The sequence below is a fragment of the Peromyscus eremicus genome, chromosome 10 (genome assembly GCF_949786415.1).
Source record: "Peromyscus eremicus chromosome 10, PerEre_H2_v1, whole genome shotgun sequence".
In the NCBI taxonomy this organism is placed as follows: domain Eukaryota; kingdom Metazoa; phylum Chordata; class Mammalia; order Rodentia; family Cricetidae; genus Peromyscus; species Peromyscus eremicus.
The window spans coordinates 46,119,464-46,191,074 of record NC_081426.1 but is presented as its reverse complement, the minus strand read 5'-3'; the positions used below and the strand labels follow the sequence as shown (position 1 = coordinate 46,191,074).

The window sequence follows — 71,611 nt, the reverse complement described above, 5'->3', positions numbered from 1 at the left end:
TTTCTCACAGCCCCCAGGACCACTAGCCCTGAGATGAAACCACACACAGTGGGCTGAGCCCTCCCTCATCAATCACTAATTAAGAAAATACCCTGGAGGTTTGCCTACAGCCTGATCTTATAGAGGGAATTTCTTAATGGAGGTTCCTTCCTCTCAGATGACTCTAGCTTGATATCAAGTTGACATTCAACTGTCCAGAACCCAGTCCTTCTGATTTAAGTACTTAGAGTAGTTTCTGTTTACCTGGTATTGACTTGACCCAGAAAGGGGGTGTCGGTTTGCTAAGCAAAAACATCTGAGAAACAACCCAGCCTGTAAACCCTTACTAATCCTACCTGTCTTCATTAAGGTTTCTATTGCTTTGATGAAACACCAGGACCAAAAGGTAAGTTGGGGAGGAAAGGATTTTTCAAGCTTATACTTCAGTATTGCTGTTCGTCTTTCAAGGAAGTCAGGACAGGAACTCAAACAGGGCAGGATCCTGAAGGCAGGAGGTGATGCAGAGACCATGGTGTGTGTGTGTGTGTGTGTGTGTGTGTGTGTGTGTGTGTGTGTGGTGGGTGGTGGGTGGTGGGTGGTGGGTGGTGGGTGGTGGGTGGTGGGTGGTGGGTGGTGGGGGTGGGGGTGGGGGTGGGGGGGCTAGGGGGTAGGGGGGGTTAGGGGGTAGGGGGAGCTGCTTACTGGCTTGCTTCCCATGACTTGCTCAGACCACCTTCTTACAGAACCCAGGACCAGCTGCTCAGGGACGGCACCACCCACTATGGCCTGAGCCCTCTCCCATTGATCACTAATTGAGAAAAGGCCTTACACCTGGATCTCATGGAGGCCTTTCCTCAACGGAGGCTCTTTCCTCTCTGACAACTCTAGCTTGTGTCAGGTTGACACAAATCCAGCCAGTACGCTACCCAACATGATTTGGGTTCATGCATATTTAATCAATTCTGATGAACAAAGGCCATTGAGCACCCTCCATTATAGAGACACAAAAGACAGAGACAGCCATGGAAGGGAGTTGGCCGACCAGTGGAGTCAATGGTCAGGAAACCGAAGGGTGAAGTGATTCTGCAGAGAAGATTGGAATGAAGGGTGTGGCGGGTGACCCCGAGGACAGGACCTCTCAGTGGAACCTGTGTGCAGAGTGCTCAGGAGAACTTCTAGGGAGCCATGTGCAAACACAAAGGTGGAAGAGAAAGACTTCTGGGTAGGGAAGACGGCCCTACAGACACAGCCTGGGGAGAAGATGAGCACTTACGGGGGTCTCCAGACAAGAACCTCCAAAAGCCAGCCTCTGCAGTCAATCCAGGCTGTAATGAATACAGATCTCAAGAGAGGATTTTTGCTGGAGAAATATAATAAAAAGGGAAAGAGAGGATGACTGAATAATTAATTATATTGGGAGAGAAAAGAAATGCCAGTTTACCTCATTCTTCCCCCCAAATAATTGAAGAGTTAATCCTTTTCTCTCCAAACCCATAAAATCCAGAAGGTAAAGTTTATTGAACTGAGGAATAGAGGACTTTCTAAAAGCTTGGAACAAAATACTTATAAAAATTAAGCCCCATAAGCAATAGTAAAATGGTATATTCAAGGAACCAGTACAGAAGAATGCCTTTCCACCTGTCATCAATCTCATGGCCTAAAAATAAACCCCTGGGAAGGGAAGCCCCATCCATTATGATAACCCCAGGGGCAGGTGGCACCACCTGGCATTCACTGTTTCTAGCCTATCTCTGAAATGTCACCTTGGAATTTGTACAAATGACACAGGGCGGTGGGTGGTCAAACTCAAAGTAGAGATTTTCTGTGAGTATTTCCAATTCCCCCTTCCCCAAACAGGCGGGTCATGGGGGACAATGGAATTGGTTGTAAACACACACACACACACACACACACACACAGTATATTCTGTCTCAAGGAAACAGTTCCATATATTGATGGCACTATCATTTACATAAAAAGAGAGCAGGAGAGGCCTGGGATTGGCCTGTGGGCCGCACGCTGTGCCTGGTAATAGGGCCCTCCCCATCAGGGTGAATTCTCCCACAGGCTGAAGACATGTCTTCTCAGGCATGTCAGAGGAAGGAGGATTGATGCCCAGGGCACTGCTGTTGTCAGGGACACAGGTAAATAACTGCATGGCAAATGCGGTGTGAAGGGGACAGGCTTCTGGCCCAACTAGGCAGGCAGAGGGCTGCAAAGGGGAGCTCAGGGCCTAGGGGGTGGGGTGAGGAGAGAGCACCTGGCTTATGTGTTTGGACATTTCCCATTTGTCACACTCACCTGAGGGCCCAGCTCCTTAGCCGTGGTTATGCCTGGCAGAAAGTGCTAGGCACACACTTAGGGGTCTGTTTCCAAAGAGAACTGCTGTTCCTAAAAAGCTTTAAACACCCGCAGCCCAGTGATGATGGGGGTTGTATTAGTCAGGGTTCTCTGGAGGAACAGAACTGACAGAATCTGTCTGTCTATCTATCTATCTATCTATCTATCTATCTATCTATCTATCTATCTATCTATCTATCTATCATTTATATCTACTATCTATCTATCTATCTATCTATCTATCTATCTATCTATCATCTATCTACCACCTATTTATATCTACTATCATCTGTCATCTATCTAAAGGGCATTTATTAGAGTGGCTTATAGGCTGTGGTCTAGCTAGTCCAACAGTGGCTGTCTAGCAATTGGAGGTCCAATAATCCAATAGTTGTTCAGTCCATGAGGCTGGATGTCTTAACAAGTCTTCAGTATATACCAGAACCCCCAAGAAGCAGGTTCTAGAGAAGGAATGGACTTGCTAGCAAGAGCAAGCAAGCTTTCTTTTTTCACATATCCTTTCTATAGACTGCCAGCAGAAAGTGTGGCCCAGAGTAAAGACAGATCTTCCCATTTCAAAAGATCTGGATTCAAAGTTGGTCTTCCCACTTCAAATGATTTAATTAAGAAAAAGTCCCCCACAGGTATACCCAGCCACTTGAGTTTTTGTTAATTCCAGACGTAGTCAAGTGGACAACTAAGAATAGCTAACACACAGGTTAAAATGCCTTGTGTGTGAGCAGTTAGGAAAAGCTGGTGGTTAACCTCTGTGACCCTTATCGCTAGGCTTTCTCCAAATGGCATACCAACCCTAGAGAGAAGTTTCACCCCACCTCTTAGCCTCTGGACCACAGCCTTCAGCAAGGCTTCAATGTGTCTCCTCCTGACTTGTGCTCCACTCTCCTACCAGAAATAGTCCTTCTTGGAGGCCACTCACTAATGCTTTATAGGCTTTAGAGTCAGTAGGAGACTATTGTAAAGAGACCAGAAGATAAACGTCTTTCTCAGAAGATGCTGTGGACATGGGAGGACTGGCCAGGCTGGGTGGGCAGCTCTCCCCAGCTGAGAGCTGCCCAGAGACTTGGTCCATCTTTGAATGAGTCTCCCTCTGACATTTTCTGCAAAGGAGCAGGCAGCAGGCATTCGAAGTTTTGCGAGCCGCGTGGCTTTCAATGAATTTACTCAGTTGTACATCTTCAGCATTAAAGCAGCCAGAAACTACATATAAAGAAATGGACATAGCTAGTGACAATAAAACTTTATTCACAAATACAGTCAATAGGCTGGATTTGACCTGGGGCCATGTTTGCTGACCCCTAGAAACTGTCCAATGGAAAGAGCACATGAGTCACACATATAATTGTTTACGTTTTTGGTCACCATAGTAAAGAAATACAATAAGGAGCTCAATGGTTAAGCGGACTGGCTGCTCTTCTAAAGGACCAGGTTCAATGCCCAGCATGCATACAGAGGCACATAAGTACCTACAACTCCAGTTCAAGGGGATCCAACACCCTCTTCTGGCCTCTGAAGGCACCAGGCACTTATGTGGTACACATACATACATGCAGGCAACACACACATAAAAGAAGAATAAGTTAAAAAAAAAAAAACCCTGATCTTAGAACTTTTAAAAAAAGTATAGTGTAATTGCTTTTAATATTTATTTATTTCAATATATTTAAAATCTTATATCATTTTTGACATATAGTTGTAGCTGGAGTTTTCTCTCGGGGTCCCACCAAGCCCTGGCAGTCCGACAGCCCACTTATAAAATAAACACACAGACTCTTATATTATTTAAACTGTTTGGCCTAATGGCTCAGGCTTCTTGCTAGCTGTTCTTATATCTTAAATTAACCCATTTCTATTAGTCTATAAGTTGCCACGTGGCTTGTGGCTTACTGGTACCTTACATCTTGCTTGTCATGGCGGTGGCTGGCAGCGTCTCTCTGACTCAGCCTTCCACTTTCCAGAATTCTCCTCTCTCCTTGTCCTGCCTATACTTCCTGCCTGGCTACTGGCCAATCAGTGTTTTATTTATTAACCAATCAGAGCAACACACTTAACATATAGAACATCCCACAGCATATAGTCAACATCTGAAAATTTGTTTTAGAGATAGGGTTTCTCTGTGTAGCCCTGGCTGTCCTGGAACTTGCTCTATAGACCAGACCAAACTCAAACTCAGAGATCCTCCTGCCTCTGCCTCCCAAGTGCTGGGATTAAAGGCGTGCGCCATCACTGCCCAGCTAGCATTTGAAGATTTTAATGAGATATTTTACTGTTTTTTTTTCATTTGATTGGGGCTATTGTCTAATTTCAGAACCACAAGTGAGCCAGCAAAGATCACAAGCATAGATTGTTCTTGTTCTGTTTGTCTGTCTGTTTGAGCAGAAGGATGGGCCTCCTGGTTGGGCCCATTCTTCCTCCCTTCATCCCTCACATTCTGTCCACACTAGCTCCTCTCCATCTGACAGGTTTCCCAGAGCTGCTGTAAGAAAACCATAAGTGTGGCTAAAAAAGCACAAGTTAACCCTCTTAATGGCTCTGGAGGCCACAGTCAAAATCAAGGACAGCATCAAACTTCCTCTACAGCCCCAGGATGAGCCCTTCTTGCCTGCTCCTGATTTTGTGGCTTACAGACCTGCCACTCCATCCTTGGCCTCATCTCCACATCTTTATCTTTTCTGTGTCCTGTGTCCTCTTCTTTACCCGATTTCTGACCCACCCTGGGCTCAGGATGCCGTCATCTTTAGATTCTTAACTAATCATCAAACCTTCAAAGACCTCCTTTCCAAATAAAGTCACTGTGCAGGTTTCTCTTGATTGTTAGTTTGATGGGATTTAGGATCATCACCATGGAAACAAACCTCTGGGCATGCCTGTGAAGGATTATCTAGATTTGGTTAATTGGTTGAGAAGACCCACTCTAATTGTGGGTTGTTGGTTGTTTTTGCTTTTTGGGGGGACCTGCCACCCGACTCCCAAATAAATCACACATGAAGGCTTATTCTTAATTATAAATGCCCAGCCTTAGCTTGGTTTGTTTCTTGCCAGCTTTTCTTAACTTTAAATTATCCTGTCTACCTTTTGCCTCTGGGCCTTTTCCTTTTCTTACTTCTGTAGCTGGAAGGTTTCTGTGGTCTTGCCCGGCCCAAGGTCCCACGTTGGTCCTGTCCCGCCTGGCCCCTCGGTCCCTCAGCTGCTTATAAAATAATCATTCAGAGGCTTAATATTAATTATCAATTGCATGTCCTATGGCAGGCTTCTTGCTAGCTAGCTCTTACAACTTAACTCATTTCTATTAATCTTTATGTTGCCACGTGGCTGTGGCATTACTGGTCTATGGGCATCTTGCTCCTTCGATGGCAGGCTGGTGTCTCTCCTCTCTCTCCTTTCTTCTCTCCATATATCTGCCTGGATTTCCTGCCTGCCTCTAAGCTGCCTTGCCACAGGCCAATGCAGCTTTATTTATCAACCAATCAGAGCAACACACATTCACAGCATACATTAAGACACCCCACAACATACTTCTGTATTCTTATTTTCACTCTTACTCTGGGGCTGGCTGTGTGAATGGGTGGTTAGCTCCTAGCATCTTCCTCTCCTCATTCTTTTGCTTCTTTCACCCTTTCTGCCAGATTTCTTCCTCTATTTATTCTCTCTGCTGATAGCTCCACCTATCTTTTTTTCTGCCTTGCTATTGGCCAGCTCTTTATTAGACCATCAGGTGTTTTAGACAGGCAAAGTAACACAGCTTCGCAGAGTTAAACAAATGCAACATAAATGAATGCAACATTAGCCAGGCAGTGGTGGCGCATGCCTTTAATCCCAGCACTCGGGAGGCAGAGGCAGGTAGGTGGATCTCTGTGAGTTCGAGGCTAGCCTGGGCTACAGAGTGAGTTCCAGGAAAGGTGCAAAGCTACACAGAGAAACCCTGTCTCAAAAAAAAAAAAAAAAAAAAAAAAAGATATTCCACAATGGTGGGTAACCCCAGTCACTGGATGAGGTCCTGAACTCAGTAAACAGGATAAATCAAGCTGAGTACTGCACTTATTTCTTGCTGCTTCCTGACTGTGGATGAAATGTAACCAGCTGCTTCACCCTCCTCTGGCCATGACTTCCCATTGTGATGAGCTGTAACCCCAAACTGTGACCCCAAATCATCCTTTTCTTTAGTTGCTTTCATTAAGCTCATTGTCCTGGCCATGTGTAAAGTAATAAACACAGTTGCATTGTAGGTGGATGTGAACCTGGGGGGCCACTATTCACCCCTACTTTCCCTTACCAAGACTTGGAAGTGAGCCCAGCAGCTTCTCAGGCACATCTGCCTAGGGCCCTGTAACTGGAGTATTTCTGTGTCCACCCAGCTCCTGTAGCCTCTCATGCCCAATTAAACACACAGAGACTTATATTACTTACAAACTGTATGGGCGTGGCAGGCTTCTTGCTATCTGCTCTTATATCTTAAATTAACCCACTTCTATTAGTCTATAAGTTGCCACGTGACTCGTGGCTTACCGGTATCTTACATTCTGCTTCTCCTCATGGCAGTTGGCAGTGTCTCCTGACTCTGCCTTCCTGTTCCCCCAATTCTCCTCTCTGCTAGTCCCACCTATACTTCCTGGCTGGTACTGGCCAATCAGCATTTCATTTATCAATCAACCATAGCAATACATTCACAGCATAGAGAACATCCCACAGCAGGGCCCCAAACTCCTGTCACTCCAAGTCCCTTCCAGGTAGGACGCTGATCACCAGGGAGCAGTGTGGAGAGGTAGGTGGACTCCTCCAAAGGTTTGGGAAGTCTGTCCAGAGCTCCAGAAGCAGCAGTTGGGTGGGAGAAACTGAAGAGGATGAACACCATCTCCACCTTGAATCAGAGTGGAACTGTCCTAGCCCACAAGCGGAAAGAAATTCAAAACCTCTCACTCCTGAAATAGAGCCATAGACAAAGGGACTGTACCACTGTCTGGTTCTAGAACATGAAAAAATAAGTAAATCCTGGAGCCTGTCGTGACAGGTGCTGATGACCCAGTGGAACACCCTTTCCCTGACTTGGGTCCTGCACGGTCCTGCAAGTGTGCCTCGCTGGCTGGCTTGACAGGTGTTGGTTTTTTTCCAGTACCTGTTATTACTTTTTTTCTCGCTTCCTTGCATGTTTTTGCAAATATCCCTCTTAGTTTTATTTTGTTTTTGTTTTTGTTTGGCCCAAGGTCTTCCTTTCACAGGGCACAGCTCCTGGGCTGTCACCAGGAGGGATGGTGACACTGACCACAGGGGTTCCCTCTCTTCTCCCCATTCTTCTGCTTTCTGACTGTCCCTTCCTGCTGCCCCTCTTGCCATCTCCACCCCAGCACCCATACTCATCCGTCACCCCATTACAGCCCCAATTCGAGTTGGCCAGCTCATGGCTGCTTTCCTTTCCTTATTATTGTTTATTTTTAATTGTTTTCCTTTTCTCTTCTTTTCTTTTTTCTTTTTAGATCAGGGCTCTGTGTGTCACCCAGACTTGAGCTCACTATGTAGTCCCATCTTCCTGCCTCAGCCTCCCAAGCGCTGGGATTATAGGTGTGTGCCACGAAGCCCGGATTTTGACCATCTGTGTTCTACATGGAGGTAGGCTGTCTTGGTTAATTTTCTATTGCTATGAAGACAGCATGACCAAGGTAACTTAGAGAAGAAAGAGTTTATGGGGGGGCTTACAGTTTCAGAGGGTGAGTCCATAGCCATCAGGGTGAGGATTGTGGTAACAGGCAGGTAGGCATGTCGTTGGAGCAGTAGCTGAGAGCTTACATCTGACCCACAAGTACCTGGTGGTGGAGAGAGCTAACTGGGAATGGCATGGGCTTTGGAAACCTCAAAGCCCACCCCCAAGTGACACACCTCCTCCAACAAGGCCACACCTCCTAATCCTCCCCAGACAGTTCCACCAACTGGGGACCAAGTATTCAAGCATATGAGCCTATGGGGGCTATGCTCATTCAAATCACCACAGCAGAATGTTCTCTTTGGAGCCCGTACCCAGTGACGTCACCTTGCTGTTGAGCTTCCCTGGCTCCATGCTTCTTATCCTTAGGATAAGAGCAAATGCATACACAGCACTGTGTAAGATACTATCCAAAAAGTTCTAGCCACAAGGAAAGACAGGCCCATTCACACATCCCCAGGGGCACTCTGTTTTAGTTTATTTTTCTCGGAGAGTATCTCACGTAGCTCAGGCCAGCCTTTAATCCACTATGTAGCTGAGGTTGGCTTTGAACTACTGACCTTCAGGCTTAGGCTGTGTTCTGAAAGCACTCAGTTTTCTTTCTTCCACTTCAAGAGTTTGTACAGATGTTCTATGTTGGACTTTGCTTATCTCCTACATAAAAAATGATAGAGAATTTGACTCATCTTCCAAATACATTATTTCCATTTTTTTTTTTAAAACCCAGGGCAATTACTTGTTCTATTTCTGCTCTGAATGATTTCTCCAGTTTATTCTTGGTGAGCATTAGTCAGTGTAACGATATTTCAGTCCAAACTTTTGTTTGCTCTGAACCCATAGCTGGGGTGTAATCTTAGCAAAGCCATCTGAAGTCTTCATTTGCGTCACTATTTACTCTTTCGTCAGCTAGAGTCAGGCACGGGCACCAGTACGTGTGAAGCCTTCGCACGACTCTGTGAGGAACTTTGCACTGATGGCCAACCTCTGGCTCAGCAGACTGACGTTTACTAAGAATAAACCAGGAAACGTACATTTAGATTCAGAAGAGGGAAGGCTGTTGCTGAGGTGGGGCAAGAAGGGAAAAATGGAACCATGACATCTTTCCACAGAGAAGCCCTGGTCCCTTTTCTGCTGATTGGCATTGGCCAAGGGTATGGCAGCGTTCAAAGGCTACTGTTTCTACTGACCAGCTTCTGGGGATGTGGGTAGAGGATGCCTTTCAGAATCTGCTGGGGACACAGCATGTTTCTTTAAGAGCTGACCTTCTGGAACGGCAGAAGATGCTGAGAGCTAAGTCTGGTGAATGAAGTGGCAGGATGGAATTCATGGGGGGTGGGCAAGGGGAAAAGAGAGACAGAGATAGGGGAGAGAGGGAGACAGAGGAAGATACTGAGAGGTAGAGACAGAGAAAGAGAGAGACACACAGAGAGATAGGGATGGAGAGAGAGACAGAGAGGCAAAGGGAGAGAGACAGACAGAAACATATAAAGATGCATGTGTGCGCATACACACACACACACACACACACACACACACACACACATTTTCAATTTGCTCTATAGCAGCGTAACTCACTGTAGTGGATTAAATGGCCCTTCTGTCTAAATGATGTATCTATATCTTTTAGAAGCATTTGAAGTTTTAGTGCATGTGTTTATTGTGTGTCTATGTGTGTGTGTGTGGGGGGGGTTAAAGAACAACTTGTAGGAATGGGTTCTCTCCTCCTCCAGGTAGGCTGTGGGGACCTAGCTCAGGTCTTCAGGCTTGGCAACAAGCACCTTTACCCGCAAGCCTCCTCGCTAGCCCCTGTGTCTGTTTATTAATGTTTGGGGTCTGTGACCTTATTTAGCAAAAGGGTATCTGTAGATGTGACTAAGTTAGGAATATTCCAATGAGATCATCCTGGGTTACCCTGAAGGGCTTTAAATCCAAGTAAATGACAAGTAAGCCCCCAAAGAAAGGCAGAGAGAGATCTGAGACAGCGAAGAGGAGAAGCCCATTAGGATGGGGGTAGAAACCAGAGGGATGCAGCTGCAAGCCAAGGGATGTTTATAGCTCCAGGTGCTGGAAGAGGCCACAAGCTCTTTCTTTCAGAGCTTTCTAGTGTAGGAGCAGAGGAAGTCCTGAGTGAGTAGAAGTCCTGAGTGAACGTGTATTGCTGACATGGGTACAGTTCACGACAAGGACCGACACCTTGGACCTGTGGGAAATTGGCAAAGCCTCCCCCCATGTGAGTCAGGGTCTGAATTGACATAGCCTTCTTTCTATATGAGTGTTTCTAGACTGTCACGATCAGTGTGGGCAAAAACTAGCAACTGCGGTATCCTCTTCCTAGAGGCCTCCTACCAAGACTAGCTAACCCTTCACCTGTAATAAACATGCCGAGGTTCCGGGTCATTGTAGCAGTAGGTGCTGCTCCATCAGAGTGTGCGCGGCCCCTGCAGACCCCAGCTTCATTCCCTGGCAGTCCCTAGTCAGGGTTCCAGGACCCAAGCTGCACACACGAGGCAGGCGGAGGGAACACAGCCTTGCCGACACCTTGGTTTTTGACATGTAGCCTCCAGAGCTGAGAATACATTTCTGTGATTTTAAGTACCCACATTGTGGTCACTTGTGGCAAGTCTAGAAAGCTGGCAGACTGGCTGGGAACCTTTTTGTCTGGCTTAAAAACCTGGTGCGGAGACAAATCCCAGAGAAAGAAGAATTTCAGAACTTAATTTGAGTGGTGAGAATATCATGCAATAAAGTGTCTATTTTTATCTGAAGCTTATTTAATTTCTTACCAACTTAATCAATCAGAATCCAGCCAGGAAAACAAACCACTTCAGGTTTGTATAGAGAGGGAATTTAATGAAGCAGTTGGTCACGCCAGTGATAGGGGCCTGAGATGTCAAAGGCCACAGAGAGGTAGTCCAGAAGTTAGCAGCAGCAGGAGTCCATGACAATGCCCAGGAGGAGAGGTGGCATTACCAGAGCCCAGGGGTCAGGGCTCCCTCCAGGAGGCGGGGGCCGTGGTAGGTGTGACTTGGTGGTGTGCTGGATTTCATGGAACAGTGGGCTGTAACCTGAGGTGAGAGGAGCATGGAATGCCAGCTCGCTCTTTGTCATCCCCCTCCTCCCAGTCCCTCTCACTGGCTAACCACACGCCATAGCTCCTTGACAGAGCAGTTCAAGAGACTGCTACTTTGGACAAAACATAACAAAACAACAACAACAAAAAGCAGGCTATGGATGGACCAAGGACAAAGCCACCAGGACCTGGAACCTTCACTAGGATATACTTCAGGAAAAGCTGTTGTAGAGGTGGGTGGGGCATTCACGGCATTGCCCAGCCACCCTTCCCCACTAACCTCCTTCTAGTTCCCTTTCTGAGGCAGACAGGCCAACATGCCCATACCCTAAACCCTAGAACTGGGAATAGGTTACCTTATGCGGCACATGGCACTTTCTATATGAGAGTAAACAAAGGCTTCTGAGATGGAGAGGTGAATCTGGATCACTTGGTGGACTCAGTAGGTCACTGGGGCCTTGGAAACAGGAGCCAGGAGGAGCACAGATTATGGAGGAGAGGTACAATATAAACAGAGGAGGTAGTGACAGTGATGGGCTTTGAAGATGGAGAAGGGGCCCCCAGCCGTGGGACGTGGAAGCCTATACAATATGCAAAGGAGGGAGGTGACACAGGTTCTCCTACCGAGTCCACAGAAGCCTTCAGGGGAGGGAGAAGAGGACTGACCATAGCCTTCTGCTCCGGGCAGCAAGATAACACGCTAAAGTTGAGCCAATGCTCTGGGTTGGGGAGTTGTCAGAGCATCAAGAAAACACAGGAATGCCTCTCCTACTTCAAACACAAGGGCCAAACATCAGCATGACTTTTCCCAGCCAACTTGGCTTTCTTTTACCTTCTCATCCACTCCTATCTCATGTTGTGGGCTCGGGTCGTGTCTCAGTGTAGGGTGCTTCCCTAGCACACATGAGCCCCGGGTGTTTTGTTCTCCAGCACGGAACTGGGAAAGCAGCTGTACTTAGTGATGTTACAGCAATCTTGCGTGGAAGCTTGCTTTTCACTCACAGAGCGGCGTTTACCCAGTCCTCAGCAGGTAATCATGCCAGGCTCTGACAAATGCCCCTTCTAACCTGTAGGCACTCGCTTTGCTTTGGCATCACTGGGGTGGCATTTGTTAGTGATGAGAAATATCTTCCCGGATTATTTGAGTGTCCTCATGAAAGGCAGCCAACTTGATTCAGATAAATGGAGTGGGGAGGGAACGGGTATTTCCCGTCATAATACCTCAGGTTTGTGCACGAGTTTCCACAGCCCAATTAATGGCAGAGTCCCACGGCTCCCACATCCCATTCCTGTCTTCTTTCTTCATTCTGGGGAAAAGGAAATGAAAAGAAGAAAGACAGTCAGAGGGAGCCAGACTTCGTAACACCCAGCGTTAATGGTCTGATAACCGTGGCAATCACGACACAGTAATGAATTTAACTGCATGGAACCTCTGTTGCAAGAGTGGTTCGCGTGGCCTTTGTTTGATTCACATTTGGTTCTCAAACCCTGTTAAAGATGTCTGGTTAGCCAGATTGGAAGCTGAAGCTGCCGAATCTTTGCAGGTCAGAGTCGTCCAGGTTGGTATGGTTTGAGCCAAACTCTTGAATCAAGTATTTGAACTGCTGTTCTTGCCATTGTTTCGACAAACAACAGTCTGGCCCCGTCATGTGGAGAACACCTCAGCTCGATGATAATTTATTCATGACGTGCCACGGATTACTGTTTATCTCATTCATTATGAGCTAATGAGGGAGGACTGTTGCCCGGGACCCACACTCCCCAGGCCAGCTCCCCACTTGTTCTGCTCATGAGCAAGGTGTTGTGGGCAAAGAGACAAAGCAGTTTTCGCGCGGGCAAAGACTGAATGGCTTGGGCTTCTTCCGCCCTGCCTCCTTCCTGCCTCCTTCCCTTCCTTCCTTCCTTTCGTCCTTCACTGGACAGGTGTTACTAAAACTCACCATGAGTGGGTGCTGGTCTCCCGTGAGAGTCATAGGAAAGAAATAGGCTTCTTTCTCTTAGAGGTGTTTGTTGTCTTCTCCATAGAGCCTGAAACCCCACTTGTGATGATAACATGGGAAAACACAAAGCTGAGCCCCAAAGGGGACCTCGAAGAGCATCTCTGTGATGTCAGGTGAGAGCCACGTAGGTCTGGGTCCACATCCTGGTCCATTACTTCCTCACTTGATCTCATTGGTACTTGATGAACATCTAAACTCTTCACTACAGTGGCTACTATGCTTTTATTGGTCTGCTATAGCTCTTAGCCTAATGTTTGTGTGTTGCATCTACTTATCCACATGTTAACCACCTCCAGGATTGGTGTCTACTAAATGATGAGGCTAAGTGTGGCTTGAAACTCTTAGAAGTACAGATGGCAGCCTACACTCCTCTAGAACTGGGACTACCTCAAGCCTGGGTGACATTTTCCCCAGGACCCTTCTCGAACCGGACCTTCCTGCTTCCCCTTGCTTGCCTTGGTCTGTCTTCTTCACAGCAAGCCCTTTGGTAGTTGCATGCCCTGGCTTGTCAACCTTTCATCTTCCTCCAGTTACTCCCACTGTACTCCAAACTGTTCCCTGTGCCCTGCAAGCTCCCCCTGACTGCTCTGACGTCAGCCTGCCGACTTCCGCAGTCAGGGCTGGCTGCCCCGGCCTTCTGTCTGTCCTTGCACAAACACCAAGCCCTTGTCTGCCCCAAGGCCTTTCTGCCTTCTGTCCCCTCTGTTCAGAATGACTTTGCCAACCTTCCCTGCACTTACTCAGCTTCTTAAATGCCATCCATCTCCTCATATGCCCTTCGGGACACTTCTCGCCATATGTAGACCAGTCAGTCTCCAAAACTGGAAGAAGGGTCTCTACGAACACCAACTTCCTCACCCCTTCTACAGCCCCAGGGCCTGGAACAGAGCCTGGCATAAATTAGGTGCTCAGACAATGCCTATTGAATGATTGAACCGAACAACGGATTGAATGCACAGTGGTCTCTCCAGCTTGGAGTTTGAAGAGGCACACTTTACATTTCAACATGATTATCACTTCCTAATTTAAAATTGTACATGCTTGAACTCCAACCATGGAGCAATAGCACCAGAAATCTCACTGATATTGTCTCCCTTCCTCTGGGCAAATGACCCATGCAGGTTCAACCAACTCTAAGGTAGGAAGCAGAAATTAGACACTCCAAAGCCTCAAGCTGGTTCAGAACAAAGGCTTTCTCAGGACCCTAAAAGGTGCATACGTTCACCCAGTACAGCTGGACACCCTGTGAACTGAGAAGAAAGCTAAACTGGAGGCTAGTATCCTTCTATATCAGAAAGACATTAAAATACTAGGGTCCAGAACCATCTATGAAGTCACATGAGAGCCTGTATCCACTGCCTCGTATTTATGTTTCCTGTGAGATATGAGATCTAGGGGAATTAGAACAGCAGACCAAAGCTCCAGGGGAGATAGAAAGAACAACTAGAAATCACTGCAAAGAACAGAGCCACCTCCAGTATTCCTAAAGCAGGCCTCTGTTGAAGGACTATGCCAGCTCTGAACCCAGTATGCTGTGTGACCTGGGCAAGTTGTTGAACCTCTCTGAGCCCCAACTTCCTTATCACAGAGAAGGCAGTGAAGACTAGTGAGAGAGTCTAGGAGACTTGGCCTCCAGGTTCTGCTAAGGAAGGTGCCAGTGTCTTCAGACCTGCTGGTCCACGTGCTAACACAGCAGTTTCCCTCCCCTGAATGTCTGCTTTAGACTATTAGTTGCTATAACAAAATCCCTGAGACCAGGCATGTAGTAAAAACCAGCAGTTGATCTTGCTTGTGGTTCTGGAGGAAGTTCAAGGGCATGGCAGCAGCCTGTATGGGTAAAGAACACCGTGTGCTCTCATGCAGGTAGTGATGATGGAAGAGGGTTCATTAGCTACTTGGTTCAATCGCTGGACAACTTTAAAGTATGTTTTGAAAACTTTGGGCATATGCTTCTTTTTCAGCTAGAAATGTGTTAAATAGTAAGCATAGATGAAATGTAGCTGAGGAAAATTTAGTGCTGTGAGTGTAAACTGTCATGAACTGCAAAACATACCACCAAAGATGACGCCTCGGTGTAAAATTCAACTCTGTGTTTCAGAGCTTTAATACGAAAAAAAAAATAGCTCAATATTTTTATATTAATCAGAAGTTGAGATGAAAACATCTTGTAAATATCTTCATTGACTTGTGTCTTCTCAAAATTCACATGTCAAAAGTCATACAACATTGGGATATGACTGGGAGGGAAATAGAGTCACCATTGATGTAACTCATTAAGATGATATTGGACCACAGGATAGAAGATTTCTAGTTCCCTGGGACCAGTGTAAAGAATGCCTGACTTTGAAGTGATCTGTCAGAAGAAAAAAAAAACATATTTACAATCTCTTGTGTATGTGTGATGCTTAAAATTATGGGATGTACGACCTGCACATGCATAGATTGTCCAAAGTTATATAACAACTGGGGTGGTTAACCTCAGTTATCAACTTGATGGATGAGATCTGGAATCTATGGGGTAAATGACTCCCTGCAATCCCACCCATGGCTGATGGGGGGGGGGCGCGCTGTAGCCAAGAACCTTGACTACAGAAGTGTAAAGAAGAACTCAAAGAAAACCATCAGCTTATGGGAAATATGGACAGCGTCAAGTCCTGAGTAAGTCTGACTTAATGATTCATAGATGTAAGTAGTTCAAGACCACTTAGAGATAAGCCTGTTCTATCTGCACAATTTTCCCCTCCCTCACTTCCTCCTTCTTCCCATCCCTTCCTTCTTAGGACCAGATTTCTGAATGACCCCAGGGGTCTAGAGAGCCCATGGTTCTCCTTGGCTTCTTGACATGTGGCTCTTCCTCTTTGGCAATTTCTTCAAAGGCCTGCCGTCCCAATGCTGTTCAGGAAACCTTCCTTGGTCACGTTGGGGATTGCTGTGATGAGCATGAGTCCTGACCTTCTTCTTTCATTTATTCATCCAATAAATAGTCAAGGCAGTGATACACCATGGGATGTGCTGGGTGATGGGGCAGCCTCAATACCATCCATATATCCTTTCACTGTCTAGTACGGGCTACCCTGGGCCTTCAGGACTGAGCAGAGAACACGACAGCAAGGACTCTGCTTCCAGGCAGGTCATGTTCTCATGAGAAAATGAACACCATGCAAATAACGTGCGAACAAATACGCCAAGTACGAGAACCGCTTAGGAACAAAAAGCTGTGTGCATGCATGGAAGTGAGGGCGGGAACATTTCAGAAGGCAGCAGGGGCAGGATTGGCCCGTTTAAAATCAGGAGACTCTTCTGAGAGATGGTGTGCATAAGATGAGGGGTGAGCCATGGCTCAGTGAAGGTGAGGGACAGGCCATGAGCGTAGAACTGGAATCACGCGGGGCCACAGTCCCTGCAACTGAGTGGGCACAAGCTTTGTCAGTGTGGTGGGATCTTACCAGCATCTCCATCCATCCACTGATGAACTCATCCCTGAATCCTCAATGTCCTCTTTAGCTATATGACTATAGTGACATGTTGGGGACAGTTACCCAGTGACAGAAAAGAAGTCCAAAGCACACACACTCTCTCATTCCTCCATCTCCTGAGAGTCCTTCACCTGTCGAGGAGGGGCGGGTGAGTCATTTCCTAAAACTGCTGGATCACAAACTAATTATCTCTGAGGCCACAGGGTTCCTGTCACCTGGCTCTGGGAAGCGTGTCCACAGGCAGGACAAAATGTGCTGTCCTGGAGAAGCAGGAAGCCATGCCAAACATGTACCCCAGCGTGGTCCACTTGGCTCAGGTATGGAAATGTTTGTGCTCAGAATCGAACACCCGACCTGTGCTCAGTACTTCACTGAGAAGGAAGGGTAGGGCTGAGACTTGTGGGCAGGAGAATCAGCTCTGATCTTGTGCTTACACTCCCAACAGGCATTTTGCCCTTGTGCCAGCCAGTTGGTGGCTCCACATTCCCAACCTTCTTGGGCTCAGCTCTCAGTGGCCCTGGCAGCTGCCCTCCATCACACTCCCCCTGCAGGCAGAAGAGCTAACAGCTATGGGGTCACTGGGGCTGGGGACCCATCATGGGGACCCAAGACTCTGAGGCTTTCAGCTGATTTACCAAAAGGCCAGCAGCTGGTTCAGGGTCCCCCTTGGCTAAGACTCAGCTGGGCATGGCCTCCTTGACCTGGAGTAGCCTTTTACATTGGGCATGGTGTCCTCTGCAGCTTCTTCAGTGGTAACTATTCTCAGTTGGTCCCTGTTACATGGTGAAGACAATTACATGGATGTGGGTCTCCCTTGCCCTTCTGCCTGGAAAACACGCTACCACTGAGCTATACCCCAGGCCTTCTTTTCCATCGTTATTGACCTGGGTTATCAATTCCTATGGAACAGCTAACAGCAATGACTACAAATAGTCTGTAAGAGTGAGCATCACCGAGTCCCATAGAGTGTGCTGTTCCTGTGAAGAGTTAAAGTTAATGTCTCTTTCAGTTAGAAAGGCCTAGATACTGTGCAGCAGTATCCACTAAGGTCCTCTCTGTATGTTCCCTGGCCCAACCCAGATGCCTCTTGCCCTTCACAGCAGAACCAGAGAATGGTACTTCAGATGGCTCCTCACAAAGGGACTAGTCCAGCTCCTTGCTTCATGGGATCCTCCTCAGCTTGCAAACTGAGGTCCGTCTTCATCCAGGGAACCCCAGACCGCGACTGAGCTAGGAAAGGCCCAGCCGTTCCCACCTGACCCATGTGAGACTCCTCCCTGTGACAGCTCTGTCTCCAGCTCTCTGATGGGCTGCAGAGACTTTGTCCTCCTGCCTGCCCTACCATAGAGATGGCTCCCCTGACCAGATTCCTTCTGCCTTTCCCTCTGTATCTTCCATTTCCCAGTGGGCCTTTTCCTCTCACTCCAGATCAGGCTGTACCTTCAAGCAATGCCAGACAGCACCCACTGCATGCCAGGGGTCCAAGACAGAGGGAACTCCTGTGCCACTGCACGCTGTAGCAGGTGAAGTCACAGGGCGTCATGCTGTGGGCTGGCAGGATGGCTCAGTGGCTAAAGACACTTGCTGCCAAGCCAGGTGACCTGAATTTGACCCCTGGAACCCACATGGTATAAGGAGAGAACTGACTCCTCTGACTTACACACTCTCTCTCTCTCTCTCTCTCTCTCTCTCTCTCTCTCTCTCACACACACACACACACACACACACACACACACAGAGTGGCACAAGTGTCCCCACACATATATACAATATAAAACATGTAAACACACACACACACACACACACACACACACACACACATACACATACACATATGAAAAAAAGAAAAAACAACCAAGAGTACCCCACTGATCCAGCATCATCAATTTTTGGCCATCTGAAGGTAATCAGATGCTTTTCCCAGTGGCCTGTCCTTAGCCCAGAAAGGACACTAAAACTCTTTCTGGGGAATCCAGCTGTAATTACATTGTCCAAAATATTATAGTAAAATCGATCAGAGTATGCTATTTTTGTGGCACATTTTTGGATTTCCCAAATGAGCCTAAAACCAAGACATTATTGATGAATCCTATTATTTCTTTCAGAGGATGAAAAATAAAAATAAATAGTCCTGTCTGGGATGGCACCCCCTGGGAGCTGCAGAGGCCGCACCAGAACCCCGAGGGCTGTGGAGGGCAGCTGGGGAAGCTTTCCAGTTGGCTCTTTTCTGGTCTAGAGCCCTCAAGAATGATCTCCAAGGGTGAACACATCTTCTCCTTTCTACTCTTTTCAACATTCAGCAACCCTCTTTTGCTTCCTGGAAATTCTTTTTCTTTCTTTCTTTCTTTTTTCTTTTTCTTTTTTCTTTTTCTTTTCTTTTCTTTTCTTTTCTTTTTTCTTTTTTTTTCTTTTTTGCTTCAATCCAGATCTTAGTTACATGGAGAGAGTTTATCAAGAACATTCATTCTGACATTTCCTCAACAGTCAACTGGGACCTCCTGGGATATTTTGGGCATGGTCATCTTGTAGTTCCCATGTGTCTCAGTTGTTAAGACTTACTCTCTAAGGGGCTTAAAAAATGTTCATATTTCATCTTACTGTTGGACAAATTTGAACACCAAAGATGCCCTCAAAATAGCTGGGGTGAGGAGGAAGGAGTGGCCAGGTTTCTGCCTTCTCTGAAGTGTGGAAGCATTAGAACACGTCTCCCTCACCTACACATCCCTCAGCAGCTCAACTGATGGAGGAGAACTCCATCAGTACAGTGTTTGCCACAGGGACACTACTTGCCTGCTCTCGGACAGACCACTTGCCATGTCTAGGTTACTTCTGATGTCCCAGGGTTATCATGAGCTGCTGCTGAGATAAGAGCGGTAAAAGGTGTTGTAAAGTGTGAACACTCTGTGTGACTGTCAGATACTGTCATTGTGCCCTTAAGGGCCATTGCTCTTCTTCAAAGTGAGTAGATAAGGGAAATATCTCCACAATGCTGCATGCTTTGAACAGACACTCTCAAAACTTGTAACAGAAGTGTAACAGAAGGCAAGCCTCAATGGGACATGAGCTAAGATGACCAAACGTGGGATTTATAACTATCTGCTCCTTGAAGTGACTGCGCTTATATGCCATGTATGGGTTCAATAGAAACAACCCTTTGCCCTTCCGTAAATGATGGATCATGGGCTACCCTGCCAAATTATATGACTTTAGTAGCCTCATAAATTCTAAGCTCCAAGGTCATTGAAAGACAGAGAACAAAGTGGCTTAGGCCTGTTTAAGGGGTGGCATGTACCTCTGTGCAGCGGTAGGGCTGGTGTTGCCCTGGCATAAGGGCAATTATGGGGTGAGGGGTGATCAGCACCTCTACCATCTTGCCCCCTGACTGAACTCCTTGAGCCCCATTGCCTGAGAGTGGGGTGGGTGTTAACTGAAAAGTTCAAGGTCCACTAGATTCACTGACACCTGAGGCAGTCTGGAGGCAGCAGACATCACCTTGTCTATGGTGGATTTCAGTCTTGCACAGAGCCAGGCCCATAGGAGCCACTCAGAAAGGAGCTGAAGAGTCCCTTGACTCTTCAGCTGGGCACACAGATTCCATCTCTTGAAGCTGTAAAAATATAGGGCCGAGGAAGAACTAAGATACCTCTGAGCTCCCAGAAGGCTTTTCTGACACAAGGGAATTTTATTTCCAGGGGGATATTTGAAGCTTCTAGAGGAAAATTATCTGTGTCTAGACTTATATCAACCAATACCTATAATTATTTACCATTGTCTTAGGGTTACAATTGCTGTGAGGAAACACCATGACCAAAAGCAACTTGGGGAGGAAAAGATTTATTTGGCTTACAGCTCCACATCACTCTTCATCATTGAAGGAAGTTAGGACAGGAACTCAAGCAGGGCAGAAACCTGGAGGCAGGGGCTGATGAGTCTGTGGAGAGATGCGTTTACGGACTTGCTCCTCATGGCTTTGCTTAGCCTGCTTTCTTGTAGAACCTAGAACCACCAACCCTGAGATAGTGCCACTCACAATGGGCTAGGTTCTTCAAAATCAATCCCGAATTAAAAATGCCCTACACACTTGCCTGCAGCCTGATTTTATGGAGGTAATTTCTTAACTGATGTTCCCTCCTCTGAGATGACTAGCTTATGTCAAGTTGACATAAAACTAGCCAGCACACCCATCATAGTATCTGCATCTGTGATAATTTATGGCTCTTAAGAAACAGGTAGAGACCAACTCACTAACTGCTTAGTTACCTTGTACTCCATATAAGGAGTTTCCTTCTCCTAACAACAAGGGGCCACGCACTGTCCTCTCCCACCTGCAGAACAGTCAAGATCTTGGACACAAACAGTGAAACTAGGGTTCAAATTATGAACTCTGAAGCCATATTCCATGCTCCTTAGTATCTGGGATTATAGTACTACATTCTGAAGTGCTCAGAAAAGGAAGGTGTGGGGGCAGGTACCAGAAATAAGCTCTGAGGAATTCTTCCCATAAGACGTAAGTGAAGTCAGGAGGAATTGTCCATAGCTGGGCTTACAGGGAGCAGTGGAAAACTGGGTCCACTTTCTGACTTCAAGAGTGTCCTTTTCCCATCCTCACCACGGCTCTTGGCTGAAGGCTGAGAGCTCTGTTTCTTCCTGCCAATCAGTTCCAGTCTTTTGAACACTTACCACATATTGCCTATTGAGTTCTGCTCATAGCATGCTAAAGCTTCTCTAGTCTCCATTTCCAAACATTTCCTCCTGCAAAACATTTATAAAGACTACTAGCCACTACTAGTCAGATTTATCATGGCAATGACCCCACTCCTGGTACCATTTTTGTATTAGCTACTTTTCTTGCCTCTGTGACAAAATACTGTTGGAAGCAACTCAGAGGTTCATAATGGCGCATGGTTTCAGAGGGATTTCAGTTCACCAGAGTGGGAAAGGTATGACTGTGGAGCAGGTCAGTCTGTGGTGGGATTGGAGTAGCTGCATCTATGGCAGGGTGTAGGGTATGTGGCTGAGCTTCTAACATTTTGGTAGACCAGGAAAGCAGAAAAAGGAGGCTGGAAGTGGGTCATTTTACAGCCTTTCAAGCCCCATCTATCGTGATTTGCTTCTGCTAGCCAATGCCCATCTCTTAAAGGTTCCACAGCTTTCTAAATAGTTCCACAAACTGGAGATTAAAGTATCATAACATGAGCCTTTAGGGGACATTTCAGGTTGAACGATGACATGAGGTAGTCTAATAAACAGGCAGTCTTTGAGTTCATGTGGGAGCCTTTCAGATGATTCCCTCAGAGCACGTTTCCTTGGTGGGCTGGGCCGGTTGATCAGGAGCATGTGATCAGAGACTAGCTCAGATGCTGTGGAACAGAAACATTGTTAAGTTTCAAATTTAATTTAGCGTAGGTTAAAAATAAGTAGGGACCAAAGGCTACTCCAAAAATATGAATCTTGATAAGACGAAAGACCAGAATATAAAGCATGGGATTCATTTTGATTTAGGATAAGAAAGCAGCTTAGAGGCTATTTGCAGGCCTGTTATTATAAATCTAAGTTAACTCTCTACTTCACACTCATTCTAATAAAGTAAAATTTCTTCTGAGAATGTTCACTAAGAAGAGCAGAGATAATCCCATAAAGCAGTCATGTGAATTTGAGACTGAACACTTTTCATGCAGAATACTGTGCTTATTTTAGGTGATGTGATCATAGACCCACTGTGTATGACCTCACAGATGTGCTTCTATCCTGTTTAACTCAACTCAATTTAGCATGTTATCCTAGAACTAGAAACATAATTAAGGGTATCTGGTTTGTAAATATAAAGTAAGTCTCTGGGAGGTGGTAGCACACAACTTTAATCCTAACACTCAGGAGGCAGAGGCAGGCAGATCTCTGTGAGTTCAAGACCAGCCTGGTCTACAGAACGAGATCCAGGACAGTCAGGGCTATACAGAGAAACCCTGTCTCAAAAACAAACAAACAAACAAACAAACAAACAAACGAACAACAACAAAAAGAAGAAAAAATGTATAAAGTAAGTTACACATAAAGTGACTTGTATAATAAAGTGACTCTAACCAGTGGAGTCATTTTAGAAAGTGCAGAATTCCAGAATGAGTAGGAGAAAACAGGTAAGTGTAGAGAATACAGCAATCCCCGATAGAATAGAGAGTTAATGTAGGGTCAAAGCATAGGAAACCAAGGCAGAAAAGAATAAACCGACAAAGGCTCCCTGAGAAAAACCAGCAGAAGAGCTAAAGCTCCAGCAAAGCTGTTCAAGAGAAGGGGGAGGGCACTGCTGAGTGCACACATTTCTTTTTTCTAAGTAAAATTTAAAAATAGTAGCATGTATTGATTGTAGAGGTGATGGACATCTTTATGATATATCAGTATATGTGCATCATACACTTTGCTGATATTTACTACTCACTATTCTATTTCACCCCTCTATCCTACCTGTCCTTATTTTCTCAAATATACATTATATATATGTATAAGCAATATATACATTCTATATATGCATGTATATAAATATTCCACATGTAAGAAAAAACATGTGGCATTTGTCTTCCTGAGTCAGGCTTACTGCATTTGATACGATGTCCTCTGTTCCCTTTGATTTTCCTCAAGTGATACAATTTCATTGTACTTCCAAAGATTTTGTTTTGTGTTTATGAGTGTTTTACTTGCATGTAGGTGTGCATACCATATGCATGCAGTACCTTTCAAGGCCTGAAGAAGACTACAAATCCCCCGGAACTGGAGTCACAGCTGGTTGTGAGCTGCCTTGTGGCTGCTGGAAACTGAAGCTGGGTCTTCTGCAAGGGCAGCCAGTGCTCTTAACCACTGAGCCATCTTTCCAGCCCCAACTTAGTTCTTCTTTCTACTGTATAAAACTCCAGTATCTGTGGACCACATTTTCTTTACCCATTCATCTGTTGATGGACATGTAGGTTGTTGGTCCAATAATTTAGCAATTGTAAGCAGTTCTACATTAAACATAAATGTGTAGGTTTGGTAAAAATAGAGCTACCATATGATCAAAATTTCTTTGATAAAGGGGGGCATCACAAAGGATATCATGACACTGGGGAAGAGAGCTGGAGGGATGGCTTAGTCAGCAAAGTGGTGATTACCTGTAAGCATAAGGAGTCAAATTTGATGCCCGGGAAGCACTGTAAAAATCTGGACACAATGTCCTAATATCCCAGTCCTGGGGACATGGAGACGGGGGTCCCCAGGTGGTGTCCTGGTCAGCTAGTCCAGCGAAATTAATGAGATGCAGTTCAGTGAATGATGATGCTGTCTCAAAATACAAGGTGGAGAATTATTTGTGGAGATTCCCCAGGTTGACCTCTGGCCCCACCTCACTCTCACACACGCGCATACACGTACACCTGCACGCATATGTACCAAACACCACCAAACAAACAAATGACAAAATGGGGTGGCCACACAGAAAAGGAAGCTGCGTTGGCTTTTGTTTGGGGCCCTTCTGGGTTTCCTCTCACAGCCCCTGCACATTGTCCTCTGCCACTGGTGGTGGCTGAAGGGGAGATGTGGACCTATTTGATTGCTGTGGAATTAAACCCAGACTCATACTACTTAAACAAAGGGGGATGCCTCTCATATAATGGAGCAGTTGAATGAGTTGCTTGACTTGCAATTCTTAAAAAGCCCCAGCAGCCCTCTTGCAGGTGGGGTTTTGCTCTGGAAGTCTGAATTCTCAGACTCCCAGCCATAAAACTCCCTCGCCTGTGGAAAAGAGAGTGCTCCCTCATGTTTCACGAATGTGCTCAATGAAGGGTTTTGTGAGATCTATGTTTGGCTTCTTTTTCTGTTGCTGTGATGAAACACCCCGACAAAAGTAACTTAAAGGAGAAAGAGTTTGTCTGAGCTCACAGTTCAAGGCTTAGTCCATCATGGTCAGGAGCCAAAAGGTAGGGGCTTGAGCAGCTGAACGTCATCTCCACAGGAAGAAGAGTGCTCAGTTCACTTTCTCCACTCTTTCTTTAAATTTTCTTTATTATTATTGTTGTTGTTGTTGGTTTTGAAGCAGAGTCTCACTATGCAGCTCTGGATGTCCTTGACCTCACAGAGACCTGCTGCCTCCATCTCCCAGTGCTGGGATCCTCTGCCTAGGGAATGGTCCTGCTCAAAGTGGGTGGGTCTTTCCACTTCAATTAACACATCAAAACAATTCCTCTCAGACATTCTCAGAAACTAACCTTATCCAAACAATCCTTTATGAATGTACCCACAGACCTGCCTCCTATGTGTGGAGTTGACATTTAATACTAAACACCACAGCTCAATTGCTTGGTCTGTGTGGCTGGGAGAATGGAACGTTCTAGAACAATGTTGTGGTTGATATATTGTGCACCCCAATAAACTTATCTGGGGGTCAGAGAACAGAACAGCCATAATATTAAACATAGAGGTTAGGCAGTGGTAGCACGTGCCTTTAATCCTAGCATTTCAGAGGCAAAGATCCATCTGGATCTCTGTGAGTTCTAAGCCACATTGGAAACAATCAGGCATGGTGACTCACGCCTTTAATCCCAGGAAGTGATGGCAGAAAGCAGAAAGGTATTTAAGGCATGAGGACCAGGAACTAGAGCTGGTTAAGCTTTTAGGCTTTAGAGCAGCAGTTTAGCTGAGATCTATTTGGATGAGGACACAGAAACTTCCAGTCTGAGGAAACAGGATCAGCTGAGGAATTGGCGAGGTGAGGAAGCTGTGGCTTGTTCTGTTTCTCTGATCTTCCAGCATTCACCCCAATACCAGTCCCTGGGTTTGTTTTTATTAATAAGACCCTTTAAGATTCCTGCTACACAATGTAGTTGATAGGACATCAGCAACAGAAGATGAAGATGTTCCTCAAGTGAACCATGTTGTCAAAGAGGTGTGATTTTTCGTGATGCAAAATCTGTTGTCATGAGAACATGTGACTGCTGGTTCAGGCTAACAGATCCATAGTGAAGTGATCCTTATGAGCTCAGGACCCCCAAGACCAAGTTCTCAGCACAAAGGAGATTTATTTGCTCCAGAGGGACAGAGGACAGGAATAAGGGACAAAGACAGGAGACAGAGGAAGAGGGAGAAGAGGAAGGGAACAAGGGAGAGGGGAGAAAGGGGGCAAGGGAGAGAGGCAGGGGTATTTGTCCAGGGAGTGGGGGCATGGGACACAAAGCGCTGTCTATGAATAGAGAGGAGACAGGCGTGGCCCATAGGAAAATGGCGGTTTATAAAGGTACAAGGGAAAACCCCATGTTAGGATCAAGTGTTTAATTTTAATTAGGCATGTTAATTAGGTGAACCAAAGGGGTCTTTTGATTGGTGGACTTTTATACTTTGATAGCTGAACCTCAGTAGTCAGCCTCAGCAGGAGGAAGTGGCCAAATAAGGGAATGGACCTTGGCAGCTAGCTTCAGGAATGTAATCTAATGGTTTTTTAGCAAGACAGAGGGAACTGGGGAGAAGGGCAAGGCCTACCAGAGCCATGTTTGCCATGCTTGGGCTGGCCAGAGTCCCTTCACATAATATTCCATTTGGGTGGTGAGGAGGAGGTGACAAAAGTCACTAAAAGCTATTGTCACTGTCCTGGGGTCCTTTGAATAGGGATAAGACAGACACCCACAGGCAGCCCTTTGGGATTTGAGTGAAATCAAGGGGCAGCTAAGAGTGAATTCCAGCCTGGGAGGTCCACTGAGTTTCTGAGCAAAAGCTAGAAATAGCTTCTCCGTTTGTTTGATGAGCAGCCAAACACAAGAGTGGCAGACTGGGGTGATGTGGTCAAACTGGGATTGGCAAACTGTGTGTGTACAGGGGGGGAGAGAGGCCAGTCCCGAGGGATCATCAAGGAGCAGTCATTCAAACCAAGTGCCTCTGAGGTCTGAATATGCAGCTTCTCTCTCCAACTTCTTTTTCAGAAGGGTTGGGGGCCAGGAACATTAGGTGTTGGGGTGGCTTTCCAAGGCTTGTGGTTCTGTGGGGGAAGATCAGGCGGGGCTATGGGCAGGGTTTGGTTGGCAAATTGGGAAGGGAGAGTGACAATATGAGGAGGTCTCTGGGATTCTCACAAGACTTATTATAGTCGGTTTTGGATTTGAAGATTACTTGTGATCTAAAAATACACCCCCAACTGCAGTATTCTTAGCTCCACAGTTCTCTGTAATATGCATTGTTCCTGGCTGAATTACATCTGAGAGAGGTCTTTTCTCTAATGTACTTCTGAAATGTGGCTCATTTATGCAATTAAGCAACAGCACACCGAGAACTTAGAAAGAACCGAGGCTTCGCTAAGGGTGTGAAGACCACCGCCCACAACTCCCCGCAACCATTATGATTGGGTATCTAAAGACCCACTCAGCGTGTTCATTACTTGGGTGCCTCTTGGACAATTAAACCTCAATTTTCCTGACACCAAACTGTTGACACCACTCTCTCACCAAACCCTCCTCTTTTCCAGATGTTGTCATCTTAAGACGTGGCACCACCATCCACCACCCATAGGCTCTAGCCAAATCTTGAGAGGCAACCCTGACATTTTGTTTGACTTCCCACCTGAGTCTAACCCAACAGAGAGTTCTGCTGACCCTTCCTTCAGGATGACTATCGAAACTACGCCACTCTCCATCTTCCCTGCCAGAGGTGGAGCCCAGCTGCCATCGTCACTTTCTAGGGCTGGCTTGTCAGTCAGAATCAGCTATGGAAGCACATGACATCATGTCACTCATCTGACTCAAGTCCTTCCGTGGCTCCCTCTGGCGTTGAGAAGGACAGTCAACCTCCTTGCTTTGGCCTGCAGAGTCCTGCATCACTTGTCCGCTCCTACTTTCCAGAGCTTGCTCCACCCCCGGACATGCTGAGTGTGGTTTGTACAAGCACTCCGCTGTTCTCAGTCCTGGGCCTTTGCACTGCTGTACCTTCTGCTTTCTCCCTGTGTCCTTCACCCCTGAGCTTGATCTCCCCCATCTCTTCCTCCATTTGTAATTGCATATTCATTTGTACACTCTTTTATGTATTGTCTGTCTCCAACCGAGGTCGGAAGTGTGTCTCTCTTGGCATGGCTTTGTCACTGACTGCCACCTTCTAGCGAGCTCCCAGTCAGTGCTGACTGGTGGTTGAATGGAGGGGCATGAAATGGACACAGTTCTGAGCTTGAAGCATGGGTAGTAATGTAAGGTACAGACCGTTGGGCCTCAGAGAAAGGCACAGGAGTCACACCACTTCATGAACTGCAGGACTGGACATTCATATCACCAGGCCTCCCTGGGACAAATGTCCATCTGAATGAGGACATTTACATGTTCACAAACTCTTACTAGTTCCTGGAAACAGATTGTGTCTCTCTGATTGTCTATTCTTTTTTTTTTTTTTTTTTTTTTTTTCCAAAACTGCTGAAGATCCTGGAACCAAACCAAAGTAATCTGCATTTCCATTTTTATGTCTTAATTTATAAACTGTGCCTTATAATTTACAAGCACTCACTTAGTGTCTCTACCAGAGCCTCAACAAATAACAGCTCTGCCAGCCCTACTCCTCCAGTCTTCCCCTGCACTCTGCTCGGGATGGGCTGCTGCTGCCTCTAGCATGGCGTGGTGGTTTGAATGAGAATGGCCCCCATGGGCTTGTAAATTTGAATGCTTGGTGGAACTGTTTGGGAAGGATTAGGAGGTGTGGCCATGTTGAAGAAGTGTCCCTGAGGGTGGGCTTTGAGATTTCAAGACGCACGCCATTTCCTAATTAGCACCCTCTCTCTGCCTCCTACTTGCATATCAGGATGTAAGCTCTCAGCTGCTGCTCCAGCACCATGCTTGCCTGCCTGCCTGATGCCACACTCCCTGCATGCCACACTCCCTGCCGCGATGGTCTTAAACTCACCCTCTGAAATTTTAAGCACCCAATAAACTCTTCTATAAGCTGCCTTGGTCATGGTGTCTCTTCATAGTAGTAGAATAGGAACTCAGATCCTTGGAGGCATTAATGACAGTGATAGTGATGATTAGCCTTGTGCTACATACAGGTGAGAAGAGAAAACATCTGGGGATGGAGTGGTGTGACTAAGAAGGCTGCCTGTAAGAGAAGGGGCCAGGCCTAGACATGTGCCTCTGCATTTGCTCATGCCTGTGGCCCTTTCAGGATCAGGGTACAGTGCTGTTGGGGGTGGGGTCACTTTTTTGTGCAGCCCTGGCATCTGCTCCCCCTCCTCAGACCCCCCTCAGACCCCCAGCAGCCAGCTCTGGAGCATAACCTTTCTGGCTGGGTCCTTGGTGAGCTTGGGTAAGTGGAAAATGCCTCTGAGCTCAGCTTTCCCACCCAGAGAATGGAAAGATCCTTTCGCCAAGGTGTGTGTGTGTGTGTGTGTGTGTGTGTGTGTGTGTGTGTGTGAGAGAGAGAGAGAGAGAGAGAGAGAGAGAGAGAGAGAGAGAGAAAGAGAGAGAGAGAGAGAGAGAGTGATGATGAGCAGTTCACATCCCTGCTAGTTGTTGGATACATGGTGACTTCAGTGACTTCTCGGATGGTTACTGTTGAGTATTAACTTGACAGATCTGGAATCACCAAGGAGACATGCCTTCAATCACACCTTTGAGGGATTATTTGGATTAGATTAGCCTCTTGGTATGCCTGTGCAGGATAATCTTGATTAGGTGAACCAAAGCAGGCAGATCCACCAAGATATAAGGTGGTGCCATTTCCTAGGTTTGGGTCCTGGATTGGGTAAAAAAATAAGGAAGCCAGCCATGAATGGGCATCCATCGTTCTCCACTTCATGGCGTCAGAGGCAATGTGATCAGATGCCTGAGGCCCCTACCACCAGAACTTCCTTGACATGATGGACTACCCTTGGATGTGAGCCCAAATAAATGCTTTCTCCCTTAAACTTGTTTTTGCCAGGGTATTTTTACCATAGCAACAAGAAAAGTAACTGAGACAGTGTCTAACTCCTCCCACCAAGTCCCCTACTAACAGCCCACTTTCCGTTCCTGAGCCTTTGGCCGGTCTACACATCCATGGAACCCTGGGAAAGTTCTCCCTTTGGGCTGTCTGCCCGGCTTGACTGAAGTTCCCTGCTCACGGGGACTGTTTCTCTCTTCTTTCCCATGGTGGACAGCTCGGTATTTCCCTTGCGAGTGGTGCTAAAATGACTCAGGAATAAGCGACAGTACTGATGATCTTCTGCATTGGCTGTGCCTGTTTCAGGCGCATGCTAACTAATATCAGAAGGGTTTGCCTAGGTTCCCAGCCTGCCGGGCAGGTCCCAGCTCTGAGCAGTTGCAGCCGTGGGGGTGGGGGGATCTACAACGTTTCCTTCTGCTTTGGCCTTTTCCTCCGTTTCCCCAGCAGCACAGTGCCTTATGGTAACATTCAAATTCCTCGAGACAGATTCCAGAGTAGAAAAGAGGTTCCCTGGGGTCGGTTACAACTTCCCATCTCAGGCTCCAGTCTTCCTTTTTGGCGCTGACTGTTACACCAGACCCGACTGTTACCGAGGCCTTCCGGGCTTTAGTTTTCTCCTCGGTAAATTCTGGAGGGTGAATAGGATCTGCTAAGGGTTAAGGAGAGGAAAGGCGCAGTGCTTCGTGTATCAAACTCTGTCTCTCTTTACAATCCATGTCCCTATCATTTAATCCGGGGGATGGGGCGTAGGCTACGGTGCTGAGCCAGGGGAAACTTTTGCAGGATCTCCTCCCAACCCCCAACCCCCCCCCCCCCCCAAGGCCCAGCGTGGCAGGAGATGCCAGGCTGTAGCTGTTTTGCGATTCTACTTTCCTTGGGCTATGGGAAAGTGGCAGGCTTCAGTGAGCTCAGGTGCGGTGGAGACTTAGACCCCACAGTCACGTGGACTGCCAGCCAAGGCTGCCCAGCCGAGCCCCTTTGCCACATTCACTTAGGTCCTCTTCAAAAATCAATGAAGTATGCTCAAAGGTCTGGCCTCTTCCGAGCACTCAGGGCAGAGACCCCTCTCCCAGGTCAAGCTAGTTCTCCCCACCCCTACTTTTCTGAGGGGTATGGGGCCTCCAGTCCTTTCTGCTCCTACTTTTTTTTTTTTCCCGGGGAATCAAGCTCACATTTTGACCCCCGCAGAAAGGAGTCCAGTGTCCCTGAAATTCTTTGCAGCCCGCAGAAGGATTGCGGGTCCCGGCTCCTGCTAGGCTCAGCCGGGATCCCAAGGGGTCTGCGCTTCGGCCGGCCCCTCCCCCAAGGTCATCCAACTTTTCCCTCCCCCTCCCCCGCGGGGAGGGCCCCCGCGTGCATTATTCATTGGTCCCGGGCCGCGGCGGGCGCGGGTGCTGATGTCAGGCCAGCGCGGGTGAGGCGGGGTGCGGCGGCCGCCCAGCAGCCCGGGCGCGGGTGGGGGGGCGCCGAGTGGGGGTGGCGGCCAGCATGCTGCTCGGCTGCGGCTCGGCCTCCCACACCCGCGGCGCCCGCGTCCTCGCCAGCAGCGCCGCCGGCCGATCGGGGAAGCGACACCCGCGTCTGCAGCGGCGCCGGGTCCGAGCGCGCGGCGCGGGGCGGTGGCGGCAGCGGGGGTCCGGGCCCGGGCGGGGACCGGGGGACCCGGCATGGCGCTGCGGAGAGGCAGCGGGGCGCTGGGGCTGCTGATGCTGAGCGCCGCGTGCCTCATCCCGCCGAGCGCGCAGGTGAGGCGGTTGGCGCGCTGCCCCGCCACTTGCAGCTGTACCAAGGAGTCCATCATCTGCGTGGGCTCCTCCTGGGTGCCCAGAATCGTGCCTGGCGACATCAGCTCCCTGTGAGTGGGACCCCTCCACCCCCGCCCCGCCCTGCCCTGCCCTGCCCTGCGCCGGCCGCCACCAGGGAGTTGCGGCTGGTGCTGGGACAGCGCCACCTGACCCTGCTCCCTAATCCCTTTCTTTGCGTTTGAGTTGGGGGCGCACCACGGGGCATGGGTGGAGTCTGTGCCGCGGGGAGGTTAAGGGGACTCAGAACCCCAGAGTGCGGGAATCCATTAGGTCCGCGTGACAGTTTCTCATTGTGGCCCGCGGCCACCTGCATCAGATCTACCTGGGGGAGCTGATGTTACTGCAGACCCGGGGCCCACAGTGGGGTAGGGTCTCTCCACCAGAGTCCACAGCCTGTATATCGCGCCCCGCGATGATCGTTTGGGTGCCTTAAAGTTTTGAGTGGTTCTGCTGTGTTGTTGGGTGGGTGGGTGTGTGACTGGAGAGCAGCTGATTGTGCCCGGATTGAGTGGACTAACTAGGAATGGGTGAGGCCTCATGGCAACCAGCCTCAGAGGTGCTGTGAGGTTGGCCCCCTCCGGACCTCTCCACACTACAGGCTGGAAGAGGGTAGCCTGGGCAAAGGCGCGCAGTCTCTGGAAGTGGAGGGGCTGCTCCACGTGGCTTCAAAGAGGGCTTCCAAGTGTCTTGCGGTAATGAGGTGTCCAGCTGAGCCCCTAGGGTAGGAAGGCACCCGACTTCTTGCCTTGAGTTCAAGAGGGCCTGTCTTTTACCACCTTTCCCCATAGCGGGTTGTATTACCAGCACTGGGCAGAACTAATCAGAAAGGGTCCTCCCTCCACTTGTTAAGTGCTTTCAACTAGGTCTCACACAGTCACACGGGCAAAAATGTTGCTATGGAAGGGACCTTAGGGGGCTATATTGCTGGGACATTTCCTGCTTGGGTAGTCCATTGTTCCAGGGTAAGATGCTGGGGCCACCCTTCCCCCGCCCCAACAGTTGTAACGGAGGGAATCCTGAGGGTGAGGGAGTCCTGGGGATAACTTTGCCTGCGTGTCATCATTCTTGTGCCTCTTCTCCAAGGCAAAACAGCATCATGGTCCAGGGATGGAGAGGATCCGGGGCCCTGTTTACATCTGTAAAAAGTTGGAAGAGAATAGCTGTGGGGAACAGTAGGCCTGTTTGACTCTTCCTATTGCTAAATTAGATCACATGGAGGATTCTAGAATTTCTCTTGTTAAGCCCCTCGGATATGATCAAAGCTGAGGTGTTCTGCATGTTAACTCAATAATGTATGGAAGTCCTGCTGTGGCCAGAAAGGGTAGGAGACCCTGAGGCAGAAACAACCAAGCTTCTATCGCGGGTTGACCATTTATCTGGCAGATGGCGTTGCCTCTTCCTTCGTGGGCAAGTTCAGGTGTTTCTGAGTTTTCCCCAAGGCTTTCACAGTGTGTTTAATCAGAAGTGCTCTGAGTGTCTTTCAGAGACATGTGCTTCCAAGGGGAATGCTTAATCCTACCCCAGAGTTTTGGGGGCCAACATTAACTTTGTGTCTGCACAAACAGTATCTTGGGCAAAGGTGAAGTAATTATCCATCTTCGGCAGGGGCCTCCTGTAGTTAAGTGAAGGAAGCGAGGGGATTATTTTAAGCAGACAGAACTAATGTCTGTACGAGGAGCCAGGCTGATGATACAGGATCCTATTAGCCAGACAAGGCTCCCCATTGATCAAGTGCATTGGGAAGCAGCTCACCCCTTCTCATCTTGTTCCCTGGGAAAATGATGGCCAAACACAGACGCTTCACCCCGCAGAGGAAGAGTGTGAAGCTCAGTTGGAGGATGAGGCTGAGTGCCCACATGGCTTGGCATTTCCTGAAAGCAACCTGGGCTTCCCTCTGTCCCTCTCTTGCCTGTAGGAGCCTAGTCAATGGAACATTTTTGGAAATCAAGGACCGAATGTTTTCCCATCTGCCTTCCCTGCAGCTGCTGTGAGTATGGGACATTCTCTGCAAAATGGGGTCCCCAAAGTGTGGTCCTTGAAGGGTGGTCTCTGCCTCGGTAGTGTGGGTCTTCCTATAATACAACAGCTACCTGAGTCACCCCTGCTGGCTCTTAGCTTGTCCTGTGGTGTCCACATTGAACCAGCGTCCTGATCCAGTTCATCACCTGAGTTTCCACCCACTTTTCTCCTGGGGCTTTGTGTATATCCCACTCACAGATCAGGCAAGTGGGAGGTGGCCGCATTGAGTTTCACCTCAATGAATAGTTCCCCCAAACATCTCACTTCATCAAAAGAAACTTATCTTTAAAAATCTTGATATTACTCTTCAGATAGGAGCATTTCCAGTTTGTCTCACACACGTGCAGGCAGGCAGTATACTTGGCATTGGAGGTGGGCATGCTTTGATCTCACTGGCCTGACATCTCTTCGGGAAAGGTACTTTTGTTTCCCCATCTGAGAGATGAAGAAATGGATGCTCAGATTAAGAAATGCCTTACCTTGATCCACGGAGTGAGGATCCAAGCCCATGGCCCAAAACTATGTTTGTCCCAGGTCTTCTTAGTGAAACATGCCCAAGTCACTGTGATGAATGCCCACACAAGGCCCTGAAACCAAAGTCAGCTGATGTTTGATAATGACAACAAACATCCCAAAGTCACTTTGTGAAAGTAATTCACTTGGCTGGGGTTTGTGTATGGAGGGTGTGTAGCTCAATGGTAGAGCATTGGTACCATGCAGGAAGTCCTGGGTCCCATCCTGAGCATTGCATAAGAAAAACCGAAAATCAGCAGGCCGTTGTGAGTACATAGCACAGACTCTGTCATATTTCTTGGACTTAGCGAGACTGTAAGTACAGCAAGCAGTGCACTATAGGAAAAAGACAGAGACACAAATCACTACTCAACCTCCATGAATTGCCACTGATAGTTTTGTTCTTAATATGTTTTATACCTACTGTAACATGAAACTTACCACTTAAAATCTCAGTTCATATGCCAGCAAGATGAGTCAGTAGGCAAAGGTGCTTGCCACCACACCTAATGACCTGAGTTTGATCCCTGGGGCCTGTATGGTGGAAGGAAATTAGCCTCTGGCCTTACATAAGTGTTGTGGCACACTTGTGCCCCGCCGACATGTCATACAATAAATAAATAATAAATAAATAAATAAATAAATAAATAAACAAAACACAACTTTAAATCTCAGTTCTTTCAGAATAGAAATATAGCTTAGATATTATTTAGCCAAATAAACTTAGGTGGTTTCTATAAATATTTACAAAAAAATATTTACCTGGCTACTCAAATAGAAAACTACATAGTGATAATCTTCTAGAGATTTCTTAACCTTTTAAAGATGTTTCTTTCTCATGAGAATGTATAGCATGGTAGACTGGATTTTTTTTCTTTTTTGCCTCCACTGTGTGACTTCAGTCAACTCTCTTCTCTTCCTTGGGCTCAAATATCTCTAGAATACAGTTGGGTTAGATTCCTGTGAGTCTATGATTCCATGGTTTCTTGGGCATCATGACGTATTCATTGGCTATGCAATTGTGCCTAGCAGAAAATTGGTTTTGAATAGTGGCCATCAGTTCATATTTCCCAAGGTCCATATTTTCCAAGATGGGGACAGAGAGGTAGTATTGGAGAGATAGCAGAAGATTCAGCCAGCAAGGGATCCCTTCCTCACTGTCCCCATCACAGTGGTGAGGACAGCTGGGAACCTAAGTGGTTGTCCTTAGGCTGAGAAGAGCCTTCCTTTGCCCACGGATCAGCACCTAGCAAAAGAAAAAGAAACGGCTTCACCTCATGACTGACCTCTCCGTCTCTACTAAAACCTGTCTTGATTTCAGATTGCTGAATTCTAACTCATTCACGGTGATCCGGGATGATGCCTTTGCTGGCCTTTTTCATCTCGAATACCTGTAAGTGTTGCTCAAAGTTTGGTTTCTCCAGGGGCTTTTTAAAGTTGTGTCCTGTGGAAGGGAGAGGACTGCAGACAGCCCCCTTCTCATGCCAGCACTGGCCTGTGAGCTGACTTCCTCCCCAGCATGCTGGGGCAGGAGGAGGCTGGGGACAAAGCTCAGGAGAAGAGGCGCTCATTCATTCTCTGCTGACATTTAATTTGTCATGTAGTAAGTACGACTGGAGATTGTGTTGGATATTTTTACCTCCATAACTAGGCATGGATTTGCTGAGGAGCCAGAAATAGAGCTGGACGGTTCTCAGGGCTACTTATTTTTAAACAAAGTTTCCCTATTTGAGGGTAAACTGTCTGGTTTGTATCCAGCTGTCCCATATCCCATTGGCTCTATCTCCTGTGAGTTCTGCTGAGGGTCTGATTAGATTCTCCTTTTCCTAAAAGTGAAAACCCAACCCAAACTAAAGCAACAAAAAAGCAGGAGAGGGGGTTATCCCCCCTCTTCAGACGTACCATTTCCCCCTCTAGCCTCGAGCTTGGCTGTGGTTCTTATTTTAGCCTTTTTATCACATTCAAGTCTTTCCATTCCCCTTAAGTTGTCCCAGCCTTGTGTCTGGTGAGTCTGTAATAATGCTAATCCTGCTATCAGTTGGGATTTTCTTGCTTAGCATTCAGAGGATTTGCAAAGCCTTGTTCCTGCTGTCTTATCTGAGGTGAACAGGTAGATGTTGGAATTCCAGACACATCCCAGGTAGAAAACGCTCTCTGCTGGTGTGAGGTCTCAGGGAATGGTGTCTCCCCAGGAATTCTTTCTCTGGAGAACCCTGTCATAATCCAGTATTTTGGGCATGTATTTGATGTGGAGAGAGTGTCACAGCTGCAGGATTGATGACACCGGGGTCTGCTAACAGCCCATAAATAGCTGTGGGGTACCTGGGATTTTCTCTGATGGGGAGTTCATGTCTGCCCAGGGCATCAGGGAGAAAGTTAGCTTATCAGGGTATGCTAAAATCTAGGACTACACAGACACCAGAGTTTTTAAAAACAGGCATCAGAGAGTTCTCTCGGTGAGAAGTAACTCATCAATTGTGTCACAGATGTGGCAAAGCCTTTCCCTTGGACCATCTCATCAAAGACGTGCTAGCTTTTGACTTAGGTTTTTGGCCCTTGTGAACAGTTACAGTGTTCTCGTGTCACATCCTGAGAGTTTATAGCATGACCAGTGTCGTGACGGAGTCTCTGTGTAAGTCCTGTACCATCTCAGCACAAAGAAAGCCAGCCCTGCTCCCTGGACCCTCCTTTCTGCTTTCTAGCATCCTTCAGAGCTTGAGAACATCCCTGTCATGTCACCATTTGTCTAGAGACGAGGCTGTGGAGGACAGGATGAGCTCAAGGTTGCTGGAAGCCAGGCTTAATGGAACTCTTCCTAGCAAAAAACTAAAACACAGAGATGTAACACATTGGGCTCCCCTCTAGGGACTATGGTATTAACAAAAGTATATGGATAGCCAGGCAGAGGGCAATGTAAGAAGAGCAGGGAAAAATGCCTGGAAGCTTTCCAGTGGTGCAGAGATGGGAGAATTTCTGGCTTCCATGCAGCACATTCTTCTCCCTTCCTCAAACCCAAGATGCTATTGCCCTTGTTGCCAGCTCTGAATCTGGAGACATCAAGTTGATCTGGAAGGAGCAGAGAGGCTGGCATGCCTGTGTTCTTGCTCACATGCCTGGCTCCCTCGTGGAGTTGAGCGTAGCTTGCTGCTAACTTGGGAGTGTCGGAACTTCATGAGTGCTTTCCAATTTTACTGCCAAAGCACACTATATCGTCTGCTAGAGATATTCAGGAGAGGGAATATGGTCATCTTATGTCGCTTCTCTCCTTAGGTTCATTGAAGGGAACAAAATAGAAACCATTTCAAGAAACGCCTTTCGGGGTCTCCGTGACCTGACTCACCTGTAAGTCCCCCGAGATCCGCTGTAGGTGCTGGGGAGATGGCTGAGTCTGCAAAGGGCTGGCCATGCACACACGAGGCCCTTGGTTGGCTCCCCCAAACTTATGTAAAAAAGACGGGCATGGGGGTGCATACTTGTGACCTCAGTGCTGGGGAAGCAGAGGCAGGAGGATTGCTGAGGTTTGCTGGCCAGCCAGCCTCTCTGAAGCAGTGAGCCCCAGGTCCCAGGGAGCAACTTTATCTCAAAAAATAAGGTGGATGGCTCCTGTGGTCACATGTGTATACACGAACACACACACACACACACACACACACACACACACACACACACACTCACCCACATAGAATTGGTTTTCCTTGATGTTTCTGTTTTCACAACACCTCTCAAAGGAAACTCATTTTGAGATTGCCCGAGAGGCTCCGTTACTGTCAGACACTACTCTTTGTGGTGACCAACTTGCACACTGGTCTCCACCATCCTGTGTAACCAGGGGGACCCACATAACTCCATGTGAAGTAGGAAACCCTTGGTGCTCCGAAGGCCTTGTGCTCGTGGAGGAAGTGGGATAGAAGCATGGTTCTTCTACCCATTTGGTGCCAGGTGCCAGGCCGGCCTGGTACCCAGACGTCTTCTCCGTCTTCCATGATAATCTGTGAGTCTCCATTCTACAGAACTGGGAACTGACACTTGAGAGACTCAGTGAAGGACATCGGGTAGAGGAGGGCAAAGTGGCATAGAGACATCGTGTGTCCTCCCATTAGGATGAAAGCCACTTTTTCTGTTATGTTAGAGTAATCTGTAGTTTCAGTTAGCTCTCTTTGGTCACTTGCCAGAGACCAAAGGGAGAAAAAGGAATTGATCTGAATTGATCGGCATATCAGAATAAAACATGCACATACACTTAGAGAAGTTGATAAGATTGGAAAAAAAATAATGACTGTGTTTCTGAAAATGTAAAACCAGACATTGTCATGGTAGGAGTCATTTATTAGCCAAGACTTGGGCTTCACTTGCATAATAGATAATTTTTGTCTGAGGAATATGATGAGTCCTATATCCATAGTCACTTTGTCTATGATAAAAAAAAAAGAGAGAGAGAGAGAATTGAGGAAATCAGAGGGCACTGACTCTGGGGGCTGGGCAGGGATGATGGTACCTTTGAGTGTAACCCTGACCATAGTGTAGGAACATAGTCATTTAAAAGAGTCTTCTCATTAAGCCATAATGATCCTGGTGAAGGCATCTGCCAGTGTTCACAGTGAGCCTGGGTTCTGGGGCTGCCAAGCAGAAGCCCACCTGAGCCTAGGGCTGGAGGGGAAGGGGAGAGGGAGCAACCATGGGGGATTGGAGCATACTTGTCAGCACAGTGCTTGTCAGAGAATGTGTGTCCTGTTGACATTATTGTTCTCTGGTTTGTTTTTCTATGGAAGTGCAGACTTCTCTTAGAGTCAGCCTATATGCCAGAGCCCTTACCTCCCATGGACTGAGGTTTCAGGCTTGGGTTCAAAACTCCAGGTCATCCCTTATTGATATTACTTAGCTTTTCTGGTCCTTGATGTCCTCATTCTCAAGATAATGATGGTTGTACTGACTGTGGATGGTTGATGTACGTAATACATTTATGATGTTTGGCTGCAAAGACCAAAGCCCTACTTCCCACAGTAAATGCCAATGTCAAGAAAATGGCTGGCATCATCATCATCATCATCATCATCATCATCATCTTCTTCCTCCTTCTCCTCCTCCTCAATGACAATACCATCCCATCCTTCCAGTCATTAAAAAGGTCTTGATTTTTCTCTCTGGATTGATACATTTTCTTGACCATTTGAGTATCCAGACAGAGACTGCTGAAAGGGTGGAGTTCCATCTGGAGAGGAACAGCTGAGGCAGATAAATGTGGGTCCCAAAAGCTGGGAAGGAGGACCATTGATATTAGGCACACGCTACAGGCAGAACCTACACGTTGTTTATAGTTGGCACTGCCCTTATCTCCCTTTTTGAACGTCTCTTACAGAGAAAGCCTCAGCTCCGAAATTCACTCACTTCCTTGGGGAAGTCCCTGCCCAGAATCTTCTCACTTAAATGAAATGTTTGATGTTGGCCTTTTGCGAACTTTCCCAACACTTAGATACCCACATTCATATTAAAACACGAGTTGGGTTCCAAAGCATGGAGGGAGCCATGCCAATCTGTAACTAAAATCTAGGACATTTGTTTTCCAGCGGTCTTATAGAACCCAGGGGACAGGAAGCTATTAAATAGTTGGAGAAATGAAGTAAGTGCTCTGGGTTTGTAGACGAAATGAAATGGAAAGGAAGATGCAAATGTTAAACACTCTGCATGGGTAGGGTGGATAGCTCATGAGAAGAGGGCTGCGTTCTGAAACCTAGCTTGCAAGTTGGAGCAATTGCTAAATATTCTTGTTTGTTTGCTTGCTTTAGCCATTCCAAATCTAATTATATTATTACCGTTTCAGTGCAGCAGCGTCCAGGTAGCCACGTAGTTTAATTAAATAACTAACTGATATTTAGCTAATTTCTTTTTGCTTTGCTTTCCAAATCAAAACAAGCACCCCCTTTTTTTTTACACTTCCAAAAAGTTACCCCAGTGTATGTTCAGTGTGATTATATAATCAGCTTATTTCCCAACACATCCAAAAATGTGCAAGTACCTCATTAAGAAAAGCAAGGTAAAATAGCACATGAAATGGTATTCTAATCCATTTATGGTTGCCTGAGTGGGAAGGGAATAATTAGAAACGGTTGGCCTCCCCATTCTCAGTCGGTATTTGAAGGAAGAATGTTTGGAGTAAAAAGGAGCTTAAACTTTCTACTACACCCCGCTGACTGTAAAAAGAAGTACTCATTTATTTAACTATCCTTCTGGGATGGGCCGTGACCATGCTATGGCCAGGTATGACTCACTTCATACCTGTTTTATAAACTACGTACATGTTTATCACTTAGACATGTTGCCATTTATACTCACAAGTTGAAGAAGACTCTAGAAGAAGGCATCCATTGCTTGGCCAATTTACATTCGTGGGTGGTATCTGGGGAAAGCACAGACTTGATATACATTGTTTCCAACTCAACATCTTCCTGTAAGGACACTGCACTGTGGGCTTCCATCCTCAGCAGGCTGCTAACGGGGCACTGCAGAATCCTGAATCGATAGGAGCTGATGCTCTTCAGAATAGGCTGCCGTAGCTGGAGGTGGGTGTGGACTGGCCTCTCAGAAACCTGTCCAACACTAAGAAGAAACAGGGAAATGATTTCTCATCAGCCTTGGTTAATGAAAGGCTGAAATCAATCATAATCAGTTATTCACTAAATATGCCGCTTTACTGAGATTTCATTATTATTATCCTAGTGTGTCAGAGAGTATTCACTGAGTCCATTTCAGAAACATGGACCATCAAATATCCTTTGATGGACCGTAAGAGGACTTCTTGGGAAAAGGTTGTACATTTTCCATTGTTAGTCTCATATTGTTGCCTCATTCATTCATTCATTCATTCATTCATTCATGCATTCATTTTCCAGAATAGCATATCCATCTTTTTTATCTGCAAAGATTTCCCAACTCTCTGAGTGTTTTCACTGTTCTGGAGGTGGGACGACACCGTGGACAGGCAGCAATCTCTGCTGCTTTTGTGTTAGGAAGGTACCCAGTCAAGAAACAAACAAATAATTAAAACATACTTGCAAATGACCATCTTCCAATGAAGTTCAAGGAGCCATCGATATGTGGCTGGGTTAGAGGAGTGGTTGGGAAGTCTCACCTACTGGGGGGGGGGTTTCCTAGACTATGGAGAGTCCTACACACCATGAAATGGGACCTTGGCATGTCCCCCTCCTCTTTTTTTTCAAGACACGGTCTCACTGTCTAGGACTGGCTGGCCTGGAACTCACTACATGCACGAGGCTGTCCTCGAGCTCATAGAGATCCACCTGCTTCTGCCTCCCAAGGGCTGGAATTGAAGGTGTTGCTCCACAAGGCCTGGCCTGGCACCTTGGTTTTTATTCCAAGAACCAGAGAAGCCATTGTAATAGCTGTGCATAAAGAGCTTAATAAAGTGCTTACTTTCGAAACAAAATGGCTTCCACTGAAATCCAGTTGTCTTTGTGTCCTGGAGTTCCTGTCTTTCGGTGTTGACAATCAAAGCCGTTCAGAGCTCTCCTTGAATCATTAGATGTACTTGAAGGGACTTCAGAAGGAACAGCGGGAAGAGAGTAACCACATTAAAATGCGACTTTCTTTTTCTAGTTCTTTGGCCAACAACCACATTAAAGCACTTCCAAGGGACGTCTTTAGTGATCTAGATTCTCTGATTGAACTGTAAGTAATGCAAATGAAGTTTGGGTGTACTGGTCACAGGCCCCAGTCAACTGGCTTTCCAATCCCTTTGCTCTCGACTAGCTAGACCTATCACAGAGTAGTACACACTGAGAAGCAGCATGTGTATTGTCTTGGGTTGAATTCAGCCATTAGATAATGTATCTTGTGTCCAATAGTAAGTTAGGCTTGCTGGATGGGTGGTGCCTGTGTAGACTTTCCATCTGCTTTGCCTCCTCAAGCTTCACTAGAAGCATTGTGACTGTAGCATATTGTACTGGGTGCAGTTTAACAAGACCTGGGATGTTCCATTTGTGTTTGTGAATACTGTCTTTCTATTACATCTTGTTTTTATTTGTGGGAACCTATATTGGGGTGTTCTCCCGTCCCCTCCCACCTCCGACATTGAACTGAGACAATTTTTAAGAGGGATGATGTCTCATCTCTGAGAGCTCTCTGTATGCCATTCAGTTAAATCACTTCATCAAGGAATACTCAATAAAGATAACAACAAGTACACGAAATAATCTGCATGCAACACAATTATTTTAAAGAAACTCCATAATTGGATTGTTTTAGATGTATTGGGCTATGAATAACCCCAGTGTTTCATATGACACCCAAAACATACCAAACATGTCTGTTTCCCTGTGTGTGTGTTTGTGTTCTATATTTCAGAGATTTAAGGGGTAACAAATTTGAATGTGACTGCAAAGCCAAATGGCTGTATCTATGGCTGAAGATGACCAATTCCACTGTGTCTGATGTGTTGTGTATCGGTCCACCAGAATACCGGGAGAAGAAGCTCAATGATGTGAGCAGCTTTGACTATGAGTGTACCACCACAGGTAGGCAGAACCTCTCTCCTCAAAGACGGACGGGTGGAACAAGTCGTTCTTTTCCTGGTAGACTGACAGATGCATATGAGGGAAGGTGACCGTCGACATTTTCGATCAAAGCCATTTTAGAGAAAGTGTAAGGATTTTAAGAGAAGTGAATCAGGGCTGGCAATGTGGCTCACTGAGTAAAGGTACTTGCCACCAAGTTGGGTGACCTGAGTTCAATGCCTGGGACCTATGTGGGAAGAAAACTGATTCCTACACACACACACTAAATCGTGTAAAATGTTTTAAGAAATGAATCAATTTGGTTAGGGAAATACCTCAACAGTTAGAAAGGATTTTGTTAGTTGCACTAGCTCTTATTTTAATTTCTTTTTTTTCTTCATTATCCACCCCCCCCAGCCTTGACACAGAGTATTGCTATGTAGCTCAGGCCGTCCTAATTCTTGTTATGTTGAATAGGTTGGCCTTGAATTTGAAGGCATTGTTCTGCTTCAACCTCCCAAGGGCTGGGTATTACAGGTATTTTTTTTTTCCGCCAAGCCTGTTTTAATTTTGATTCTTTGCAAACAAAATCCAAGTACTCCAATGTTCTTTTTTCCCTCTAATTATGTGCGTTTCTGAGTGTGTGCACATGTTCATGCATGTGCATGCATGGGTATGTGGATGCCAAAGGTGAAACTTGGGTGCCATTCTTCAGGACTGCTTTTTGAGGCAGCGTTTCTCGGTCCGAATCCTGCTGATTCAGCTGGACTGGATAGCCAGTGAGCCCCATGGTCTGCCTGGCTCTGCCTCCCCAGCACCGAGCTTACGTGTGCACCTCACTATGTCGAGCTTTTTTATGTAGGTTTTGGGGAAGAAATCTTAAGTCTGCATATGCAGAAAATACCTTCCTGACTGAGCTAGCTCTCTAGCTTGCCCATCTGTCTGTCTGTCTTTGAAGACTGAAATACAGACTTGAGAATTTGGTGCGAGACCCTCTTTAAATTGGCCTGCCTTTCATGGAAAGTCAGCACAGAAAAGTCTGGATATTTTTGCTATGACTGGCTTTTTTTTTTCTCCAGTAAGATGATACTTACTATAAGTTTAATACCAGGTTTTTATATCTATAAGTTATTTTCCATTTCAAGCAGGGAGAGATAACTAGGAAAATTATAGCCTGTGGCAAAGTAGAATATATAAGTTGACAAGCGGTTACTGAAGAAAAACATTCACATAGAGGGAAAACTGTAAAGGTAGTGTGACTTTGTTTTTCTCAGAACCCGCCTCAGGGTTTCCATTTCCACATTTTTGAGGTTACAGAATAAAATTAAAATGCCGACTACCTCCAAGTCCCCGCAGGTAGAGGGCAGGGGGTACCTCTGTTTGAAAAGCTCAAACAGGTTTCCGGTGCTTCTGAAGCTGGATTTTCAAGGAGAGAGGATCAATCCACAGTGTGCAGCCGGCTTTCTAGATGTTTGTGGAAATAAACGGTAAGGCTAGGAGTTGCTATCTACAAAGCCTGAAGGCATGTCGAGAACTCAGAAAAGAGCTAAAGAAATACTGAAGACATAAAAATCCCAAGAACAAGGAAGGCATCATATTTAGGCCCAAATCGACTACTCCCTTCCAAACAAGCCAAAACCCACCAAGTAGATATGAATCCCAGATGTTCATGCGCATGTATACATGTATGCTGCAGAAACTCACAAGTTCTGCTTGGGAAACTGGAAGTTTCAAGATAGTAGACTTGTCTTGACCCACAGAGCTGGGGTGTATTCAGCTGTGTGATTGGCAGGCGCCTTTTATTCAGCCTGGCCACGAAGAGGTTATTTGTTGTGGTATCAGGCCAGTGCAATAAATCAGAGGTCATGGTCAATGGCATTTGTACAAAAAGGTGTCATTCAAGACCATTTGGCATTAGGTGCTGGACTGTAACTTTCTGAGACTCCTCTTGGCCTTCACTTCTTTTCTAGAGAGTTCTTTAAACACCACAGTGAGATTGGCATTTCCCATCATTCTGTTCACATCTGGTCACAGTGTCTGTCTCTGAGAAGAAGACACAGGTTTATAGAATGCTCTGGGAACAGAGCATCATTTATACACGAAAATAGGATGTCTGACCTCAGGACCTTGTGGGTGGTTCCATTGTGTTCTGGGACTAAGAACTGTCATTGGAAAGCAGATGGCTTAGAACTGCAGCAGCCAGGACCTGAGTCCCAGAGTCCATGGGGACAGTGTGAGTCCTCTAACACATTTGGGCCATCTCTTGGGTTTCTTTGTCTTTGCTAACAAGGTTCCTACTCCTTCCAAAGTCCAAACGGAGCTCTCAGGAAGGAAGGAACTGACTGTTCTTTTCAGCTGCCTTAAGCTATGGACACCCTGGCTCTGCTCCACGATTTTTGTCCATGGGGGTGATGACACAATAAGATGACCTGTCCCCAGATACTGTCCCTGCCACATAAGTGTGTGGTCAATAAATTGTGAGGTTATTGACGTGTCTGTCTTCTGCTCATATCAAGTCCTGGCCTCTGGTGCTTTACCAAAGGCCAGGGAAAATGTGGTGAGAGGATGCCTGGAGGATGGAGAGCCAGACTCACTGAGAGAGAGAGAGAGAGAGAGAGAGAGAGAGAGAGAGAGAGAGAGAGAGAGAGAGAGAGAGAGCGAGCGAGCCCAGGGTCACTTTCTGGCTTCCTTACTTTGGAGGAAGCCATCTTTTTCTTAGCTCAATCTCTCCCTGTTTGGCCCAAGGGAGGAAGGCATTGTTACCATGCTGTTCCTCCACAGAGGGGAGTGAAGAGCAGGCAGCCACCCCCAGGCTGCCTCAGCCCTTCAGATTAATCACAATTCTTCCACACCCTCCCCTTCAAGTCTATTTTTAACCAGGCAGAGATTCCTGTTACCCACCAATGATCCCATGTTAGGTGGATAATTCACTAAATTCCTTAGAGGGAGTGAGTTTTGCATCCTAATTGTCCTGTTAGCCTCCCTTGTTCGGGCTGGTGAAAATGCAAAGAGAAATAATGCATTAATGTGCACTCTCTCTCCCCATAGGCTCAGCATCATGTATAATTTATTTTCTGCAACTTCTATAAATAGCTATGTAAAAATCTGTGGATTCCAGTGGGAGAAAGACCGAAACTGTAAGAGACCCACTGACATCATGAACCTGATCTGATGTGAATGGAAGCGGTCGGTGGCTCTCATGGCGGAATGTACCATTAATATTTTAACGCTAGTAAATTGATGTCACTTCAGTCTGTGTGTCCTTTGAGGTCTCTCTACAATGACCATGCCTTTGGCTTTGTGAGAGTCCGGTTCAGGTGTGGGGAGGAGAAGGTAGGCAAATTTGTCTAGTGCCTTTCTCCACAATGTATAGATGCCGGTCTCAGTCCCCTGTCCCTCGGCCCTTTCTTCCTCTTCCTTTGGTGGTGGGAGTAGGGCTGTCTTCTATGAAGGATTAGTCATTTACGTGATTAACAGTCTGTGTCATGCCAGATAGTCAGCGTATAGGAAATATTATGAAACGATGAATTTAATTTGGAAAAATAAATTAAAACAGAGTCGTGGAAGCTTGATTTGTATAACATATTCTGTATTCTAGTAGAACTATTTTTTAAACAAAAACATTTCTTTTTATTTTTAATTGTGTCTATGCCTATGACTTTGTGCATACTCAGGGCCTGTGGAGGCCAGAAGAGGGTGTACTATCTCTTGGAGCTGGAGTTACAGACAGAGTTACAGTATCCTGACATGGATACTGGGAATTGAACTCGGGTCCTCTGCAAGAGCAGCAAGTCCTAAGCGCTGAGCCATCTCTCCAGCCCCTATTCTGGTAGCCTTTCTATATTGCAGGATTCCTCAGTAAAGGTGGAAATCTTCTACTTTAAGGCACACGCGTTCTAACTCAGAAGCTTACGTTTCTGAGACTTGAGAGCACATCTGGGCAAGCAGTGGGAGCTAGCAGATATGGGAGCCGAAGACATCAGCGGGAGTTTAGAGCCTTGGCCTCCATGATGAAGGGAAAGCGGCCTAATGCAGAGGAGTTTATCACTATCTCTGCTGAAATGAAAAGAGCTACATTCCTTGATGTTTTAGAGCCCACAAAAGGGAGCGTGCAGGAAGGAGCTGCCCCCTTCCTTCCTGTTCACCCGCCTTGAACATAAGCAGCCTTGAACACGTGCTTAGTTGCCTTCTGACTAGCTTGGTAGTCCTTTCTTGGTGGTGATGGTCATGGGTATGTGTCAAGAGCTGGCTAGAGGCTACTGGGCATCTTCCCTAAGTCTTCAGCAGGTGGCTTGCTACTGTCTACTTGCAGAAGTAAAATCCTTGCTGAGTGGCGTGGGCTGGCTGTTGTGCCTCACAACACAACCTTTAAAATGGAGGCTCTATCTCCCACCTTCAATCACACGGAAGCTTGATCTGCCTGACCTCCAAGGTTGGCCTCCTCTGGACTCTGCTTTCTGCTGGGTTGGGAGGGGGCACCCTGTCCACTAGAACCATATATCCCTCCACTACCCCTTCCTCACCTTTTATCTACAGAAGCATCCTCCTCTTAGTTCCCAGTGACACAACTCCTCTCCCCATTCTCATAGAATCTGCCTGCTGTACTCAGCTTCCTTGTCTGTCACCCACAGTCTTCACAACAGACTTGGGTTAAGGCTAGGCCTACCCATTAAGTTAAAAAAATATATTAAGCACTTATTGTGTACCACAAATGAGGGAGGGGCACCTCTTAAAATGAAGGTGTATGGAACTCCCTTTTGTGTTAGGCTAAGAGGGTCTCGTGTGCATGCAGATAAGTACAGATGTACACATAAGCCCCCATGCATAGGAAGGCAGACAGAGGTCATGTCATTTCCCCCAAGGTTAGAACATCAAAAATCTACTCGGCAAAAATGTTATTAGACACATTCTCTGCAAAGATGGCCAGGATATAGACACGGAGGTGGGACAGCCTGTGTCTGAGTGAGCTCTGAGGTAGACAGTTTCACCCCCTGTGATCTGATCTGTCCCTGCCACAGAGTTGGAGGGGCAGCCTCCTTACCTCATCTTAGGACAAATAAACCGAGACCTGGAAGTGACTAACCTTAGGTCTTAAGGGCAGGAAGTAGCTTCAGGCCATTATCTTCTAAGCACAATGCTCTTCCTAGAGCCTCACATATTCCTTGTCCCCTGAGCCCTGACTTTCTCCTGCCGCCTGTCTTTACTGACCCCTCTCATCCTGCCCCATACTTGCCACCTTGACTCTTGCCCAGCTGTTACCTTTCCTGCCTCTTCTATTGATCGGGCTCCCTGGATGCATGGCTCACGTGACATCTTTGATAGGGCAACGTCTCCCAATTGGTCTCTGATGCTGTTGTTTGGAGTCATGTGGCTAAGACGTAAATATGGCATTGCTGGTGATATGAACTTTGAATGAGGATGGTTAAGGATTGGGTGAGGAAGAGCTGGGCAAAACCTACAATCTCCTCCTAGATGCATAACCAAGGGACTGTACATGTTGGAGCATTTCTGGTCAGAAGAATGCTTAATCTCTGTTTTTTTTTTTTTGTTTTTTTTTTTTTAACCATTTGTTGTGGGTGTTTGTTTTTGAGACAGGCTCTCACTGTATGTCCCTAGCTGACCTGGAGCTTGCTATGTAGACCAGCCTGGCCTTGGACCCACAGAAATCTGCCTCCTGAGGTCTGGGATTAGACACATGTGCCACATACCCTACTGTGTGTGTGTGTGTGTGTGTGTGTGTGTGTGTGTGTGTGTGTGTTTTAAAGAAATTCTTTCTTCTCCAGATTTCTACTTCCCCTGTATATATGCTATGTTAGCTCTGTGGGCATACCCCCTCTATCCCTTGGCAATTCTGTGCCATACCTAAACTTCCACAGAGAATTAGGGTCACTTGTGGACTCAATGTGGGTGAGGAACACTCAGTCCCCATGTCACTGTGCTGAACGTGTTCCTGTAGAGTTCATTGTCTTCTGCCTGCTCTGTTATGATGCCCAGACCCTAAGCACAACACACTAAGTCCAATGTCCAGGGAGCTCATTTAGCCCCCCCCCCCCATTTCCTCAGGGCTCCTTCATAAGACCCTTTCTGAGACCCCTGCAGAAGGTATCCCCCCCCTCACTTTTCCATTCATATTTGGAAGTGTAGTACTCACTATGGCCTGCAAAGGTGCTGTTTCCTGATAGAGTTGTGTGGAACTGGATGTAAATGACAGGTGACCAGAGGATCCCTGTTTCGTGTGAGTTTGAGAAGTGGTACATCAAGCCATATTAAGCCAGCTTCTTTCCCAAAGGGACTGCTCTGAGAGGGCTAGAAGTGTAGCATTCTCAGAACTCACTAGAACACAGCATGCCCTGACAGAGAAGAATTTGCATGCCAGCGTCATGAATTTCCCGCAGCATTCTTTCTGCCCTGCTTTTCTGATAGCCAAGTCTCCCAGATTCGCTTAGACAGTGGAGGCTTTGTTGGTAACTTGTGACACTGCGTCTGGGAAGCAGTATCAATAACTCCACTGGCCTGACGGTCCCATTTTGCAGAATTTCCAGAGCAAAATGTTGCACAGGGCTGTGTGGAGTTGCCTGGTCCCCACCCTCCCGTTCCTTCCCCGGTACCTGCACTGATGACGCATAGCAGAGAGAATGGCCGTTGGAATTCTCACAAGGGTTTTTATGAACTAATAGTTGTTTTTCCACACCCTCTCAGATTTCGTCGTTCACCAGACTCTGCCGTACCAGTCAGTGTCAGTCGACACGTTCAACTCCAAGAACGACGTGTACGTGGCCATCGCTCAGCCCAGCATGGAGAACTGCATGGTGTTGGAGTGGGACCACATAGAAATGAATTTCCGGAGTTATGACAATATCACAGGTGTGTTGTGAAAAGAAACATCCCCTGTTACAATCAAGGGAAAGCTTGAAGCCTGAGCTTTGAGGATGGGCGGGGACCACACTCCAGCCCACACTGGCCGTGTGACACTGGTCATCTAAGGTGTTCTCCATATGGTCAGCTATTGGTGGCAACAACAGAACTTCAGGTGGTAATTTCCCACTGGTGGTGATCCCGTTGGGAAAGAGGCGGTGGGGCCTCCACGAGAAAGGTGAAAAAACATCTTCCTTCCATGGTAAGAAGTCACATGGGACTCCCACGGTCCTGCGTAGCTAAGGCAGCCTGTCTACCAGAGCTAAGCCATGGCTTTGTTTTTGTTAAGCTGATGATTCACTAATGTACCAGCACATACACACACACACACACACACACACACACACACACACACACGCATACACACACACATACACACACATATACACACGCGCACACATACACATACATACATACACACACACACACACACGCACATGCACACACACACACGCATACACACACACATACACACACATACACATGCGCACACATACACATACATACATACACACACACATACACACACACACACACACACACACACACACCCCTCCCCCCATTGCTTGTTCTCTTACTGGGTCTTGATCACTGCTCACACTTAGTAAAAACATAGCAATGAGAATGGACCGGTCATAAATCCAGGCCGTTGGCTTCTTTCAGTGCTGCTGCTGTGGGTTCCCAGGGCTTTAGTGATACTAAAAATGAACTATTTGCTTGCTCTTTAAGTAAATGGATAAAAATTAAGATCAAAACAATTCTTCAATCTTCCCAGCCTTTTAAGTGTAACTGATACTGGCTACACAAACAGCACTCTGGAAGCCCGATCATTGTCCTCTGAGAGATTTCCTGCCCAGGCTCCGGGAGGCATTGAACTGTTTTTCTGGAGTGTACCAGGGTAGAAATTCTGGGTTGGGAAGATCCTAGGATTTTCTCAGGCACCAGTGTCTACACAGCAAAGGCCGGGACGTAGGTCGTCAGAAACAGTGGCGTTTCACTCCTGGGGGACGGGCTACTAATGAGTCTAATCATGAGTCCTGATGCCCAGGAGATGCCATCTCAGATGAGCTAGCTGCTGCCACAGCCACCTGGCCTTCTAGCGTGGAGCTTACTGTCCAGGGAGCAGGGCTTGGAAGCACAGACTCAGCGTAGCTCTGCATGGAGAACCTTGGATGTAAGGAGATCCTATAATATCCTGGTGGGAGTTCGCTCCACGGTTTGAGGCTTGGTGCTTGGTGGAGGATGTGTGGGCTGGCTTCTGCCTGTGCATCCGTGCAGTCAGCACAGCTTTACAAGTGACCTGCTCTATTCATTCAGGGACAGAACCTGTCTCTACGTGTGTCCCTGTCCCAGGTTGATGATGATATTGTCTACCTGTCCTTGCCACTCACTGCGGCTGGCAATAGAGGGGAAACTGGGGTCCCTCTTTAAGGTTCTTAGTCTCATTAATACAAAGTCTTAAGAATGAACACAAATGTAAGCACAAAGGCAATTTTATTAGCATTGAAAGGAAACGTGCAGGGCACACAAGCACTAAATCTCAGCAGCTGCCTGGCGGGGGTAAATGGAGACGAGAAGGAAAAAGCCATGCCATTTAAGCTGGTACAGTCAGACACAGGTGAACGAGCAGCCGCATGGTGGGGAGGGAACCTTTAGAGAGAGTAAGGAAGCAGGGAGAAGCCCAAAATGTTAAGGGAAGCAGGCTTAGAAAAGAGGTAGAAATGGAAAAGTTAAACACTTACCTGAATAATTCAGAAAATCAGACAGACTTAGGAACCTACCTGGCCGTGGTCTGGGTCTGTAAGCTTCTGTACTAAAGATGGGGATTCTGGGAAAGAAAAATCTCATTAAAGGACTAATTGCTCCACCTAACTCTTTAGCATGGCTTAAGGGGAGCCTTCCTCCTTAGAGGTGCTCCTTAGCCAAGTTGATTGATCCAGCCAAGATGGAATGGTAGATCTCCATCTCACCCAGAGATTCTATTCGCTTGGTCAGGGATTTTCTTTTTTAACTGGTGGCGACTTCAAATCCTTGCTCCTTCGTGCATTCATTCATAGATAAGGATTACTTGGGCACTTCCTCTGAGCCAGCTGTGTTCTAGTGGGTGGGGACAGAGTATTTGGGCAAGTTCATTGATGCTCATATGCTTCTGTCATCTGTGCCGTGGGAACTTTATGGCTTCTCTTTTCAACGGGATTTGTGTAGTATTGGACTCGGCAGTCTGGTGAGGATGTAATGGGTAACCTCCGTAATGGGCAGAGCCCAAGGCCAATGGCAACCTTGTCCACTACAGGTGAAATGGGACCCACTCTCCTTCCACCAGAGACCCCAACTTTCTGACTTTAGTTAAGACTTATAAGACTTACATAGGCACAGGGAACCCCAGAACTGGCAGAGACTGTCTAGGAATGAATTGTTCAGGCAGGGGAGTGTTTGCCTGTCTCTTGGTAGCTGAAGTTTAGCTTGGTGTGAAAGTCTCCTGGTGTGGGTGGACAGGCAAAGCCACACGTGGAGCCACTAGCCTTGAATGAGAGGGAGGGAGAGAGTGTGGATGATTCTCCCCTCCTTGGACTGGGCCTTTCTCATTCGTCACTTTGCTTTGTCATGGGGTGACTCTAGAGTCAGCAGGAGCTTCTCCGTGTGTTCTCAGTCTGTGTCTGTTAGACGGGGTCTCTGAGGAATCAGAGAGGCACCCAGGTTCTCTGGTACGGTGTTCCTCTGTCTCCAGGTGAGAAACCCCGTGGTCATGTTCACACCAATGCCTGCTGCTTCCTCTCCTCCTCCTTCTTCTTCTCTTCGTCACTCTTCAGCTTTCTTGCTTTTTGTGTTTTTATTGTTTTGTGACTTCTGCATGTTCTAACCTGTAATCTTTGCACCTATACTAATGGACAAGCAGACAGACAAGCGTTTCTCTCTCTGTCTCTCTCTGTCTCTCTCTCTCTCTCTCTCTCTCTCTCTCTCTCTCTCTCTCTCTCTCTCTCTCTCTCTCTGTCTCTCTGTCGCTGCTGACACACCCACAGTCTAGTCATCTGGACAGTGGGGTTGAGGTCCTTCTCCAGGACAGATAGACTTCTAAACCCGCCCCCCTCCAGGCATAGGGACCTCCGCCCAAGCGGGAAAGGAAGCTTGACTTAGAAATTGCCATCTGTAGGGTGGGAGTTCTTGAGTACTTTGGCAGTTCATGCCCTAAAGCCTTAAAAAGACACCCAACATTTATCCTAGCAGCTTCTTACAGTTGAGAACACTGCCAGATGGTTTCAAAGCGTGTTTATTTAACAATATGTGAAAGGAAACATGTCATTTATCAATAATGAAAAACTAGGAAGAAATGCCACGTCCAACAGTAGAGGATTAGTTGAATAGGATTTGGTGCATTTATGCCATCTAATATTGTATAGTATTGTCTTTTTTCTTTTGTAGTTTTATTAAACTTTATTTGTGTGGATGTTTCGCCTCCCTGTATATATGTGCACCACTTGCATTCCTGGTGACCACAAGTCCCAGAAGATGGCATAGGATCCCTTGGGAGTCGAGTTACAGATGGCTGCCATGAGGATGCTTGGAACCAAACCTGGGTCCTCTGGAAAAACGTCAAATGCTCTTTAATTCTGAGCCATCTCTCCAGTCCTGTTGTATAGTTGTTGTTGTTTTAAATCCAGTTGTAGAAGATGGCCTGATAACATAGGTTTCAGTGAAAACAGTAGGTTCTAGGACTGGGGCGACTACTCAGTCAGGAAAGTGTTGCTGGCAAGGATGAGAACCAGGGTTTGATCCCCAGAACCCACATTAAAAAAAAAAAGTCAGATGTGGTGCCTCCTGCTTATCATGTCAGCATTGAGGCAGAGACAGGTTGATGCCTTGAACTTGCTATCGACATGATACCCAGGCTTGTCTTCTGGTCTCTGAATGTACATGTACACGCACACACACACAGATACACATGTATATACATATAAAAGTAGGTTTTAGAAAGCATGTATATAGTATAGCCCAATGTTTTTAAAGAAGCATATATAGCTATATATAGACATTGATATATAGATTAAAGATGAAAGAAATATATCAAGGTTTTTTTTGGTTGCATCATACATAGATTTTATTTGTGTATGCGTCTTTTGGCACTTTGGTGATGGAGTATAGGTAGCCTAGATTTAAAACCCAGGCACTCCTACATACTGGTGATGTGACTTTATAGAAATTACTGAACCCTTCTGTGCCTCATGGTAAAAATGAACTCGATGGTAAGAGTCATACCTGTCTCCAGTGGTGATTGGAAAGAGTGAGTAGATATGCAAAAGTGCTTAGCATAGTGCCTGGTTACAAGAACCCACTTTCTAAGCTTTTCCTGTTATTATTTCCAAATTTTGCTTTGGTGAACAAGCACCTCGAAGAACAACACCAGAGTTTTGTTTTAAACAAAGGCAAGGGGTCAGGTTCCAGGAAGTCCAACAAAAGAGAAAAGTAAATACCTTTTTGGAAGCCACTGATTCCCTTTGTTCCCAAAGCTAATCTGCAGGACAGAAATGGGGTCATTATCCTTGTAATTTACAGACCAAATTCACTTTGGTCAAATTACTGAGAAAATTAAAAGAAAGACAAAACTTGTAATGATCTCGAGGCGGCGGTGGTGGTGGGGGCAGTGTTCTTTGAGATCTGGGTGGTCCTCTAGCTTGCTGGGTGGCCTTCTTCAGTGGGGGAGAGCATGGCAGTGGTGACCCAGAGCAGAGCGGGAGCAGGGTCCTTTGTGGCACCCGAGCTGGGTCTCAGACCACTGTAAATTCCACAGGCATTTCTGAACTGTGGACGAGCATTAAGGGGGGTGGGAGGCATTTCATGATTGTCAGGATGGTTACTTCACTCATCCTGTAATGACACCCCTGTGTACCAGCACCACACACTAAGTCCTGCTCTCAACAGTCTTGCACACTCTTTGACATCTCCAGAGACCCTGAGGACCCCATCGTGGAGACACACAGTGCAAAACTCACCATCCTGACTGCTTCTTATGCACTGTGCTGTGGTGTTAGGCACAGTGGTATTGTGCGTGACCCATCTTCACATCTCTTTCACAATGCACCCACTAAACAGCAGCTCATCCCTCTCCGCAGCCCTTAATGTCCAGTCTTTATGCCTGTGACCCCCTCCCTGACAGCTTTGTCCTTTCAGAGCTGGCTTCACTCACTTAGGAGAATGTCCTCGAGGCCAGTCCATGCTGCAGTGTGCAGCAGGCTTTCCTTCTTTTTGGAGGTTGAATATTATTCCTGGTGTTCATGGACCACAGCTGGTTTATCTCTTTGTCTCTCTGTGGGAGTGTGGATTGCATCCACCTTCCAGCTGTTGTGTATAATGATGTTTTCAACAGGACTATCTTGGTACATTTTGGTGCTGCTATTACAGGAAGGGTTATAAACAACAGAAATTTATTTTGCAAGTTCTGGAGTCTGAGACATCCAAGATCAAGATATTGGCATATTTAATGTCTGATGCAACATCACCGTTCTACATGTGCCACATCACGTCTGTTGGAGTCAGAAGACAACCTTTGGTATCAGTCCTCGCCTTCCTTCGTGTCTGAGATGGATTCTCTTTTGTTGTTTGTCTATGTCAAGCTAGCTTCTCCCATCTCCTTCTCCTTCTCCTGTACCAAGTAGACTTTTCCTTCTCCTCCTACACCATGTAGACATCTCCTGTCTCCTTCTCCTTCTCCTACACCAAGTAGACTTCTCCTTTCCCACCTCCAATCTTGCTATAGGAACACAGGGATTCCAGGACCTGGGGATTTGACCTCAGGTCCTTGCAGTCACACCCAGAGACATTTCCCCAGTCCCTCAGGTCCAGTCACACTCTGCCTCAGTCTCCTCATGGCAGAAGTGCAGAAGGAGATCCCTAGGGTTTCTTTTGTAAGGGTAATTCTAGTCATGAGTGACCTAGTCACCTCCCCAAACCCTACTTCCTGGTACCATCCCTCAAGGTTGTTAGAGATGGAGAAGCCCTACTCCTGAATGGCCTCCAGCCCCCGCCATGGCAGTGGTCTCCATTCCTGTGCTACTAAGGGAGAGGAACTCACACTGGGGCACAGCGAGAGTGAGCAGTCTTTTGATTTTTAATGGGAAGATAAGTGAAAGTAAAGTACACTCTCTAGAATGGAGGACAGACCCAGCCAAGCCATGGCAGCCGGCCACCTCCACATCTGGACTTCCAATCCTTGACCTACTATTTCTCCAGTTAGCCACTCCTGGGGTGGCTTGGGGTGATCCCTTCTCCAGAGTAGCTGAAGCCAATACAGTCAACAGGTTTAATAGGAGAAAGGTCAGGGGTTGGGGATTTAGCTCAGTGGTAGAGCGCTTGCCTAGCAAGTGCAAGGCCCTGGGTTCGGTCCTCAGCTCCGGGATTGGGGGGGGGGGGAGAAAGGGCAATGTTGCGTACTCCCTGTCTTACGGTTTCTATTGCTGTGATAAAACACTATGACCAAAGCAACTTGGGGAGGAAAGGGTTTATTCAGCTTATGCCTCCACATCACTGTTCATCATCAAAGGAAGTCAGGACAGCTCTGTCAGGGCAGGAACCTGGAGGCAGGAGCTGACGCAGAGGCCATGGAGGACTGTGCTTACTGGCTTGCTCTCCATGGTTTTGCTCAGCCTGCTTTCTCACAGAATCTAGGACCACCAGCCCAGGGATGGCTCCACCCACAACGGGCTGGGCCCTCCCCCATTGATCACTAATTAAGAAAATGCCCTACAGGCTTGCCTACAGCCAGATCTTATGGAGGCATTTTCTTAATTGAGGCTCCCTCCTCTCTGATGACTCTAGCTTGTGCCAAATTGACATAAAACCAGCCAGTACACTCCCCCAAAGAGGGCCTCTGTGCAATCTGGCCAAGACTGGCTTTGTTGGTTTTCCCAGAGCCCTGGCTTTTGTCTTATGTGGTCTGTGTGGCTGTCTCAGACTCCACCTGCAAGCCCTCTTCTTTATCCTTTCCCCATGTTCCCGATGACTGTCCTGGTTGGTTTTTGTCAATGTGACACTAACCCAAACATACCTCGGGAGAAGAAGGAATCTTTAACTGAGAAATGCATCCATAAAACTGTCCTGTAGGCATGTCTATACATCCATCTGTATAGCATTTTCTTGACTGATGATTGAGAGGATTCAACCCACTGTGAGTGGTGCCGCCCCTAGGTGGTCCTGGATGGTATAAGACAGCAGGGCTGAGTAAACCCTGAGGATCAAGCCAGTAAGCTGCCCTCCTCCATGGATTCTGACTTCCCTCGGTGATGGATTGTGATGGGGAGCTGTAAGCTGGATTAAAGCCTTTCCCCCACAAGTTGCTTTATCACAGCATTAGAAACCATAACGAAGACACCAACCTCACTGTTTCAATCCTAACATTGGTTCGAAACCTAACAAGGTCAGGTTTCTATGTATGACTTTGAGGAATACATGAACATTTGATCTCTCAATTTGTTATCCAGGTTTCTATTCCGGGCCCTGCTTTGAGTTCTTTTTGGTTTGTATCAAGTAAAATATCATCTGGCTAGTCTAGGTTTATGTTTTCGAGGAACCGCTGTGCTGTCTTCCATGGTACCACAGTCCCTTCAGGCAAGCAGGACCTGGCCCAGGGTCTGCGGGGAGGTTTAGCGCTCATTTCATCCACACTAATGCCTTCCCTTTCTCTTGGTCACAGGCCAGTCCATCGTGGGCTGCAAGGCCATCCTCATCGATGACCAGGTCTTTGTGGTGGTGGCCCAGCTCTTCGGTGGCTCTCACATTTACAAATACGACGAGAGCTGGACCAAGTTTGTCAAATTCCAAGACATAGAAGTGTCTCGAATTTCTAAGCCCAATGACATCGAGCTGTTTGAGATTGACGACGAGACGTTCTTCATCATCGCCGATAGCTCGAAAGCAGGCCTGTCCACGGTTTACAAGTGGAACAGCAAAGGGTTCTACTCATATCAGTCTCTACACGAGTGGTTCCGGGACACAGATGCAGAGTTTGTTGACATCGACGGAAAGTCACACCTCATCCTGTCTAGCCGCTCCCAGGTCCCCATTATCCTGCAGTGGAACAAAAGCTCCAAGAAGTTTGTCCCCCACGGTGACATCCCCAATATGGAGGACGTGCTGGCTGTGAAGAGCTTCCGGATGCAGAACACCCTCTACCTTTCGCTCACCCGATTCATCGGGGACTCTCGGGTCATGAGATGGAACAGTAAGCAGTTTGTGGAGGTCCAAGCTCTCCCGTCCCGGGGGGCCATGACCTTACAGCCCTTCTCCTTCAAAGATAACCACTACCTGGCCCTGGGGAGTGACTACACCTTCTCACAGATATACCAGTGGGATAAAGAGAAACAGCAGTTTAAAAAGTTTAAAGAAATCTATGTGCAGGCTCCCCGGTCTTTCACAGCCGTCTCCACCGACAGGAGAGATTTCTTTTTCGCATCCAGTTTCAAAGGGAAGACAAAGATTTTTGAACATATCATTGTTGATTTAAGTTTGTGAAAGGTGTGATGGGGGGAGGGGGGTTTCAAAGATGAGTGTAGTGTTAGCTCTCACAAAAGAGAGAGGGACCAAGAAGAAATAAAATAAAGTAAGCCAGGCTCGGAGCTCTGAAATTAAGATTCATAACGCATTGGGGAAATAGTTAGACATTTTCAAACTTTTAGGATTCACATTTTAACCAGGGATTGCATTTATTTTGGCTGATTGCATGACAGGCCCATGCTGCTGTTTAAATATGACATCTTAAAGCCTGTAATTTCTGAGAAAAGAGTACAGCATCTTACCAACTAGCAAGCAACATGCTGCTACTTTATTTTCAATAAGAAAAGAGAACACAGAGCAAGATGAGCCAGTCCTTTTAGTGAAAATTAAAAACAAAAACAAAGAACAAAGAACAAAAAGCCCCTACCCCACTAAACCCACAGACCCTTCTCGTCCCATCTTAGCAGTCTTTCAGCTAAGAACTGTTAAAGCCAAAGTGAGCTGAAGAGATTTGCTGAACGTTCGTTTGAACATCTCAGAACACTCTACAGCGCTATTTTGAGCCACCCCAGTCTCCTGAAAGGCATGGCCAGTCTTCCAGAACCTTCCTTGGAGCAGAACCTTGGCTCTGCCCTCACTTGGAGTGATCCTTCTCATGAGTGTCTTCACAGCTTAATGTTTGACATCGCTTCCTCTGCCACAGAGAAAATATTCTGGTGACACATGTCTAGGCCAGCATGGGCTGTGGGCCCAGCAGCAAGATAAAGAGGTTTCCCCTGTTTTTTTTTTTTTCTTTTCTTTTCTTTTCTTTTGTGGGTTTTGTGTGTGTGTGTGTGTGTGTGTGTGTGTGTGTGTGTGTGTGTGTGTGTTTCAAAGGTGACCCTTGAGGTGGCTGGAGCAATCATGTGTGTCTGATGTGCTCTGTTGCTCACTTGCTTCTCTGAACCCATCGTTTTAGTTGGTGGGTAACTGGCAGACAGGCCAAAGGTGGAATGGTGCTTTTCATCTGTCCGTTAGAGGGATGGAACAGGTGTTTCCATCTGATGCGCATTGGGGAGGGTTTTTGAAGTGAGATTTTACGGAGTCAGAGGGGACTTTACTCAGATCTTGATGCGCTTTGAGACTCAGAGGGGGCCCTTTGATTGATGCATGTCTTTGCCCTCTGGACAACTTAATATTTCAAGTAGTTGATTGAATAGAAACCTGCCCACCTGCCTCCCTTGCTCCTGGAACAGGGCTTTGTCCAGTTGTCGCTATTACAGTGGCTGGTTTGTGCAACCCCACTGAAGTTTCTGCACATACAAAAGTCAAAATCACAGCTTGGATGCTGTCGACAGGGGCACACCTCCCTCTTCCAGCACACTAGGCAAAGGGAAGCATGGCCATGTGCTTGTGGTGGGGTATCCGGTAGAGCATCAGGAGAGACCAGCTGGAGCCAGATAGACTTAATCTCATAGACCAGGTCTGTGCTTGGGACCAGGTGGCCTATTTCAAAATAGGCCTCCAGTGGGGACAGCAGGGGAGCTCTTGGGGTCTGGTTTTGTAGATGGTTCCACGGTGGATTTCTGTCAAAGTAGCTGGTTCTCTTTGAGAATATAAAGCAGATGTTTTTTAGGGGAGCATCTTGCAAAGTAACTCACTGTATCTGTTCTAGCTGTGAAGGTAGCACAGATTTACTGCAGTGTGCTGTGGGGTTTTAATGGTCATCACCACACTGTATGTAGGTAGAGGGTCTGTCAGAAATGTGAACGCGTCTGTTCTTTCCTGTAAGCAGCGGGGACTGATCAATACGCCACACTGGCGAGCTATGCTTTGACGATCATCAGCATCCCTGGCTGATGTTCACAGCCTAGGGGAGCAAGGACTTTAATGAACCCTGTCAATCACGTTCTGTAGTGTGGTTGCTTGGAACTTTGGTGCTAAATGCCAAGCAAACAGAAAGAGCGGTCTGTTTTAATTTTTAAGCACAAATTACTCTTTCTTTGCATCCTTTTGTCTTCTTGGTTCATTTAATTTGACCACGAGTTCCCAGCTCTCCATGTTGGAGGCCAAAAGTACGATGTTTTTGCTTTTCCTTCCCCTGGAGAACAACGGAGCCATGCTCCTTCTCCAATCCCCCATGCATGGGTTCCCCAGACAGGCTGCTAGCACTGATGCCAGGTAGAAAGAACACTCTTGTTTCCTGCTGCTCCTAGAGGAACCCACAGGGGCATCTCTCAGAGTGCTACCTCCACAGAGCCTTGTACCAGCTGTTCTGTGCTCCCTCACAGAGTGGAGTTGAGGACTCGATGTGGCTGTTGCTTAGAGTTTGGAAAGTCAAGATACTCAGGGTTTGAGCTTGGGGTGGGGGGCTTCGTCACACCCAGATGAAGCATTTGAGTAGCAAAAGAGGTCCCTAGTAGGGTAGGTGGTAAGGCTGGGATATGAGAGGACTGCAGTCAAGTTTCCTTTTTCTTTAAAAATAAGTTTCTAAAGCCTGGAGTCTGCAGTCTTCTGAGTTCTGCGCTGTGCAGGGAGATATTTGTTCTGGCCAGCACAGCGAAGGAGCAGAGATGTTCTTGGCAGAAGGTGGGGGAGCTTTGGTTCATTAATCTTACTGCTCTCTCCCAAGAATCCCTGAAGTTTTAGGCAATTTCTGCAAAAGCCTTTCATCCGGTAATGATGTAAAATAACAAAACCCACTCACGCAACCGTGACCAAAGTCCAAGGCGGAGAAATGCATAGGACTGTCCAGCTGAGGGGGATTGCTCCCTCCTTCCCTCCCTCCTTCCCTCTCCCCGTGACTTCCCTCTCCTTTCTTTCCTTCCCATCAGCCACACACTGTCATCTGCTTGTCTGTGTGGTCTCTGCACCTGGGTTCCTAGGCTGATCCAATCAGTCGTCATGGGGCTCTCAGGCCATAACCTGAAAGCGAGGGTGAGTCCTCAGACTCGGTAAGATCAGTCGTAGCTCTCTCCAAAGACTAAAAATAAACCTTTGGGCTGGCAAGCACTTTGTTCTTGGGCTGCAGATAAGAGCATCCCGCATCCTGGAAGCTTTATTTCCTGGCCCTGTACATGTGTGTCCCTCTCATGTGTCGTATGTAGCTCTTCAGTTTACAGAAGGCAGGTGTTACCCTAAGGTCAAAGGGAAGGGAATAGACACAGAGCCGAAGTGGATGGCCTGCCTGCGATGATCCAGTTTTAAGCAGCAAAGCTAGAACTTCCCCTTGGACAGCAGGTGCTGCATTTTCTCTCTCTAATGCTCTGCTGTGCCCACCCAAAGACAGACACTGTTGCCATGACAGTGAAGACAGCAATTCTTGTAGATTAAGTAAAAGTACAAAGCAGGATGAAGAGCCAGGAGGAAAGACGTGCCTGGCAGACAACATTCAATCATCGGTACCATTGAACAATTAACAAACACCCCAGAACTGTGTGACGTGCCCAGCCAGGCTTGAGAAAGCCTTCCAGAAACGTTGGATAGCTTCAGTTGTCTAGAGAGGATTTCTAGCAGGCTCGGCTGTGTCTCCTCCCACAATCCCATTGCAGGAATGCTGAGGCTGGACACATCTGGTTCCTGTCACGATGTCCACCAGATAAGATGAGTTCCGTGAGCGAGAAATTAAAAACCCAAATGCAGGAGTGATGATGAATTGCTCTGGGGCCCTCTCCAGCCTTTGGGGAGCTCACAGAGAGAGACAGTGTTGTGTTCTTCTTCCTGTGGAGTGAGGCTGCCATGTTTTTAGGAAACAAATCAGTGTGAGATGCTGGAAGTTGGGCTACTCATGATGGAAATTTCTCTGGCTGGGGGCGGGGGGAGGGGGGAGGGGGGCACGGGGCCCCATGCCCCCATGCGAGCCAGATGAATGTCTGTGGGAGGGGCTTCTGTTTGCCTGCCACCTAAAGGAAACCTCCAGCCTGCGTCCGGATTCTTCTGCAGAAGAGTCAGTCCTTGTGTGAAGCTTTGGAAGGAAGTTACCTCATTAGGCAGTGCCAAGGGTTTTGTTCGACAGTGTGCTAGAGCAGAATCAGCAGTCTAGCTGCAGGTGCTGTGAGCAAGGTGGTTCCCATCTGGGGCACCGTGGAAAAATGGGGAGGAACGCAGGGCAGACGGCCATGGAGCACATGCTTTGGGGCGAGTGGGAATAAGCTTGAAAGGAAAGAAAAGAGCAATCATAATTTCTGTTCCTTAGCAGAGGGTAGAATGACCAGGCTAATCAACAGCATGCCAATAACTGAACAGCATCCTTTGTGATGCTGATTCAGATAACAATGACATCATTGGGCCACTGAGCTCTCAGCCCAGGCACTCTGCCCCTTACCCTAGCTCATCGCTTGTGCCAGCAGCCACCTCTTTCTAGTGGGAAACTATGCATTCCCTCTCCAACCCCTTGACTATCAGGAATGTACGAGAACTGTGATAAAATAGGCCACTATGCCATTTGGTACTGTTTTTATGTATTTTAAATGTACAACTTAGGTGAAATAATACTTTATATGTATATGGAAGTAAGTTTTACAGTAGGCAGACAATGATGGATGTGTTTTGAAGCTGTAGATATACTTAGCTCTTTTTGGAAAATAGATTCAACACATGATATGCCTCTTAATTCTATATATTCTGTAATCCTGTGAATAAAAAGTAGCAAATGCCTAACACAGCTTTGATTTCTGGTCTGCTTAAAAATGGAAGTGTCCACTTGAGTCACAGCTGAAGGGTGCTGCGGAGAGCTGAGGCGGTTTGGGAGGATGGAAATACCTTTGCGGCTTCCTTGGGGTTTAAGTGGAAGACGGGTGCCATGGGAGGGCCCTTTGTTTTTTCCACCTGAAACCAAGAATTCATTTAAAAGCCACTAAAAACCACTGAAGAACTTGCCAGTATATGTCTACTTGGTCTGCGGACCCAGAAACCTGGTGGGTGGGCTACAAGTTCTAGGAATCCCTGAGGAGCTTGTGATTATCTGTGTTGATAGAAGGGGGGATATCTAAGTCTTGCTGAATTCCTTGAGGGAGGGACCTTGGTCCCTCTGCATGTCTAAAATCTAACCAGCACATAGTAGGTCTACAGCCCATGCTTGTCACGTGTTCCTTAACCTAAGACCCATTGGTTTATCTGGACAAAGGAAAGGTCAAGATCCTAATTCACATAACTGTGGCAATACCTACTGTGTGCAGAGCACTCTGATGTGTTATGGGCTCCTTATAAATACCTACTGTGGGGGCTGGAGAGATGGCTCAGAGGTTAAGAGCACTAGCTGTTCTTCCAGAGATCCTGAGTTCAATTCCCAGCAAACACGTGGTGGCTCACAACCATCTACAATGAGACATGGTGCCCTCTTCTGGCCTGCAGGCTGAACACTCACTGTATACATGATAAATAAATAAAATCCTTTTAAAAAATCATTAATAATCATTAAAAAAATACCTACTGTGTGCAGAGCACTCTGATGTGTTATGGGCTCCTTATAAATTGCTCAGGTAGGTACAATTATCCATCATAGAGGGCTGTGTGGCTAGTTGAGCAATAAAAACAGTCATTAAGGTCAAAATTAGACAATTAATGACTGCCCAGGCAATGACGGTACTGACTTTCTATTTTTACAACTGTATCCCATTCCCAGGGGCAGGAGCCCAGGCACGGCATAGCTGGTGCCTTTCCTCAAGGTCTCCCAAGACTTCCTGGAGGGCCAGCTTGTTCACGTTATTTTAGAATTTATCTTCTTGTGACTGTGATGGGGGAATCCCCGCCTCCTTGCTGGCCATTGGTTGGAGGCCTCTTTCAGCATCTAGAGCCGACCCATGTCTTTCCCCTTCTCCATTGGTCCTCAGCCCTACAGCTGGTGGCTTCTTCAGCTCATCTGGAGCTCCAGAAGAGAAAATCCATCACTTTGGCCTGGTTCTCTGGCTTTGAGGCAGGTCATGGATTCCACTCTCACCCCTTGAAGGGCCCTCCGAGGACACGGTTTATGGAAACTGAGAAGTCACCGTAAGTCATTGTTTCATAAAGAAAAGAAGTAAAAATCCACAAGCCTGCAATCCTGAAACTCACTAAGCTAGAGGCACATCCTAACACCCTGGTGTGGCTGGTCTTGGATAGCAAGAGCTCTTTGAGGTTCTGCAACCCGAGAGAGGCAAGGATACTTCCTCCATTTCTCAGAGCACTAATTGAAGTCGGCGAAGACTTGGAGCCTCAAGTAATGTGTCAGCTTCACTGATCAATTTGCTTGTACCTGCCTCCCAGCCAGGATATCCCTTTACTAACCAGGGTCTAATGGGCACAAATGACAAAAAAAACCCCAACAAATTGGTAGCAGAGGTGATCCTGAAGGCCTCCAACAAACCCTACCTCCTGGCCTCTGCTCCAGGCAGTCTCTCCTTAAGTATGAGCTTCTGGTCCAGCCTGGAGTCAGACAGCAAACCAAGCAGGGAGGCTGCTGAGGGTGAAAGGCTTCCTCTGGAGGTAGCCTAGCAACTGCTGCCTTCTACAGATGCTCCCGAATTTCCTGTCCAGACCTCTGGGTGTCCAATCCAGGAGGCTTCCACCAGACAGGAAGTAAAGGACAGCTTTCCCTCAGGGCAGGAGGAGAAAGTTTAGCTCACCACATCAAGACCGTCATCGCGTTCACCCCTCAAGATAGCACAGAGCTCAGAGCCCTGTCTTCAGCTCCAGGTTGGGTGAGAGGTAGCCATTCCAGCCAACCCTGTTTGCTCAGAGAGGGCATTGTAGCCTTTGTCTCCAACGAGAACAGGGGAAGGGCTGCAGGTAAAGTGGCACTCTGGACACTTGTCCCGGCCAAGGCTTCCACATTGGTTTCCTTTCAATCTTCCATGAATTCTGGACACACCATTCCATAAGATTTGTTTAATTTGTTTAAATTTCAACTTTACACTCTTTCTGGTCCCTTTACATTATACCGCACATCAGACCCTAAGTCACATGAAATTCTCTTGTTCATTGGATTCTCTCTAGCTAATTCTGAGTTCCCACTGCGTGACCAGTGCTAGGAGTGTGCGGAGACTAAAGGAGTCATCAGAAAGACACAAAAGCAGGGCACTGAGGCACACGCCTTTAATTCCAGCCACAGGAGACAGAGGCAGGCAGATCTCTGAGTTTGAGGCCAGCCTGGTCTACACAGAGAGCTCTAGTCCAGGCAATGTATGTGTGTGTGTGTGTGTGTGTGTGTGTGTGTGTATGCGTGCACACAATGATGACTAAGAGAGTGTAACTCTTAATGAAACAGCCCACACACCACACAACGGGCAAGCTGTTTTGATCCTTCTCCTCATGTCCCCAACAGAAGGCCCATGTCCAACCTTCCATGGGCCACTTCCAATCCCGGCATCCCCAGGCCTCCTGCTCTCTCTCATGTTTCCATCCTCTTCAAACTCTGTACATCAACACTGTTCATGCCCAACCTCTTCTCCTTTCTCCACGTCCATCTCCCTCAGCAGGTGAAAGGGGTGTGAGGGTGGGGGTGCCCCAAGGCAGCTAACACTCCTGTATTGACTCCTGTTGTCACTTGGCCTTTACTTCCCTCCTCTATGCCATTCTACTTGACATTCTCCCAATGTCTCCATGCCCCGCCCATCATGGGGTGGGGCCTGAATTCTCACCCTGGGGTGTGAGCTGTGCTTGGAGACTTGCTTCTAGGGTAAAAATGTAACAGAGGGGTTAAACATGTATAACAATAGGCGTTTTCTGTTTGTTTTGGGTTTGAGACAAGGTCTCATGATGCAGCGTTGACAGGCCTGGAACTTGCTATGTGGATCAGGCTGGATTAGAACTCACAGTGATCCGCCTTCCTCTGCCTCTCAAGAGAAGAGGTCTTAAAATGCACTGGGCGTCTTTTCATCTCCTGGATCACTCTCTCTGAGGAAGGCCTGCTATGTGAGCCCCTCCAGCAGTCTATTGGGGAGCCCATGGGAGAAATGGGCTTCTCATCAACAGCTAGTATAGTCCTGACAACCTCGCCAAGCCTTGGGATGACCACAGATCTGGCTGCCATCTTGAATGTCACCTCCCTGTGCCATGAAGCCACTGAATGATTCCTAGCTCACAAACAATGTGAGATTTGAATGTTTTTTGTTTGTTTGAGATGGTTTCTCTGTGTAGTCTTGGCTGTCCTGGAACTCCCTTTGTAGACCAGGCTGAGCTTGAACTCACAGAGATCTGCCTGCTTTTGCCTCCTGAGTCCTGGGATTAAAGGTGTATGCCATCACCGCCTGGTGAGTGCTTATTGTTTTAAAACTGTTGAGTTTGGGTGAAGTTTGGAATAAATCAAAGGGTAATATATTCCCTTTTTATTGTCTTATAGGATGAAGTCACTGTTAGATGGACTCATTACTTTGAGAAGGGTTAGGAACCAACATATACATGCCCCACTACTGAGAGATGCATTTTCTATAAATAACTTAAACTCAGGCTGGCATGTGTCATCTCTCTTTGCTCTCTCTTAATCAGGCAAGTTAGTGGCCTCTATTGGATGTTGTAAGCACCTGATTGGATGATGTTTGTCCACCTCTTGACTACTGCTATGCTACGTACTTAAGCTCACTCATTTGAAACGGAAGGTATGGATGGCTACCACACAACATTCTCTGGACCTTAGAGAATAGCATCCCTGTCAGCTCCTGGGATTTGAGATCACCTTGTCCTAACCCACATATTCACCTGAGTGCTGCACCTTTTGAAAAGCAGGGAAAATGCCTGAACAGCACCTTTTGGGGCAGGGAGGATCATACTGTGGATTTGTAATGCTCACCCCGGTGCAGACTTGCCGAGAGGTTAGCAGAAATTCTTACTCTATACAGGAGTCCAGAGAGGCCGGGCTGAGGCAAGCATCTCCATGCCCAGTTTCCTGCTCCTAAGTCACCCAGCTCACCATGTAGAAACTGGAGAGAGCAAGGCCCCAAGGAGGCTACCAGGGGCCTCACGGCTGGGCTTCCACCATGCGGAAAGAATCCTGTGAAGTAGGAGCCAAACCTTTTCCACCAAGGTCAGTTGTCAAGTATGTCCTCTTCTGAGGACAAGACAACACTCTGGTGTCCCTGAGACGCTTGAGAGCCTGGCTCCCCATCTCCTGATTCCATTTGCAAGCTCTGCCCAGCGACCAGGGCATCTATTTTTACCCTGTTGGAGAAGATCTTTTTCCTCTGAAGCAGGTTAGGGAAGGAGACTTGTTTGTTAAGGAAGGACGTGTCTGCAGTGCGGGTGACCAGGGTTGCGATGGGAACCAGGCCAAGGCAAAGAGACGGGAACCAATCTCCTCGCCACCCCTCCCTGCTCACCAGTTTACTGCGATCAGATTTTCACATCACAACGTCCTGAGGACCGTGAACAACGGTGTCATCCGGGGTCCTGAAAGGAGCTGGTCACTTCTCACATAGAAAGTGAGGAGTGTCTGGTGATTCATATGTCCAGCCGAGTGGAGTATCTGCTCTACTCACTGAAAGTGCAGCTCCCCACGGCCTCGCCATCTGCATTTACGGTGGCACACACTGCTGAGGTGGCTTTCCCTCCCTCTGCTGACGGCCAGTCATTTGCATCTTCTGTCACAGTAAATAACCCCAACAGAACCTCCCATATGTAGGTTCTAGCCCAGGCTCTTTCTAGCCCAGGAATCCCAGACAATGATTTATAGTCCTGACTGCTCAGAGGAAGGGAAAGTGAGTGAGAGCAGATTCAGCAAAGCTGTTGTAGGGGTGGTGGTTGGGGAGCTCGGGCAGGAGGGACTGCTAGCTGCAGAGCTGGGCCTGGTAGGCTCCCACTACCCCTCTAGCAGGCCTCTGGCCATGGGGGTACAGAGAGGGATGGGCCCTTGTTAGGTGCTGGGCGCCAAGCAGAGTGGATCTGACCTTCACTCCGTAGTTCTCAGGAGTCTTCTGGGAGCCAGACACTCCCCGTCTGCTCATTTACAGATGAGGAAGTAGGGTCATAGAGAGGTTGAGGGTTTCACCAAGGTCACACAGTGAAAGGATAGCAAACTTAGGGTGATGTGGTCCGGAGTGGTTAAGGAATTTACTCAGCTTTGTACCCAGAATACAGCACAACCATTTTACCCCTAAAACAGAGATGCCAGATACAATGCGGATTGCTAAGTAAAACTGAAATTTCAGACAAACAACAGCTTACTAATGTGGAGCTCACTAGTGAGGCAGGACTGGCTGGCCACCCAGCCCCAGGGATTCTCCGGTCTCCACTTTCCAGCATGGCCATGGCTCCACTTTTTACCTGGGTGCTGGGAATTCAAGCTGGAGGAGCAGGTACGCTTGCAAGGCTGAGCCATCTTCCTACCACCCTGGAGTATAAATTAAGTTTTTCCGTGTCTCTTCTTCCTTTTTCTCTCTCCCTCACTTGTCTAAGTCCTGGGACCCTCCCCCAGGGTCTACACTTTTAACCCTTGCCCTGAACCTCCCCAACAAGCCCCGAGGGCATCCTGGCAGAGCCATGCTGGCCTCAGGTTAGCTTACATGCACGGACAGTTTATACTTTATGTAAAGTTTCACATGAGCAACTTCAATATGATTGAAGAAGAAGAAGTTGAGACTCAGATAGTTCATGACATTTGCCCAGAGTGATATGGAAAATGGTCCTACCTTGCTGTGGGATGGTCTGTATGTCAAATCTCTTGCTCTGATTGGTCAATAAATAAAACACTGATTGGCCAGTGGCCAGGCAGGAAGTATAGGCGGGACTAACAGAGAGGAGAATTGAGAGAACAGGAAGGTGGAAGGAGACACTGCTAGCTGCCACCATGACAAGCAGCGTGTGAAGATGCCGGTAAGCCACGAGCTTACCGTGTATATGAGCAAGGTATAGATTTATAGAAATGGATTAATTTAAGATATAAGAACAGTTAGTAAGAAGCCTGCCACGGCCATACAGTTTGTAACCAATATAAGTCTCTGTGTTTACTTGGTTGGATCTGAGCGGCTGTGGGACTGGCGGGTGAGAGATTTGTCCTGACTGTGGGCCAGGCAGGAAAACTCTAGCTACACTACCTGACCTTGATGTGGCCCTTGCCTAGTGATAGGCGGGATTGATGCTTCCTAAGGCCGGTCATTTCTCCCGTCCACAGCATCACTCTCTTGTCCTCTTTAGCCTGCCATTCCCTCTGATGCCGGGACATGGGAGAGACCAAGCCTGACCAAGAGTCATGGGGCCAAAATGGGTTTGAGATCTTTTTGAGCTCTTAGCTGGTCTGGGGAGGAAACCAAGGTCCATAGATGATGTGTCTTTCCCCAGGCGTGACCTGGTCACTTCCTGCTTGTGTCTTGTCCTTACCATCCAAGGTGAAGTGCATGATACCCACTGGAATCCCTCAGTAGCCTCACCTACCTCCATGCTGAAGAAGCAGGATGTGAAGGTCCATGGCCTTGACATTTCCTGAGGCATCCCAGGAGGCTGGGGCTCCTTAAAGTGAAGTGACTAGGCTGTGCCACACCTCCATCTTACCTTGGAACTCGTTTCCTGACTGATAGGACTCTGCAGTAAAAGGTGTACATCTTAAAGAGAGTAACACACGGTTTGCTTTACGGCTGACTCTGGGGAGTTGCTATACAATGTACTTGCCTAGATTCTTACATTTGTGGAGAGGGATTCCTGCCTTACCTCTTCCTCTCTCTGCAAACTTCTGTTGTCTTGTGTGTCAAACACTATGCTAAGCAGTATCCTTCAGTGCCCAACAGAGGACACGCAGCTCCTGTGTGTGTGTGTGTGTGTGTGTGTGTGTGTGTGTGTGTGTGTAGCTATTTGTACAATGGCACTCAGAGATGAAATGTTTCTGGAGGGCTTTGGTCACATCCTAGATGTGACTGCTGAGTGACTGGTAATTTTTTGATAAGCTGAGCAAAATCATGAACCTTCTCAACAGAAAAAGGAAAAAAGAAAAAGCATTTAAAAAATCTGTCCCGAATCTGCCTGCTTCTTCCCATCCAGTCACTGCTGTCTTTCCTGTATCTCCTCTCTGGCATCCTTGTGGGTCCCAGCTGCCTGCCTGACTCCATCCGGCAGTCTTTTCTGCACTCAGGTTGGAGGGATCCTGAGAAAAAGCAAGTCCAGGTGGCTCAGGGCAAAGCTACCATTTCCCATCAGTCACAGACACTAAACCTCCACAGTGGCCTTCAAGTTCTAGCTCCTTTCTATGTCGCTTCCGTGCTCTTCATTCTGGAGCCACCACACTGCAAAACTGCGGTCTCTGTCTTCTCCTGCAACCTCCCTTCACACAGCCGCAGCCTCACTGGCCTCGGCCTTGCTGCTGTGGATCAGTCCTCAGCATTCCGAGAGCAAGCCTGGTCCCTAAGGAACAGCGGGAGCAGAGCTGCCATGCCTACGTGGTCTTCTCTAAATTGCCGAGGCAGAGTGATACTTTTGCCTGAGGGGTGATGTTTCAGATGCTCTCTACCACAATCGGGGGTTGGCAAACTACTCCTCTTGAGGCAAATCTGGCTTTCTGTCTGCCTGCTTTTGTAAATGAAGTTTTGTTGGCACATAGGTGTAGATGTAAGAAACACAGAGCCAATGCAGAGATGAAAGCCCAAGAGGTCAGAGCGACAGCTAAGAACTAAAAACCTTACCCTTCACAGCCGCTGCTGTCCTCTTCAGCAAAAGACCTACTTCCTGTCTGTTTGTCTCTTTTATAGACTTTCTGTTCTGCCTTCTCATTGGTTGTAAACCCAACCACATGACCTCCTCGTCACTGCCTGTCTGTACAGACCTCCAGGTCTTCTATGGTTGGTATTGAGATTAAAGGCGTGTGTCTCCATGCTGGCTGTATCCTTGAACACACAGAGATCCGCCTAGCTCTGCCTCCCAAGTGCTGGGATTAAAGTCGTGCATCACCACCGCCCAGTTTCTGCTATGGCTTGCTATTAGCTCTGACCCCCAGGCAACTTTATTTATTTATTTATTTTTGGTTTTTCGAGACAGGGTTTCTCTGTGTAGTTTTGTGCCTTTCCTGGAACTCACTTGGTAGCCCAGGCTGGTCTCAAACTCACAGAGATCCTCCTGGCTCTGCCTCCCAAGTGCTGGGATTAAAGGCGTGTGCCACCACTTCCTGGTTTTATTTATTAACATACAAATAAAATCACATTTCAGTATAATTAAAATATCACCATACATAGGGCATACTCAGTATTGTCTGCTGCTATTTCCTGTCTTGATAGTGGAGTGGATCAGCTGCAGGTGAGGCCCTGTGAACTTCAAGCCTTCAGTATTTGCTCTCTGGCCCGTTGTAAAAGATGTTTGCTGGTCTCTGCCACACGTAAAATACACTTGTTCTACTCACTTTGATGTGAAGAAAATGAAGCCCCTACGAGTGCATGGATCGAGTAACGAACAGCTCAGCTGCATTCCGACCCAGAACGGCCTGACTTTCAAGTTCAAACCAAGACGTGCCTCGGGTAGACGGGGCTAAGCCGTCAGTCAGGCGTCAGTCAACTCAAGTGTGCCAGAAGCTAAGTTTCTTCATCTTCCCTCTGATTGGCCTGTTTGCTTGCTTGCTTGTTTGTTTGAGATGGTGTTTTGCTAAGTAGCCCAGGCTGGCCAGGAACTTGCTATGGATCCCAGGCTGCTCCTGAGCTCTCTCAATCCTTCTGCTCCAGTCTCTCAAGTTCTGCAATTATTGCTACGTCAAGTCCAGCCTGTGCTAAAATTTCCTTATGGATCCCACAACACTAAGTAGCAAGGAAACCACATGTAGGCCAATCCAGTATTCTCAGACTAACCCAATAATCCCAAACTAAGGTGATATTTTAGCGAGCCTTACCAGTGCATCGTCTTCCAGATTCCCTGTCTTCAGTTTTTCCTGGACTCCTTCAGGGTCCTTGGAGCAGGAGGGACCCTGCTGCTTTCTGGGTCCTGGTTGTCCTCTGCCCTGTCTTTGTTAACCTGACTCATGACCCC

At 47.2% G+C, this 71,611-nt stretch overlaps 1 protein-coding gene across 1 annotated transcript; it reads left to right on the top strand.

Moving 5' to 3' along the window:
• Positions 1 to 31,151: 31,151 nt before the first annotated feature.
• On the top strand, positions 31,152 to 58,469 carry Lgi2 (leucine rich repeat LGI family member 2). The gene is made up of 8 exons (XM_059275065.1): positions 31,152 to 31,339; positions 33,205 to 33,276; positions 35,143 to 35,214; positions 37,092 to 37,163; positions 41,433 to 41,504; positions 42,180 to 42,349; positions 49,028 to 49,192; positions 56,928 to 58,469. The coding sequence occupies exons 1-8, from the start codon at positions 31,152 to 31,154 to the stop codon at positions 57,743 to 57,745; spliced, it is 1,629 nt and encodes a 542-aa protein (XP_059131048.1). The 3' UTR covers positions 57,746 to 58,469.
• The last annotated feature ends 13,142 nt before the right edge of the window (positions 58,470 to 71,611 follow it).

What these genes read in the sequence shown, in the direction of transcription:
- Lgi2 (XM_059275065.1), top strand. Translation starts at nt 31,152, where the DNA reads ATGGCGCTGCGGAGAGGCAGCGGGGCGCTGGGGCTGCTGATGCTGAGC. An exon ending in CTGCCTTCCCTGCAGCTGCT is followed by an intron (nt 33,277 to 35,142) that starts GTGAGTATGGGA and finishes TCTTGATTTCAG; the next exon opens with ATTGCTGAATTCTAACTCAT. An exon ending in CTATGAGTGTACCACCACAG is followed by an intron (nt 42,350 to 49,027) that starts GTAGGCAGAACC and finishes ACACCCTCTCAG; the next exon opens with ATTTCGTCGTTCACCAGACT.